This window comes from Sarcophilus harrisii, chromosome 1 (assembly GCF_902635505.1).
Source record: "Sarcophilus harrisii chromosome 1, mSarHar1.11, whole genome shotgun sequence".
Taxonomy (NCBI): Eukaryota; Metazoa; Chordata; class Mammalia; order Dasyuromorphia; family Dasyuridae; genus Sarcophilus; species Sarcophilus harrisii.
Window position 1 is genome coordinate 345,441,236 of NC_045426.1, and position 70,082 is coordinate 345,511,317.

At 40.7% G+C, this 70,082-nt stretch overlaps 6 protein-coding genes and 2 non-coding genes across 8 annotated transcripts in view; 4 read left to right on the plus strand and 4 right to left on the minus strand.

Moving 5' to 3' along the window:
- Positions 1-5,161: 5,161 nt before the first annotated feature.
- On the minus strand, positions 5,162-18,337 carry MSRB1 (methionine sulfoxide reductase B1). The gene is made up of 4 exons (XM_012543274.3): positions 18,167-18,337; positions 10,324-10,472; positions 9,422-9,536; positions 5,162-6,922 (listed from the first exon to the last, which is right to left on the minus strand). Exons 1-4 carry the CDS (start codon positions 18,216-18,218, stop codon positions 6,891-6,893), a joined length of 348 nt encoding a protein of 115 aa, XP_012398728.1. The 5' UTR covers positions 18,219-18,337; the 3' UTR covers positions 5,162-6,890.
- A 13,367-nt stretch (positions 18,338-31,704) lies between these two features.
- On the minus strand, positions 31,705-40,466 carry RPL3L (ribosomal protein L3 like). The gene is made up of 10 exons (XM_031945826.1): positions 40,371-40,466; positions 38,009-38,201; positions 36,663-36,831; positions 36,177-36,312; positions 34,976-35,162; positions 34,381-34,541; positions 33,806-33,907; positions 33,356-33,451; positions 32,608-32,727; positions 31,705-31,867 (listed from the first exon to the last, which is right to left on the minus strand). The coding sequence occupies exons 1-10, from the start codon at positions 40,371-40,373 to the stop codon at positions 31,808-31,810; spliced, it is 1,227 nt and encodes a 408-aa protein (XP_031801686.1). The 5' UTR covers positions 40,374-40,466; the 3' UTR covers positions 31,705-31,807.
- A 7,900-nt stretch (positions 40,467-48,366) lies between these two features.
- On the plus strand, positions 48,367-54,548 carry NDUFB10 (NADH:ubiquinone oxidoreductase subunit B10). The gene is made up of 4 exons (XM_003762011.4): positions 48,367-48,732; positions 53,768-53,906; positions 54,049-54,188; positions 54,359-54,548. The coding sequence occupies exons 1-4, from the start codon at positions 48,585-48,587 to the stop codon at positions 54,460-54,462; spliced, it is 531 nt and encodes a 176-aa protein (XP_003762059.1). The 5' UTR covers positions 48,367-48,584; the 3' UTR covers positions 54,463-54,548.
- Positions 54,549-54,675: 127 nt separating this feature from the next.
- RPS2 (ribosomal protein S2) lies at positions 54,676-58,428 on the minus strand. The gene is made up of 8 exons (XM_012543265.3): positions 58,340-58,428; positions 57,906-58,085; positions 57,593-57,682; positions 56,624-56,731; positions 56,198-56,371; positions 55,949-56,108; positions 55,066-55,157; positions 54,676-54,800 (listed from the first exon to the last, which is right to left on the minus strand). The coding sequence occupies exons 2-8, from the start codon at positions 58,080-58,082 to the stop codon at positions 54,720-54,722; spliced, it is 882 nt and encodes a 293-aa protein (XP_012398719.1). The 5' UTR covers positions 58,083-58,085; positions 58,340-58,428; the 3' UTR covers positions 54,676-54,719.
- On the minus strand, positions 54,873-55,006 carry LOC111719388. The gene has a single exon (XR_002769544.1). It is a non-coding gene; the product is annotated as a small nucleolar RNA SNORA64/SNORA10 family (small nucleolar RNA).
- A 500-nt stretch (positions 58,429-58,928) lies between the features above and the next one.
- On the plus strand, positions 58,929-59,059 carry LOC111719391. Its single transcript, XR_002769547.1, has one exon. It is a non-coding gene; the product is annotated as a small nucleolar RNA ACA64 (small nucleolar RNA).
- Positions 59,060-61,935: 2,876 nt separating this feature from the next.
- On the plus strand, positions 61,936-64,862 carry RNF151 (ring finger protein 151). The gene is made up of 4 exons (XM_003762012.3): positions 61,936-62,038; positions 63,239-63,384; positions 63,791-63,887; positions 64,281-64,862. The coding sequence occupies exons 1-4, from the start codon at positions 62,036-62,038 to the stop codon at positions 64,722-64,724; spliced, it is 690 nt and encodes a 229-aa protein (XP_003762060.1). The 5' UTR covers positions 61,936-62,035; the 3' UTR covers positions 64,725-64,862.
- Positions 64,863-66,572: 1,710 nt separating this feature from the next.
- Positions 66,573-70,082, plus strand: part of TBL3 (transducin beta like 3) — an 8,579-nt gene continuing 5,069 nt past the window's right edge. The window contains exons 1-5 of the mRNA XM_012543251.3: positions 66,573-66,727; positions 66,886-66,937; positions 67,042-67,137; positions 67,583-67,630; positions 67,707-67,848. Of these exons, the coding sequence (XP_012398705.3) occupies positions 66,678-66,727; positions 66,886-66,937; positions 67,042-67,137; positions 67,583-67,630; positions 67,707-67,848 (388 nt within the window). The 5' untranslated portion in view covers positions 66,573-66,677. The remainder of the gene's footprint in view (positions 66,728-66,885; positions 66,938-67,041; positions 67,138-67,582; positions 67,631-67,706; positions 67,849-70,082) is intronic.

Genomic DNA, 70,082 nt, shown 5'->3' on the forward strand with positions numbered 1-70,082 from the left:
AGGAAGGGGCCTCGGGGCAGCTAATCCAATCCCCTAATTTTACAGATGAGGTAACTGAGTCCCAGACAGACAGTGACTTGCCCAAGCAAATAGAGATGGAGAGGCAAAGCTGGGACCTGAAGCAGTCTTTTCATTCCAGATTCGACATTTTTTTTTCCCATTTGTGCTACTAGATGCACCAAGGGAGATTTGGTGGGGCTGTTCCTAGTTGCCAAGGAACCTGGGCAATAGCTTAGCTTCAGAAGGTGTAAAGAAAAGGAGCCGTGGGCAATTTCAGTCCCGTCCACCCAATAGCTACCTAGCAATTAGAGAACCTGGGAGGGTCCTATTTCCTATACCGGTGCCGGGTGGCAGCTTGCATCAAGTTCCTAGGACCCTGAGTGAACTGGACTGACCTGCAATGAGCTCCGGCCTCTCTTACACAATGCCTTCTATTACCTAAGAATAGGAAGTTACTGTAAGTTGCACAAATATTTCTGAAATCTAACTCATAAACACAAATGTGTTTCCTCATCAGTGGAGGTAGGTCTTTATATGGTGCTGACAGTCTCAGACAATGTAAAGACAATTCTGGGCATGTATAGTTAGAAGGATGCAGAGATACTAAGTTGAACTTTGAGATTGAAGTCTGGCTGTTAGTACAAACTCTTTGTTTCACAGAAGCCTAGACAGATAGCTGCTTTCTGTTGCTGACATAAAAGTTAAGATTGTGTCTGCAATTCTATTATAAGCCTTGTGTTGGAGAGGTTTGCGGACAGGCCAATAAAAGCCTAGTCTAGGCTGGAGACCCAAGATATAGAATCTCAAGCTCAACAGGATTTTGAATATGTTTATTTAAAATATGTACATATGTGGAAATGATGAAACAAGCCTTGGAAGGGAGGGGGACTGTCAGCTGCAAGAGGGTTCAGGAGAAGGCTTGGTGGGCTCACTGAGGGGGATGGGAGAAGGAAGGCTGTGTTCTCAAAGAGCTCTTTGTTTGCTAGAGAGGAAAATGATGTAGTGGCAATGTGATTCTGATATAACCCAACAAGGACATAGGGTTTAATTTATGATTTCATCTGAAATGTTCCTACTGGAAACACGACTCCACATGCCTCCCCCTTGCCTGGAATTGCGACTACAAAAAAAAGCGGACCAAGACAGAAACAAACTGATAGCCTGGCTAGAAATCAACAGGGTCCTCAATCCTTATATTTCCAGGTGCAAAAAGTACATCAGTACAGCAGGAAGAAACTTCACCCCTTTGTCTGGAGAGAATTTCTCCTCCCTGCTCTACCAGCACCAAGTTTCCTCTGCAGCTGCTACCAGAGACCGTTTTCAGAAATGGGGTACAAGCAGAAGTTATTACATTTGCCTTTTCCTGCCTGAGATGGAACTGACAGGAGATACTGAGATTCACAACTTATTAAAAAATAAATAAAAAGACTCACCACCCAACTGACCTTTCCAGACAATGAAATTCACAGGGTGAAGAGTTTCAGAAAGAGTCTTCTCGACTTGCATAAGCTGATATACACATAAGTAATACTAATACTGGCATTCCAAGGGCCTGAACACCTGGTGAATTCTCTTTGCTACCAACTGGGACATATTAAGTATCACCTTCCTTGTTCCACAAGGTTATGTTTCAGATAGGAGCCACAAAGTTACTAACATTTCATTTTCAATTAGGACAGGTTCCAGGTTATTTTTCCCCCCAAGGTCCTGGTTGACACCTGACTGATAAAGTTTGGCTCTGGCTATAACACTTCCTTTTAAGCTCCCAATCAGTTATCACCAGACTCTTCCTGGAATTTCCTTTACCCACACTAAGTGAAGCTAACCAGGGAGGGGAAAGCCTAGGGGCATTTAGAATTGGAAAAGTTTGGAGATCTTTTCTAATTAGGTCAAGTCACTGGATGAAGACTTCATTCCTAGAACCAGTTAATCCAAGATTTGTCAACAACTCTTTGTAGCCTTCAAGGACCCTCTGGCAGAATGGAGAGCTGTACCAGGCCACCACCCTAAGCAAATGAGAAAAGGCCCACATTTGAACAATATGGATAGAGAGTTAATTGGACTATGTCTTTATGATTGTGCCAGCCTGCTCATCCCTTCAAGTCCACCCATCCCCCTTCACAACTGAGTTATAAAATAAACAGACAAAGGATCATGTTCCCAGGCACCTCATGGACTTTAAAAACAAGCAATAATGCTAAGAGAGCACTTTCCCCCTAAGGCTTCGAGGTATTCTCACATCAAATAATTTGATATTCACCTAACATTCCCCTCCCCATACACACACACACACACACCCCAGCACCATTGTTTTTAAAGTGAGACTGAAAAATGGATACAAATGGAGAGCAGTAGATAACTTAAGTCTCTCCAGATGCAAAAATTCTGTGATTTTGATTCTGTGGAACAAAAAATATTGGCTGGGTGGACTCTTACTTAGCTAGGCAGGGAGAACTGAGCTTGAAATCAAATCTCAAGAGTGAAGCTATAGCTTGGTCAAGTTGTCTTGTCTAACACCCAGCTGTCTTTTGCTTAAGGATTGGGAATTGCAGAGACATTACTATTTTGTTCAGTTTCTCCCCCTTTCTTCCCCCACTTGCTTAGGGTGGTCCCCCCCCCCCCCCCCCGCCCCTGCCTCTCCCATCATGCCCCTCTCCTTAATATTTTTAACAACTGACACATTGACCTTACCAGACAAGGTGCCAAGTCAGCAAACAGACCTGATCTCATGGGGTCCTGCCATTACATAGGCAGATGAAGGAGACATTCTTAAAAATAAAGGAGATAGTCTTAAAAGTAACCACACCAAAGGCAGGGCTGGGATCAGAGGCTTTATCTGCACTTTGAAGTTGGTGAAAAAATCTGATTAAGGAACAACAGTAACCAAATCAGCCCTGCAGCTAAGCTTTATTTCCAATCTGGGAAGGAGTACCATAGTATAGCTGTGGGAAGTCCATGAAGGAGGAAGACAGAGAAGAAAGGGAAGAACATGATTAAAAAAGGAGGGGGGGAAGAAAAGAGGTGCTTGGAGAACAGAGTTTCTGTGAGGTTTTTTGGTTTGGGGTTTTGAGTTTTTTTGAAAACAAGAGGGCACATCTCACCAAAGCAGTGTCAGAAACATCTAACAATTGAATTTCAACCCATGATCTGAATAGCAGAAATTCATGAGGAAGAAACTGTCCACAAAATATCCAAAGCTATTTCACAGCTCTAAAGCTTATAATTCTGTGAACTTCCAAAGCCTGTCCAGAGTCTTTCCACTCCTACTGATCTCAACCCCTTCACCTCAGTAGATAGCACTCCACCATTTCGGAGACAGAACTCTGGGTCTAGAGTTGGGAAGATCTAAGTTAAAATCTGGATTCAAGAATTTACTAGCTGTGTGAAACTGGTAAAGTCACTTAGTCTCACTTATCTGTTAAACTGTAAACTGAGAATAAGAAAAGCATGAACCTCCCAGATTGTTGTGAGACTAAAATTATATATTTTTAAAAACCTGGTACACAGCTCAGCAAACCAACTGATGAGATTGGAATTTAGCATCAAATGTTGGGGTTTGGTCATGTGACTCACAATGGCCTTTCTCTTTGGCAAAAGATAGATTTATTTATGAGAAAAGGTTACAGAAAAAATGAAGAGGTAAAATAGTCATGATAACATATAATTAGCAAGAAAAGGGTCAAAAAGACAATTATCAATGAAAAACACAAATTCCCTAGTGGAACTCACAATTAATCAGGAGAAAGGGAATATGTCATTGATAGGCAGGTTAAATCCATAGAGGTGCTTAGTACCCCAAAAGAGTTAACTATAACAAGGAGAAAGGCATGGCGGGTAAGAGGAAAGATATCACAAAAGCAGATCACAAGGGGTTGGAGGCTAACCCAAAAGGGATTCAGTAAAGGTGATGGAGGTCATGAATAGATTTATAGGGAAAATTTAACCTTGGGGATTTGACATGACTTGGCTTTCTGATTAGATACAGAAAGGTAGGGTTACACAAGATCTGAGTGGGGGGAGGGGGGAAGAGGGCTGTAAGGTTGAGCTGATCCCCATCATTGCCCTTCCCTGCTTGCCTCAGAGAGTAATCTTATAAGTACTCCAGGCTTTCTTTGCCAACCCCACCTAGTGACTCAAGACTCATCACTATATAAATGCCTAGTCCCTTTTCTTCTCTTTACCTGCTGTCAGTTGAATTTACCACTTAGTGACCAATCTTCTTTGAAGAGAAGGCTTAGATAACAGATATTACAGGCTTTAACAATTGATCATCACAGTCTTGAGAAACCAGGATCACTCCACAGCATAGAAGAATTTTTAAACTTTTGTGGAGTACTTTTGGAGTAATTCTCTAATTTTCAGATAATTAATAGATTTAGGACCCCTCCATTAAAGATCTCAACTACCTGTCCTTGAAATTTCTAATGCTATACCAGTGAAATACAAGTACAGGTACCATCAGGCTTGGAATGACTCTGAAAAAAGGCCCCTTCAGTGTATAATACTATATTATGGTACATAAAAGGTATGTTATAGTTTGTACAGCACCCACACCAATGAATTTCAGCAGTTGGAGTATATCAAGTCCTAAGATAACTAAATTAGGAATGATCTACAGAAATCTCTTTATATATTTTTGCTTTTCCCTTTCCCTGGGCATCTACCATTCCACAATCCCCGTCTAACATCACTACCGCCAACATAACCCCACTATATAACCAAAAACCCAATACAACTCAGGTTAAAGTTCAAATGCTTTTTGTTAGAGAAACAGTTTTTCAGGCAAAGCCATTACTGATTCAGCAATAATAGCATGGCTCAATCTCCAGTTAATGCATAGAATCAGCAGCTAAATTGTATTCCCCTCCTTTTCCTTCTCTATCTCCCTCCTCTTTACAAACAGCTAATTACACCACATATTGAGATGGGTCAGAGTCTACAGATGGAGAAACAGAAATGCAGAAAGGTTAAGTGTTTTCTTGCTCAAGGTTGCACAGTGAGTTAATGAAACAGCCAAGAACTGACTCCTGATGTCTTAAGACTCCAACAGCTGCTCAAACTATGCATAAAATTAGCATCTTTAGCATAAAAAAAAAAAAGATAATGAAAAGGAACAGGTATATGACAATTCTTCCAACATTAAATAAAGGACAAAGTGGACTCAAAATTATACATTCTTTTATTCTACATCATGATTTTTTCAAACAATGAAATTATTTTTTTTTTCTCCAATCACTACCACATAGACAAAGAAAACATGAGGATGCTTCAAGGAGCTGAAATTTTATGGGTATGGAGTTCTTACAGCAGCTGTACTTAACTTAGCAAGTCTTAGCTGCCTCAGCCTCAGAGGTAAAGTTTAATACCATAATCACATAGCTAGTAAACTGGCAGAGATGAATTTGGAACCAAGATCTTTCTGTTTCCAAATTTGAGACTCTCTTCTTCCAGGTTGCCTCTACTAGGATAATGGTATAGTAAAAATCTTTTGAATGATGACACACATTGCTCGGTGTCATCTATTTATGGCAAAAAGGTAACAAATATACAGGAGAATTTATGAGATGCATGGGAGTCATAATGGTGGATATCTTCCTTGCTGAAAATGAACTAATCTCTAACATTCATGATAAGTAATTCCTAAGAACTTTACATTCTTTGTGTCAACAGGACTACAATGTGCTATCATCAAAGGAGGCATTTTTGGATTCCTATTGACAAGAAAGACAATATGGCTTGGGAATTATAAATTGTGAAGGGCCTTCTTCAAATAATCTATGGAAATTGACCAAAAAAAGAAAAAAAAAAAGAACATGAGGCTTTTCCCCTCTCTGCCAGAGAACTGAAAATTGATCATTAAAATCAAGGTGCCAGGCAAAAACAGAAAGACAAAATGCTTAAATATAGTAAAGGAAGTAGTCCTTTCCACATTCAGAGGCAATCAACTAACTACATATTTCATAAGCTCAAAAAGTGCAAGTTTCAGTGAAACATTTAAAAATCTGTCTTTAAAATATATTGTATGCAAATCAAGATAAAATCCAAACTGTTTTCTGATTGAGTCACTAACCTTCATCACCATGGTCATCCTAGAAGGGTTTAACCAGGGTAATTCATACTGTGACCCCAAACCAAAATAACAGGATAAGATCTTCAGGGTTTGCATTCTTTACTAAAGCCTTGTGGAAATCTGGTTTATGCTACTTAAAGTCAATCAAACTCTCTTTCAAAATTAGACCACATGGAGTTCAGAAGATCATCCTTTGGAACCTCAGAGTTAGAGAGGGCACGCTGATAAATATGATGAGATTAGACAGGAAATAATCAATGGTTTACACTAAAAATTCTATCTCTTTTTGGCCAAAAGTTTAGGAAAATCTAAGTTTTATGTATTTGGAATTTATACTCTCAAAAAAAAAAGAAAAAAAAAAAAGAAATTCTAATTAAACTTTATAAACTTGACTCAAGAAGGGGTTGTTCATCATTAATTTTTCACTTGCTCTTCCCATTCCCTAAATACTAGTCCTTTCCTTACAAAATCTACCTAAAGGAGATGAGAAGAGGCAGAATCTTGGAAAACATGCTAAATTTGAATTCAGAAGATCTAAGTTGAAATCCCCTATCATCACTTGTGTGGCTTTCTTCAGCTCAGCTGGCTTCTCTAGTCTTCCCCTGTTTCAGTTATAAAGGGAAGGGTGGTTGTAAATAGCTTCAAAGGTTTCTCCAGCTCTCCATCTAAGATCTTCTGATTTCAAGGCCTTTTTAGTTTCTTCAGTGGCTTTCTCAGCCACCAGTCTGAACTTTTATGAACTCCAATTCCAATCAATGACTACAAAATAAATTAGTGGTTGCAGTGTGTCTACAACCAGTACTTCCTCTTGACTGCACAATTACTTTCCTTTGGGAGCTGAAGTTTCATTGCCTGAGAAAAAGAAAAAAAAGAAAAATAACAGCTCTTAATTTTGAGAATACTAAACCATTACACATTTTGAGACCTTCCCATTAAAATGAAATAATTTCTATTCATCTGATATTATTTGGATTAGAAAATTCCAGGGAAGCCCTCATATATACTCCAGCTTCATTTACATTGACTGAGTTTTGGCTGACACATACATAGTGGGAAGCTCCCAGTCATGTGATTAGTCAATCATCTAGCTGGCTTCATAAGCAGGAACTCTAGATCCCTTTTAAGTCTTCTTGTTTTACCTATAGAGTAAACAGTCTACAAGCCTAATCAGCTCTTAGCTTTATATGAAGAAGATCCTGTCAGCATTCCCAACACTTAGGCGGTAATCAAGACTACTGGAATTTCTGGCTGGTTCTGATACAAACAGAGAAAAAACCTTTGAGGCCATCTTCCTCATTTTATAGGAGGAAATTGGCACCAGGAGAAGAAAAGTGACTTGTCAAAATCATATGTCATGAAATGTCTTTTTTTATTTAAGAATCATCAAGTCAGTAGGAACCTCATCCTTGGAGTCTAGAATTCTAAACTGAAAAGTTCAACTATTTTGGATTATGACTGTTTAGAAGTTTTCTATAGGATAACAGTCCCCATGATTTAAATTTTTTTTCCATTTGCCTAGGGATGCTCAGACAATGAATTAGGCTTTATTCATCTAAATAATAACTCAAATTTAGAGAGGACTTTCAAATTTGCAAGCATTCAACATATATTATATTATTCATTCTTATAACAATTCTTTAGGTAGAGGAAATTGAGGATCTGTGATGTTAAGTCACTTGTCCATCCTTACACAGATAGGTGTCTAAGATTGGACTCCAGGTCTCCTGATTCTACACTGTTCTATCTAATCTAACATAATCCATTTCAAATGGACATAAAAAAATTTCTATATTTAAGGTCACATTTGAACAGGAATATGAAAATTCACATATATACATTTACTTATATGTATGTATATAAATAGGGAAGGAAGCCCACTCATCATAGAGCACAGTGAGAGAAGTAAGCAGAGAAAAATATACACAATACATATATACATAATGAGATACCTACAACTATACAGGATTAAAATCATTTTCATGAAGACATGTTGAGGTGGAGAAAGACATAGAGAGATAATAATAAATAAGGAGCCAATCCTGAAATCAGAGAAATAATATTTGTAAATCACTTAACACAAGTGCCTGGCACATGGTAGAAGCTATAAAAATGCTCATTCCTTTGCTTGCCTCTGATCCATACTGGTTGTATGATCTTGGACAAGTCACTTAATTTCTAAGTTCTCTAAGCAACTTTCTAAGAACATAAATTACAGAAGAGCTGTTTGTTTGCAATAGTAGGATTTTCCTAATTGGTAGGAATTGATAGGAATTGCTTAAATCAATTAAGTCACAGATCCAGATTTTAGGAAAAAAAATGTTTGCCTCTGATCCAGTATCCTTAATATATAGCGGGAGTAAACTGCGAAAGTATAGTAGGTACGTAACAAATAACTGTTGAAGTTCAAGTTATGATGCATGCTAAAATTTTTGGTGAGACTTTAGACCTTTGGCCAATGCAATAACAAACCACAGTTCCAGAGGCTTGCCACTTTCTCTGGATGGGGAGAGGTGATGGGACCTAAAGTGCAGAATGAGACAGATTTACACCAGACAGAACTGAAGTCAGAAAGAATGTTTCAACTTGACAAAATCTTTATTACAATTTCTTTTTCTCTTTTCTTTTTACTATCCGATTAGAAGAGGAAGTAGGAGGGAGAGGAAATAAACACTTGTTAATTAGAAAAAAATAAAAGAAACTGAGGTTCAGAGACACCTCCTCCATCCTGTAATAATGTCAATGGCAAATAGAGTGTTTTCTAAAAGGAAGTAAGCAAGGGCTAGAGAACAAATGAGGTCATAGGCATATTTGGCAATATAATAAATTCTTATAGACAACATTTATGTTGATGGCAAGAAAGCAAGTAACAAATGTTAAGGGGGCTCCACAGATACCTTATGTCAAATTGGTAGCTAAAATACAAGGTACTGTGTGACCCTGGGCAAGTCACTAAACCCCAATTGCCTCAAGAAAAACAAAACAAAAACAAAAACCACATGGTAACAAAATTGCTGCCACAGAGAAAGGCCTTACTGCAAACTGTAGTCTCACAAGGACCCTAAAGAAAGAGTCTTCACTCATAGGTGCTTCTTTGGAGTATTGGCCATTGCTTAGTTAGAACCACTGGCATGAAGAATTGAACTAAGTACAGTCAATACCCATGCACTGAATGATCTCGAAAGTCCCTTCTTGCTCTATGTCTCATGGTTTGACTATGGAGTCTCTAAGGTCTTCTCCAGATTTTAATGAAAATTAAAAATGTAACGTGTAAATGCTTCTGAAAATCAAAAGTAAATTCATTAGAAATTGCTTGGTTAGAAGGCACTATCTCACCTGAGAGGGAGAACTCACCTTTAGGAATGAACTTCAGCGAGCTACTGAATATTCAAAAGCGGGACTGGTCCTTCTTGGGTCCATCATTGATGAACTCATGGCCCAGGCCATTGCCACACTTGCCACAGGACACCTGCAAGTTAATCAAAAGAAGGAACATGCAACTTCAAAAGGACCTTCTAGAGTTAAAATTGATTATGAAAACACATACACACATACACATTCCTACTTTAATTGTTTTTACTTCTTTTACCAAAGCTAATTGTTCTACCTTGATTTGTGGTCATTCTAAAGAAAAGACTCCAATATATTTTAACATGTTTAACATGTATTGGACTGCTTGCCATCTAGGGGAAGGGGTGGGAAGTAGGAGGGGAAAATTTGGAACAGAAGGTTTTGCAAAGGTCAATGTTGAAAAATTACCCACGCATATATTTAGTAAAAAAAAAAAAAAAAAAAGCTTTAATAAAAAAAAAAGAAAGAAAGAAAAGAGTACATAATTCACAATAAATACAAGAATTGAAATAGAAAGGAAACTATTTTAACCTCAGAGAAGAGTTCACCTTCCTCCATTTACTGAAAAAGTGGGGGACTATGGGTATGGAAAACTGCAAAACTCTCAGATGACAATGATTTTGCTGATCTATTTTCCCCCTTTTCCCTGGCACAAAGAATGGCTTAGTGGGAAGGGGGATATTCACAAATGAATGATACAAATGATATAAAAACAAAAGGCATCAATTTCATAAATGTTCAAGTGCTTTTTTAAAAAAAGTTCATAAAACTACATATAATGATAAAAAAAATCACTGCACATTTGAATTTTATAAGTTTTACATTTCAGACCAGTCTCAAATAATCTTATCTAATGTGCCTAAGAAAGTACAATTACTAAATAACAAAAAAATGTTTCCCCTTACTTTTAAGGCTTCTGGCCGACCAAACTCTGGCCGCTTCATCACACTGTCATCATGTATTGTCTCAGTGAAGGCAGGCCATGGAGAGGAATGTTGATACTTTGAACGACTGGAAAAGAGCTCATAGCCACATTTGGCACAGACGTAGACACCTAATTGAAAATAAAAACACAGAAACTGTCAGTTTTCTAACTTTATATTTAGTAAATTCTCTTTCTTGTTTGTTATAAAAGTAATCTGTGTTCCCTCTGTAGTCAAAAATCATTGAGAATCCTCTAATTAGGGACTATGCTGAAGGAGGAGGGGGAAATGATTTTACTTTAACATGATGTTCAGAATGGTGTCTCAGCAATATGATGATCAGTTTACATTAGTTCTCAGGTCATACATAAATTTTTTTTTTAATTTAATTTAATTTTTTTTTAAATTTAATAGACTTTTATTTACAGGATTTATACATGGGTAACTTTACAGCATTAACAATTGCCAAACCTCTTGTTCCAATTTTTCACCTCTTACCCCCCCCCCACCCCCTCCCCTAGATGGCAGGATGATCAGTAGATGTTAAATATATTAAAATATAACTTAGATACACAATAAGTATACATGACCAAAACATTATTTTGCTATACAAAAAGAATCAGACTCTGAATTATTGTACAATTAGCTTGTGAAGGAAATCAAAAATGCATGTGGGCATAAATATAGGGATTGGGAATTTAATGTAATGGTTTTTAGTCATCTCCCAGAGTTATTTTTCTGGGCATAGCTAGCTCAGTTCATTACTGCTCCATTAGAAATGATTTGGTTGATCTCGTTGCTGAGGATGGCCTGATCCATCAGAACTGGTCATCATCTAGTATTGTTGTTGAAGTATATAATGATCTCCTGGTCCTGCTCATTTCACTCAGCATCAGTTCGTGTAAGTCTCTCCAGGCCTTTCTGAAATCATCCTGTTGGTCATTTCTTACAAAACAGTAATATTCCATACATAAATTTAAAACCCCAAGGAACCTTAGAGACCAGGGAGTCTAACCCCTTCATTTTACAAGTGAGGAAATGGATTTATAGAGAGGATAAGTGACCAGGATAACACATCTAGTATCATAGGTGGGATTTGAACCCAAGTCTTCTGAGTACTCAGTCCATTGCAAATAAAACAACAGATAGATAATAGGAATAATTACAGCTAAAAACATACTCAATTGAGTACTTAAATTGAGTACTCAGTCCATTGCAAATAAAACAACAGATAGATAATAGGAATAATTACAGCTAAAAACATACTCAATAGCTTTAGGGCTACAGCAACTGACTCCAAAGGGTCTTTCTGTATTTCCTTTAAAAGGTGGAGTCAGAGATGGTGGAAGAGGCTTACATGGGTTCTTATCAAACTGATCCTGTTTTATCAAGATCCAGGTTTAAGTACCTGGTAATTTTCCATTTTTTAAAAGATATTTTTAAATAACGAAACACTAGATAGAATGGAAAGCTTTATGCAGGCCTATATTATCATGTTATTATGCTTATGCACTATGAAAGGCAACATCTAGAAAGAATTGTTTATGTTCAATTTCACAGAGCCAGTCTAATTTAGAATTCCTAATCTGTGGTTTGGTATGCCATCCACTGGAGAAAGAAAATAGTTCAATTTAGCTACAAAGGTTTCTAATCAGAGAACTCAAACCATCCCGTTTCCCCTATCTTGTTATGACTATGTTCCAGCTTTTACCTTTCACTTTCTAAAGTACTTTTACAATAGCTTTTAATTTCCTGTACTCTTTCCAGGAGGCACTGGCATGGACAACTGAACTTCACAAACATTCAGTCATGTTTCTAATCTCTAATAATAGTAGTTCATTGAATTAAGTAGACGGGTGTTTTATGATCTGATTTGTTCCTCACAACTTTTAAATAGAGGCAGAACATTATTCTTTGTCCCAAATTGACAAAGTTTCAGGGGCTCAGAAAGATTAAATGATTGTGTCTGAAGTCATACAGCTAGTGACTAAGCAAAGATTAAGTGAAAATTTCTTTACTGTGCCAAGCTCATTCCCTCTAAAACAAGGAAATTTGCCATTGTCCTAACTCATGCCCACTAGAAACAAAAAAGGGTTAAAGGATACCAGAAAAGATAAACAGAAAAAAAAAGATGAATTTAAATCGATTGCCAAATGAAAAGGATAAAAGTAAACTATCAAAAAGTCCACACATAAAAATGAGCAACACACACTATGAACTTGTGAAACTTTATCTTTTTTAATTACTAAATTAAATGCTAGAAAGTTATGTAAACTTAAAATTTCAGTTAGAGTTGGAAGGGATCACCAGAACTGTCTTCTGTAGTATGTCTGATAGTCCAAATTCAACCCAGCTGGATGGAAGGTATTCCAGGTGGATCCCTCAAAGAGGGATCCCTTATAAGAAGAATGTGTGCTAGAATCACTCATCTTAGTTCATTCCATTCAGCTCTTAGCTGTTAGATTTCAGCTATAGATTTTAATGTCACCATAATACCAGATCATAGAAGCATTAAACATCCATCTTTCTGACCTCCCATGTAAAATGTTTAGTCCAAAAAATCATAAATTCCTAGAAGGAACCTTAAAGCCTATCTAGTCAAACTTCTCTCCTCACCCCCTATTTCACAAATAAAACTGTGACCTAAAGAGAATACCTAGCCCAAGGTTATATGGGTATTAAGCTGTAAGAGGATAAAGGAGTATTTAAATTTAGGTGTTTGGAAGACAGAATCTTCTTCCACAGCATTACACCCAGAATTTGGAATTTAAAATTATTTACTAAGAATGAATGAATGAGCATTTATTAAATGCTTACTCTTTTCCTAGCATTGTGCTAAGGGTTAGAGACATAAAAGAAAAGCACACAGTGTCTTACCCTCAGGGAGCTAACATTATAAGGAAGACAAATAAGATATAGATAGGAATAGTCAGTGGTAAGGGAATCAAAAAGTAACTGGGATGGTGAGTACAGCCATGGGGAAGTACCCTTGCATCTTCAAATGTCTTTTACACATCTTCAATTAGATGTCCTTTGGAAATCTTAAACTCCAGAACTGAACTCATATCTTTTCCCCCAAACTCCAATTAGGTGTGAAGGGGTAAGGAGTCCACTGGGAAATGCAACTGAAACCCCAAAGGTTCACCTCCTTGTATTATCATTAAGCTAATTATGGAATTCCCCTGTCAACAACATACATGTGATCCTACTCTCATCTGCCTGTAAACTACCCTACAGACCAAACCAAGGCTAAGTGTCCTCTTCCTCTTCCCTGGCATTTCCAACTTTCTGTCTTTTCTTAAATCCATATTCCCATCTTTTGTTTTCTGAACTCCTATCCAATCCTTTAATACCCAGTTCAAATATCAATCCCTCTATAAAATCTTTCCTGATCCCTTTTGTCAGAAGCAAGATATCTTTCCTTTAACCTCTCAGAGAATTTCGTAATTATTACCTCCCAGGATTGCAGTGTAAGCATGTAAGTGCTGGACAAATGTCAATTATAACACAACTATGCCCTCTCTAGAGAAATTATCTTCATTTACTTATGTTTATGCATGTTGTTTCCTGACAATAAAATGTAAACTTTCTAGTCTCAGAAAAGTGATGAGAAAATGTACCCCTCTTTCTTTACAGAAATGAGGGGCCTGCACAGATATGAGATGTTGAAGCACTGTCAGAATAGTTGACATGGTAAGTTTTGCTAAAATGCTTTTAAAATTCTTTGTTACAAGGAATGGTTGACTGTAGAGAGGAATGAAGAAGGAATGTAACTGGAAATTAAAGGGATGCAAAAACAAAAGAGAATAATTTTTTCTTAAAAAAAGAAAAAGTGAGCTCCTTGGGGTAAGGGACTTCAGTTTTGTCTCTGCATCCCCAGTACCCAGCACAAAGTAGTTATCTAATGCTTATCGAGGTCCAGCTCCTTATATCACATAATGGTGTGATCCTGAGCAAATCTGAGGCACCATTTTAAAACCTGCAAAATGAAATCTTATGTCACCTATTTCACAGGGTTATGAAGAAAGTGTTTTTAAACCTAAAAGACTGCTACAAATGTGTTATTATAGTCTATCCTATGTAATATTGTATAATATTTAATATTCATATTACAACACAAATCTATGCAATCTATCCTACACTAGAGTTATTGTATAGTGCTGAATATTTATAACACAAATATTTTTGTAATACAAATATTTAATACTGTACAATAAATGTATTTTGGAACAGACCATAATAATAACCATACCTTTTGGTGAGAAGGGGGAAAAAGCAACCTCACCTAGTATCTAACACAATAATTCCTTTGAATATTCTAAGTGCTTAACAACAGTTGTTTAATGATTTAATTTTTTCCAATGATTTCATGAAATCCAAATCCAGACCAAAAAATAAAATCCTATGAGGTAGATACTATAGATATTATCATCTTCATTTTATAAAGTGTAAAGAAATTCAGAGGATCAAGTGACTTGACTGTAAATATTAGTGGCTGGATTTCAATATAGGTGTTTCTGACCTTAAATCTAGCCTTCTGACAACCACACATGAAGAAAACAAGGCCCCAAGAATTGAGCCCCATATGTTCAGGTATTCTAAAAGCATCTGTCCAAAATGAACTTATTATAGTTTAATAATACTGGGTCTTTAAACATATGAGGAAACCACAAGCTTGGCTAATTTCCCTTTTCTGAGCTTTAATTTCTTCACGTATAAAACAAAGAAAGAAGTTGGACTAAATAACTCAAGTCCTGAACATTCTGAGAGTCTGTGATTATATGATTTAGTCCCACATGGAGAAGGAGAAGCAAGAATGTCCAGCCAGTTTTGCTTTCTTCTAAACCTTGACTGGCTGAAACCCCAGTTTTGGACATGGCAGACTTGCTGAATTCAAGTGAACAAAGGGAGCTTCCCAACTGCCTGAAGCTGTACAGAGGAGTGGAAACAAAAAGCTGAGTCCACCAAATGGGATAACAACTTAGTGCCCAGAAAAAGTTCACAAAGTTCATCAGAAAACCATCCTATAAGAGAGAGAATTCAACAACAGATGATGTAAAATTGAATTTATAATATAATAGGCTTCATAGGATGTCTTTATAATAAGACTCCTACTAAGTATCAACACCTCACAAATAAGAAAACAAAATATGTCCCAATGTAAAATAAGAATGGAAATGGACCTGGGTTTTAATATCAAATCTGCTATTTGCTTATCTATGTGATCTTGACCAAGTCCCCTAACCTCTCAGAGCTACAGTTTCCCCAACTGTAAAGGGACATTACGGGGCAGCTAGGTAGCACAGTAGATAAGAGCACTGGTCCTGGAGTCAGGAAGACCTGAGTTCAAATTCTGCCTCAGATACTGGACAAGTCACTTAATCCTGATTGCTTCACAGAGAATTCTGGACTTGAAGCCTTTAAAGAATCTTTTCTTGAGCAGCACCAAGAGATCATTATATACGTCAACAACGATACTATATGAAGATGTACTCTGATGGAAGTGGATTTCTTTGACAAAGAGACCTAATTCAGTTTCAATTCATCAATGATGGACAGAAGCAGCTACACCCAAAGAAAAAACACTGGGAAATGAATGTAAACTGTTTGCATTTTTGTTTTTCTTCCCTGGTTATTTTTACCTTCTGAATCCAATTCTCCCGTGCAACAAGAAAACTGTTTGATTCTGCACACATACATTGTATCTAGGATATACTACGACATATTCAACATATATAGGACTGCTTGCCATCTGGGGAGGGGGTGGAGGGCGGGAGGGAAAAATAGGAACAGAACTGAGTGCAGGGGATAATGTTGTAAAAAAATTACCCTGGCATGGGTTATGTCAATAAAAAGTTATTATTAAAAAAAAAAAAGTCAATCATTCAAAAAAAAAAAAAGTCTTTTCTATTCTAAGTTTATGATCCTATAGTTTGAGTTCTTTTCTAAGTCTAAAACTATAAAACTAGATAAAAGAAAATGAAGGAAGAGATTTAAAAAAAAAAAGTCAGAGGCACAGTACACTCCAGCTTTCAGAAACTCTTTCTCACATAAGAAAAATACAACTAGTTATATAAATAGCAGCAGAGAAGGGGACGGCAGCAAAATTAGGGCAGATTGTACTTGGCAAAGGACTTTAAACTGGAAAGTCTAGAACTTTTTATTTTCATCACAAAACCAAGGGGCAAAGAATTCTCCAAGGAGGGGTTAGAAGGAGGGAGAGGAAAAAGAAAAATAGAGAGGGAGAAAAGACAGATATAGAGACCAGAGACAGAGACAGACAGAGAGCACCTACTAGCTAACACCAGCACAGAGAGCCACATGCAAGAGCATTCAAAGCTTCATTCAGGCCTTCTCTCAGTGAGTATGCCCCTTATAATATATCTTGTTTGTACATTCTAGTTTGCATATTGTCTCTTCCACCACACTGAGTTCCTTCAGAGCAGGGACTACTTTTTGTTTTTCTTTGTATCCCCAGGGCTTAGCACTTTTCTTGTTACCATAATAGCCATATAACAAATCTGGCAAGGGGCAAAGAAGCAAAATTCAGGCTGATCCTTTTGCTATTTTTCAGTAGTTTCAGTCATTTGTGACCCTATTTGGGGTTTTCTTGATAAAGATACAGATCTTCTGTAAGATCTTCCAGAATCCAAACCACTCACTTTTGGGATCACAATAATCTTCACTTAAACTAGGAACCTATACACCCATACAAGCTTCACACATAGACCTTACTTCTTTCTTACTGAGAGGGATCTAGGAATGTTAGTTAAAAGCCAGTGGAAAAGCTTAAGGAGCAAAATGATCACTGTATCCTGAGCCACGAGTATTGCTTTAAAATTAGTGATGTCAAAGCACACCATTCTTTCTTTCTATAGCGTGCTGGATTTCGAGTTGTTTCAAATCTTATTTCTGAAAATTCACTGTGTAACCATGGGCCTGTTAACCATTTAACCTCATCAGTAAACTGAGGGATGTTGAACTTCAGAAGACTTACCAGTTGGAAAACTGATTCTATGATCCTTTTTCAACGAAACAAAAAGTTAGTTAAAAACTTATTCCCAGTTTAAAAAAAAAAAAGTCTTTTTTTTTTTTTTTTAAAGAAGCTATTATAATTAGTTTTTACCTACAAAGCTTTAAAAACTGATTCCTGGTAGAAAACATTAAATTTTATAAACTTTTACTTAGAGATATTTTTAAGATAGTCTTTCCTCTGAGTTATTAAAGGATTATTTTTTTTTGTTTATATTTTGTTTCAATAAAAGCCCTTTCCAATAGAAAAAAATCCCCACTAAGACTTCCCCATTTTTCCACATATTCTCAAGGAATAATTCTCATAACAAGATCTACTGTAACCTATTTATTGACTGCTTGCCATCTGGGGGAGGGGGTGGAGGGAGGGAGGAAGGGGTGGAGGGAGGGAGGGAGGAAGGGGTGGAGGGAGGGAGGGAGGGGGTGGAGGGAGGGAGGGAGGGGAAAAATCGGAACAGAAGTGAGTGCGAGGGATAATGTAAAAAAATTACCCAGGCATGGGTTCTGTCAATAAAAAGTTATTTTAAAAATAAATAAATAAATAAATGAAAGAATTATCTGCTAAAAAAAAAAAAAAAAGGCTTTGAGGGTTACAAAGGGCCTTCCAAGTGGCCCAGAAGGTGCGTCAGTTCTATTTTACATATGGGGAAACTGAGGGGCCGTGGCCTTCCGCACGCCCCTTGCTGCCACTCCAGCCCCACGCCGAAGGATCGGGCCCTCCTCCTCACCCGCCTCCCTCCCGGGGAGGGGCTTCTCCTCGTTCCCAGCAGCCCCGGGACCCGAAGCCAGTTACCTGGCTCAAAGTGGTTCTGGAAAACCTCTCCGCCAAAAGAACAGAAAGACATGGCGACAATCCCCGACACGCTCGGGCTCCCGAAGCCTACTAGCCGTTCCGCTCGTCCGGGTCTTCGCGTAAGCCCCGCCCTTGCCGCAAGGAAGAGGGAAAGGGACAACTTGGCCCCCTGTTCGCCCCGCCCCCCAGATATTTTAGATAACTCCGCCCCCGGCTCTAACTCGGGCCCCGTCATCACAGGGTCGATCCTGTAATAAGCCCCGCCCCCGGCTCTAACTCGGGCCCCCCTCATCGGAGGGGCGGATCCTGTAATAAGCTCCGCCCCCGGCTCTAACTCGGGCCCCCTCATCGGAGGGGCGGATCCTGTAATAAGCCCCGCCCCCGGCTCTAACTCGGGCCCCCTCATCGGAGGGGCGGATCCTGTAATAAGCCCCGCCCTCAGTCACTCAAGGCAGGAAAGTGAGGGGAAGAGAAAAAGGATCCCTTGGTAAGCCCCGCCCCTGACCTCGAGGGAGGCGGAGGAGGGAAAGAAATTACTCTGCAAGTCCCGCCCCCGGCGCTCCAAGTTCCTTCTCGAGCCCCCGCCACGCCCCCGCCGCGCCTCCAGCTATTTAAGACAGCCCCGCTCTTCAATCCTCTGTCAGCTTCGGCTAAGGGCCCGAAGCTTCTGTAACCAGTCCTGGAGCCGCGCCTCGCGCTTCACCTAGCCCCGCTCCCAGCATGCCTTCTGGCTCTCTCTGCGGGGGGGAGGGGGGAAGGCAGGGCGCCTCAGCTTGCTGCGCCTACAGCCGGCCATCCCTTGGCTGCAGGCAGTTTCCCACTCAACCCCAGTCACGTGTTCCTGGCCTCGTCCGCGACCCTTCCATCCCAATACCTTCTCACGTGTTCCTGACCCTTAGACCCGCAAATCTGATCCCTGAAATCTGAGGGAAAGTGAAACTCCCCTCTCCCCCCAACTCATAGTGGGTCGATAAATGTGTATTATTTTAAGCTCCTACTACGTGCTGGGCATTACGCTAAACTCTAGGGATAGTCTTTGTTCGAATGAGGGAGACAACACGCCAACAACTATGTGCAAGCGAGAAGCTTGCTTTGGCTCAAGAGAGGAAAGGCACTGGATGGGAGGGGTCTTAGAAAAGGGATTTTAGGTCGGACTTAGGTTGAGGAGGGAGGACCTCCCAGGAACTGGGGAGCAGCAGCCAGTGAAAGTGCAGGGGCTTTGCGATAGAGAGACCGGGTGCTTCATGTCACTGATGTGCTAATTTTATGCCTTAGAGGTGGTGGAGTTGGGAGCCAGCTGGTAGGCACCTCATTATTGTCTCAGAAACTATCACTGACCAACAGTCAGGTGTTATCTGACAACCGGCCTTGTTTGTGGCACTATAGCACTCCTAAGGCTCCAGGGGGCCTAGGGCTTAGGCCCAGGGGGCCTAGGGTTAAGGCCCGGGGGGCCTAGGGCTAAGGCTCCATGGGCCTAGGGTTAAGACCCCAGTGGGCCTAGGGTTAAGGCCCGGGGGGCCTAGGGTTAAGGCCCGGGGGGCCTAGGGCTAAGGCTCCATGGGCCTAGGGTTAAGACCCCAGTGGGCCTAGGGTTAAGTCCCGGGGGACCTAGGGTTAAGGCTCCATGGGCCTAAGGTTAAGGCCCGGGGTACCTAGGGTTAAGGCTCCGTGGGCCTAGGGTTAAGGCCCGGGGGGCCTAGGGTTAAGGCCCCAGTGGGCCGAGGGTTAAGGCCCAGGGGGCCTAGGGTTAAGGCCCAGTGCCTGAGGGTGATTACTACCTCCTTTTTAGGAGCTACACCACCTCAAGAAGACTGGACAGGGACGGGTCATCAAAGACTTTGAATGTCAAAGAGATCCTAGAGATTGATATTAGTTGTGGCAATGTGGTTAGACCTGTACTTTAGGACCATTTCAACACGTGAGTGGCGGATGGGGAGGGGAGGGACTGGAGACAGGCAGATCCACCAACGGCCTAGAGTAATGGCCCAAATGTTCTGTGAGGAGGGTCTGCGCCAGGGTGATGTCAGTGTCAAAGGAGAGAAAGGGACATATGTGAAAAATGTTATAAAGATAAAAACAGTAAGAGGTCTTGTGGGATAACACATCAGATGAGGGTAGCTTGGCTTCTAAGGTTCGTGGATCTGGCCAGAGGTCCAAGACGGAAAGGAACAACTAGTGTTCCTGGATTGTAGTTTGGTCCAACCAGGAGTTCTGATGGACTCCTAGGTGGGAAACATGGTGGGAGGAGAGGGTCTTGAAGCCACACATTGGTAGATTTCGTCTTATTTCATTAACCACCAGAACCGCAAGAGACCTCAAAGATTATTTTATCTGATCCTTACCCTCCCCACATCAACATGAGAAATAAAGTGATTTTGTTCAAGGGATCTGGTAAAGCCAGGAGTAGAATCCCAATCTGTTACTGCTCTCCCTTTATTCATTCCAAAAAATACCCTTAGAGTGACTGTCCCTTAAATTACCAAGAATAACAGGGGCCAAGAGCCAGGAGTTTCTGGCCCTTAGGAATCAGTGACTTTGGCTGACTCAGGCTCAACTCCCTATCTTTGCCCTCTGGCCCTGAACGAGGCGGAGAAAACTTTAGATGTAGGACTCTGTGTCCTAAGAATGAATGAATGAAAAAGTTTTTGTTAATCTGAGCTCTGCTTAGAGTTGGAGATGCAAACAGAAAAGCAAAGGCAGTCACTACCATCAGAAAACTTACATGTTAATGCAGAAACAAGCACATATATGGCTGGTGATCAAGGAAGAATACTTTAGTAAGGAAAGTTATGTAGAAGTTATATTTTAGTTTCTCTAGAAATGTAAAGAAATAATATTTTCCTCTGCAGTCTTCCCAGTTTCCTGGGGAAAACCCCTTGGAAAAATGGATGATAGGCTGAGGACAAAAAGGCTGGTCTTTAAGCGAATAGATTTAGGGTGGGTAACCAGAAATTAAACAAATACTGCCCACTATATTTCTCATACTGGATTGCTTTTCTCCCACAGGCTTTTTCCTCTTATTGGCTGGCCAACCATACTTCATTTCTCTTTTTGCTGCACTGCTGACTTTCCTGACTCTATACCTTGCCTCTGAAGGATATCCTTTCCCCATCACTTGCTTTTATGTATCAAGATATAAATCGTGTGTATTAGAGCCCCAAGAGAATATAAATTCCCTTCAATCAAGTACTGTCTTTTGTTTCCCAGGATATAGCTGAATAAGCATCTAAGTACTTATTAATTCAATTTCATATATCAATGTACTTACAATTATTGCCTCCCCACCTAGAAGTGGTGACTACCCTAACCTACAGTAAAATAAAGTTCTTATTTTGCGTTCAAGGTAAGATAATGACCTCTGGGAAGAAACTCTTTTCAATACTTGAGGAAAATAGTTCCAAAAAAGAAAAAAGAGTGATGACTTCTGGAAATATTAACCCCAAATTGTATTTTAACATGTTATGATCTTTTCCTTGTTCAAGATTCCCATAAATGTTACCTCAAATTATCTTGGGGTAGAAACAAGTCAGAAGGCATGGTGGGGTTCACTCCATTCCCACAATTCCCTTAAATGGGAAAATCTGCCATTTTGGACACCTCTTTCAATTACAAATGATTTGAAATTAAACTAATCCCAAATTAAGTAGAATTGTTTCCAACAAACTGGTGCCTAAACACAGTGCAAGTGCACTGTTGCTATTTTTCTTAGACAACCTCTAGAGAATTAAGTGGGAACAAAAAGGGACAGATCAAAACACTCTATCAAGGAATAATGGCAAAGTTGATTTATCAAGGTTCATAGTTCTAGAAGGGGAAGGAGCAGAAAGGGTGAGAAAGGGTTTCTAAAATTAAGAGATTGTAGAAATAGTAAAGAGACAGAATATTCCATTCATTTTTTCCTCACTTCATCCTACTTACCCTCTCAATAGCTTTTGATCCCGGATATTTTTCATTCTGGATATTTTATCCTTCCTTGACTTCTTTTATTGTTTTATTTTAAATTTTAAGTGATGCTTTTCTGTTGTTCTCACATTACATTGATTTCTGAATATATCCTTTTCTCTCCCTTCCCCCAGAGTACTATCCCTTGTAATAAAGTTTTGAAAAAGAAATAAAAAGTCTGTGCATAGTGACTAGGTCTGACACTATATGGAATATCATCCCTCCTCCTTTTTAGATTATCATCCCATTATATTGTAAATTTATTGAGGTCAGGGGCTATCTTTTGACTTTTTGTTTTCTAATGCCTAACATTTAGCACAGTGTCTGTAGATCTTAATAATTGTTTATTGATGGATATTTAGAGTTGCTATCTATATTCAGTCCAACCTCCTCATTTTTCAGATAAGAAAATTGAGGCACAAAAAGGTGAATGACTTGTTTAGGACCACACAAATAAGTTCTTTTAAATTCAATTACTTTTCTCTTTGTTTTCTTTCTTTTCCTTTTTCTTTCTTTCTTTCTTTCTTTTTTTTTTTTTTTTTTTTGGCAGCTAAGTGGTCCGGTGGATAGAGGTTAGAATCGGGAAGACTCATTTTCATGAGTTCAAATCTGACTTCAGGTACTTATTAGGGGTGTGACCTTGGACAAGTCACTTAACTGTTTGCCTCAGTTTCCTGATCTGTAAAACAAACTGGAAAAGGAAATGGCAAACCCTCCAATATCTCTATTAAGAAAACTCCAAATGGGGTCATGAAGAGGGAAGCATTGGAACAACTCAACAAAAAATTAAATTTAATGTCACCCCAATCTTGGTGATTTCCCTCTAGTTTCAGCTTTACATGAATAGAAGGCGGCCGTGGATGGTGAGAGTTATATAAGACTGAGACTTGGCAGGGCAAGCCTGGGGAGGATCAACCGAGGACTTTGGCTCTGTTTGTACCAGAGAGATTAATAGACCAGAGAGCCACGTGCACCAAAGAACAACCTGGACCTATAAATTCTGTTTACTGAGAGTAATGTGACATGTATAGGTCAGAAGAGGAAAATGGGATTCTAGTATTTCCAAATTCTTTCCAAATGGGGAAGATTCCTATCTTCTCAATAGCCACTGGGCTCAAGTATAAATACTATTCTGAATTTTTGTTGTATAAATAAAATCTTTTCCTTATAAGATGTCTTATTAACTCGAATGTTTGCAGAGGAACTGAGGAGCTTTGGGGGGAGAATAAAAAGAAAAGAAAACACTGACCTCAGGGGGCAGGGCTGAAGTCAGGAAAATCTGAGTCCACATCATTAAATACTACTAGCTTTATGAACTGGGAAAATCACTTAATCTTGTTTACCTCAGTTTCCTCATCTGTAAAATGAGCTGGAGAAGGAAATGGATCTTTGCCAAGAAAACCCCAAGTGGAGCCACAGAGTCAGACATGACTGAAATGACTAAACAGTAACAATATCACCAACTCCTTACCTGGAGAGAAATATTTTAGAACCTGTCTGGAACATTTCATAGAAATAACACTGGAGTGACAGGAGCTAATTTAGAAACTGTGAACTCAAAAGATATTTGTGCCAAATTCCTCAGTGAATCAGAGGGCGAAAAAGTCTCAAGCTTTGTGAAAAGGCAAGAAAGACAAATGGGGACGGGATGCAATCAAAGGTTCAGGATGATTCCCACATGTACTATTATTGTGGCTACTATAGTTGCTTGAATAACAGATATCAAACTCCCCACCCCCATTTCCCTCTCTCCCTGAGCTATTCAGAGCTGATCCAAGTCACAGGCTGTGAAATTGGTTCTAGGATTTCCCTTAGCTATCTATTTGGATGTGGGCCACTAAGACCAAAAGTAGGGACTGAACTAAAACAGATAAGACTTCACTGATAAAGTTGAAAACTAAAAAACATCAGAATAACTAAAAAAAACCTAAATCAATTGAATCTGAAATTGGACTTTATGAGGGTTTCAAAGGAACTCTGGCAGATAATTTAGGGCTTGGGATGCCATCTGGTGGCTGATGCATAGATTGCACCTTGAGTAACACCTCCATATAGATACACTGTGTACCTTTCTTTGCCCTGTTTAAATCCTGTAGCTTGTCGCCAGTAATTTGTCACAGTCTGAACAGAAAGGAGGGAATTTATGAGGGATGTTATGAAGATAAAATTGATAGTCTTGGATATTTGAGGAGGGGAGGGTGGTGAGAGAGTACGAGAGGTGACAGAATGGAGAGTTGAGAATAGTAGTTTGGGTAATTAGGAAAACGAATAATGGTTCTTGATAGTAGTAGGAAAGATAGGAAGTAGGTGATTTTCAGGGGAAAATATAATGAGTTCGTTTCCAAATATGGTGAGTTTAGGATGTCTATAAGACAACAAATTTGAGATGCAATTGTGTCTGTATGGACAAGACTTCCTTGGTCCCAGCATCTTTTCAGCTTTTCCCTTTTTAATCCTGTCCCATTTGATCTAAAGAAATGTTTAATTCCTAACAATAATTTATAATTTGTCAAATAATTCTAGTCCCATTCCCATAGGTGCTTAATCTTTTTCCCAACTTCAAGACCTCACAAGTAGTATACAAAGAAAGGCAAAAGAAATTATAATTTCAGAATTTTAGTACTTTTGTATCTGGTTCTGATAAAATCTAATATCACAACTACCCCCACCTAATCTTTTCTCCTTGGGTTTTTTGTTTGTCTGTGTAAAACAGTTAGGGTTAATTGATTTACCTGGGGTCACATAGCTAGTATGTATCTGAGACTGGATTTGAACTCAAGTTTCTTGACTCCAAGACCAGTACCCTAGCTCACTATGCCATCTAGCTTCATCACTGTCCCATCTATAACTCTTGCTTTTCAATAAGAATAACCAAAGGCCTTCATAAAGAGATGCACCAAGTTTCCTCCAGTATCAGTATTACAGGGGAAGCTAACTAGCTTTAGCTACTAAAGCAGTTAGTTCTCAACTCCTAGTCACCTGCTAGTTTCAGTATCACCCTCTGGGTCATTTTATCCTGTCATTTTATCAGATTTAACAGTTACTACTTAAGAGGCCCTCAGCAAGTCCAAATGCTCAAAGTGTAATGCCAGAGAAACTGAGCAAGACTGAGATTAGAGACCAATTTAATAGTTTATTAAATGGAGAGTTATACTGGGACCAAATTCGTCTTGGTCCCAGGGCTGGACGAGATAATTGTCTCAAAGAATCCAGCCCCGAGTATTGGGACAGCAAGCTTTTTTATAGCATAACAAGAACAATGACATAATGGGGGAGGTTCCTGGATGGGGATAACCTAATGGGGGGAGGCACCTAGGATGACATAATGGGAGATACTGGAAAGGCTCCTGATATTTTAATGATGTCTAAAATGGATAAAGACCTTTATCCCATTAAACATTAAGAGGGAATAAGTATAGCCTAAAATCTAAGATATAAGACCTTTATCCTATCAAACATTAAGAGGGAAAGGTTATAACCTGAGGCAGATAGGACAATAGGGAAACTAGGTCAGAACATCAAAAAGGGAACTGTGGCACAACAGAAGGTTATCCATTCCCTGATGTCTTTCCTCACTGGTCTCTGTAATTTTTCTTGTGAAGAATAGTGATTCTCTATCTCTCTATATGTGTCTGTTTCTCTGTGTGTTTCTGTGTCTCTTTCTCACAGTAAAACATTAGAATAAGCTCAAGCACCTTATTTATGTTACATACCCAGAGGCCATCCCAGTCTTGAATTTCTTGTATTTTTTCTTATGTCTAAAATATCTGGCTCCAAAAGTTCACAACATAGGGGAACAGATTGATGAGACATGGGAATGGCAAGATCTAGATGTGGGCATGCAGGTTCCTAGAATTCCCCATTTTCTCTTCCATTGCCCTTAAAAGCTACTTCCTATTGGCCATTTGGGGGGACATGAAGCAGCTGGACCGGGGCTCCCTGCTTGCTATTAATGGGCTTTTGGATCGGCCTCCCTGTGTTGCAACAGCTGCAATCAGTGTGCTGTGACTGAGACCACATTGTGGGTAACGGCAGCTATGGATTGCAGTTATTGCTGTGGTCTAAGACAAGAACAGTTCAACCCTTGAGAGACTTCCTGCCAACTATGTATTTATGTGGAGAGCATGGAATCACTGATAATTCCCTGATGGATGTGTAGAGGTAAAACAGACCGTGGAGCAGAAGGAAAGAACCAGTGTCTTTCCTAAGAAAATGAGGTCATTGTGGTACTCCATCATTCCTGAGTAGTTCATGTTTCCAACTTCTTTCTCTATAATGTGGCAAATCCATCAGATGCTTTGGGGCATATGCTCAAATTGGTAAAAATCCATCTGAGAAATTGAAAACTGTCTTCTCTCTATAAAAAAGGGATCTGATAGCATCCATGGTATAGTCCAAACTAAGAACCATGGATTGCTAAACAAACAGTCCAAGGTATCTTCAACTCTTAATATGACATATTTGTTCATTTAAATTCTATTATTTGAATTCTATAACTATTCATGTTTTCAAATTCTTCTGTACTAATATTCTAAGTGATGTGTGGATTGCTATACTCTCTGATGATGCTAATAACCAACAATTTCCCCCCATGTCTGGAATACTCTTCCTCCTTGAGCAATTTGAAATTATGCCCAAAGGGCTATAAAACTGTACATATTCTTTAATCCATCAGTAGCACTAGTGGGTCTGTATATCAAAGAGATCATAAAAGAGGGAAAAGCACCCACATGTGCAAAAATGTTTGTAGCAGCCCTCTTTGTGGTGTCAAGGAATTGGAAATCAAGGGGATGCTCATCAGACTTGGTGTGGAAAAAGCCATCCACATCTAGAGAAAGAACTATGGGATATTGAATGCAGTCTGTTTGCATGCAATTTGTTTTTTGTTTTTTTGTGGTTTTTCCCCTTTATTCTGATTTTTCTTGTACAACATGACAAACATGGAAACCTGTTTAAAATGATAGTACATATATAACCTATGCCAGATTGCTTATTGCCTTTTAGGGATGGAGGAGGAAAAGGAAGGAAGAGAAAAATTATGAATTCAAAATCTTACAAAAATAAATGTTGAAAATTATCTTTACATGTAATTTGAAAAAAAATACTATTGAGTAGAAAAAAATTCTCCCTCCTCATCTCTACCTCCTGGCTTCCTTCAAGTTCTAGCTAAAAACCTATCTTCTTTTAAAAATGATATTTTATTTTTCTAAATGCAGAATTTTCAACATTTACCTTTGCAAAACCTTGTGTTTAAAAGTTTTCTCCCCCTCTCTCCCTCCTCATTCCTCAGGGTAGCAAGCAATCAGATATAGGTTAATTGTGTGCAATTCTTCTAACCACATCCATATTTGTTATGCTGTACAAGAAAAATCAGATCAAAAGGGGGAAAAAACATGAAAAAGAAAAAAAATACAAGCAAACAAAAACAATTCCCCCAAAGTGAAACTACTTACTATGTTGTGATCCATATTCAGCCTCCATACTTCTTTCTCTAAATGAAGATGGCACTTTCCAAGTCTATTGGAATTGTCTTGAATTACTTCATTGTTGAAAAGAGCCAAGTCTATCACAGTTGATCATCACATAATCTTGTTACTATGTACAATGTTCTCTTGGTTCTGCTCACTTCACTTAGCATCAGTTCATGTAAGTTTTTCCAGGCTTTTCTGAAATCAGCTTTCTCATCATTCTAAAAGCCTATCAATCTACAAAAAGCCTTTCCTGGTCCCCTTTAATGTTAGTGCTTTTCCTCTACTTATTTATCTCCATTTATCCCATATAAGTCTAGCATGTTTGCATATTTGCAATGCAATCTCATTAGACTATGAGGTGCTTAAAGGCTAGCATCCTTTATGTCCCTTTTACTTAGCACAGTGCCTGGCACATAATAAATGCTTACTGACTGACTGAGTTCTTCCAAGTCTTTTCCGATATCTTCCATCCCAGATGTGTGTGTGTATCTGTGTGTGTGTGTGTGTGTGTGTGTGTGTGTTGATAGACAGATAGATAGATAGATAGATAGAGGTCTTCCATTGGGGCAAATCCTGTATCTTACGCATGACTATCCAATCTGGTCTAAATGATAGCCAAGTCGTTTTGTTCCTCATTTCCATCCTATAATGCCTTAACATTATTGAAAGGGAAAACTCTTTCAGGTTGTTGAAAGGAGAATTTTTTTCCCACTTAGTAGTATTTTTTTCCCAATTACATGTAAAGATAGTTTTCAACATTTTATTTTTTAACTTATATCTATTTATTCTCAATGAGCTCAAAATGATTTGTTTATCATTGCAGATACCCTTCATTTTATGCAGTTGCTGAATTTCTAAGGAATTGTATGTAAATCAAAGGGTTTTTTGTTGTTGTTGTTGTTGTTTTTGCTGAGGTATTTGGGATCAAGTGGCTTGCCCAGGAGCACACTTATAAGAAGTATTGTCTGAGATCAAATTTGAATTCAGGTCCTTCTGATCATTATATACTTCAACAACAATACTATATGATGACCAGTTCTGATGGACCTGGCCATCCTCAGCAACGAGATCAACCAAATCATTTCCAATGGAGCAGTAATGAACTGAACCAGCTATGCCCAGAAAAAGAACTCTGGGAGATGACTAAAAACCATTACATTGAATTCCCAATCCCTATATTTATACACACATGCATTTTTGATTTCCTTCACAAGCTAATTGTACAATATTTCAGAGTCTGATTCTTTTTGTACAGCAAAATAATGTTTTGGTCATGTATACTTATTGTGTATCTAATTTATATTTTAATGTATTTAACATCTACTGATCATCCTGCCATCTAGGGGAGGGGTGGGGGGGTAAGAGGTGAAAAATTGGAACAAGAGGTTTGGCAATTGTTAATGCTGTAAAGTTACCCATGCATATATCCTGTAAATAAAAGGCTATTAAATAAAAAAAAATTCTATAACCTTTATGCACTTTTAAACTGAAAAAATTTATGCAGTTTTAAACTACAAAAATAAATTATGCAATGATGATTTTCAAAAAAAAAAAAAAAAAAAGAATTCAGGTCCTTCTGACTTCAGGACTAGTACTCTATCCATTGCACCACCTAGCTGCCCCAATCAAAGTTCTTTAGAAAATATGCAATAAGTTTAGAATAAAAATTCAAACAGTCTATAAAGTAATTTACTTACAACAATTCTGTAAGATAGTACTATTATCTCCATTTTATAAATGAGTAAACTGTGAAATTGATTATTGAATACTGATTGATTAATAGTTAAAACTTTTAATAATAACTATAATCAATTTCTTGGGCTTAGATTTGGATTAATTTGCAAGAAACTGTGTACACAACTGAGTCTGGTATATCTTATGAGGGAGATAAAGAAGATGGATAAAGGATGATTCTACCTAGTAGATGTTTTTCCTAACACCAAGTCTTTCTGGTGAAGGGGGGAATGGGATAATATCTGACTGGAGACTTTCCAAAGGATGTTTAACCCTGTGTTTTCTTGTTGCTATGGATCCTTGATACTACATCTTTTGCAAGTCAGCATAATTATGCACCAATCACAGTCTTAATTTAGTTGACAACAGTTAACTATGTCATGAATTTATGTAATCAAACTATATAAAAGACTGTTCTGATTGTAAGGTGTGTCTTTGGTCACTGAGGGGCCACTGACCTCACTTATTGGTAATTGTTTGCCTTGCCAATAAATAGATCATGCTCTGACTGTTATGCCTCAGTTTCTCTTCATTGAAGATTTTTATCGCGACAAAAATAAGGTTTGGGCAACTGAATTCAACCTCAGACAGTTACTACCTGTGTGAACCTGGGAAAGTCACTTAATCCTTTTTGCCTCAATTTTCTCATCTGTAAAATGAGCTGGCAAACCACTCCTGTATCTTTGCCAAGAAAACCCCAAATGGGGTCACAAAGTATAGGCATGACTAAAATGACTCAACAACAACAAAAAACTAATGTTAAGAAAGTTTTACTCATTTGCACACAGTCGCACAGCTAGCAACTATCTGGGGATGGCATCGGAACACTGCCCAGTTTTACATTTTCATATTCTTCACATAAAATATTCACCTATTTGAGTTTATATTTTATGTATCCCAAAATTCAAACCCCTCAGAGCTCCAAGATACCTCTCTCGTCAGAAAGAAGGCAAGTTTCCTGCAAAGATTTACCTGAACTGATACAAAGAGAAGTAAACAGAACTAGGATAACATTGTACACACTAACAGCAACATTGTACAGTGATCAACTATAAGAAAGTTACCTCTTCTCAACAATACAGTGACCCAAGATAATTCCAAAGGATTAATGATGGAAAGTGCTATCCACAATTGAGAGGATGTCCATCATTTGAGGAATGACTGAATAAGTTATGGTATATGAAGATTATGGAATACTATTGTTCTGTAAGAAATGACCAGCAGGATGATTTCAGAAAGGCTTGTAGAGACTTACAGGAACCAATGCTGCGTGAAATGAGCAGAACCAGGAAAACATTATACACAGCAACAGGAAGATTATATGATGATCAATTCAGATGCAAGTGGCTCTTTTTGACAGCAAGGTGATTGAAGCCAGTTCCAACGGTCTTGTGATGAAAAGAGCCATCTGCACCAGAGAGAGGACTGTGGGAAGTGAGTGTGAATCACAATATAGCATTTTCACTTTTTTGTTGTTGTTTTCTTTCTCATTTTTTTCCTTTTTGATCTGATTTTTCTTGTGCAACATAATAATTGCGGAGATATGCATAGAAGAATTGCACATGTTTAACATATATTAGGTCTACTCGCTTATGGAAGAAGGAAGGAGGGGGAAGGGAGGAGAAAAAATGAACATATGGTTTTCTAAGGGTGAATGCTGAAAATTACCTATGCATATATTTTGAAAATAAAAAGCTTTAATAAAAATATGTCTAGATACACATACCTTATATATGGGCATAGATGTATATGTGTTCATGTGTATGTATCTATGTATGTGTGTGTGTATATACACATATATAGATAGATAGAGATAGGTAGAGATAAAACCATGGCCCTAGGCTATTGTCCATTGTGATTTCTAGCTACACCTCATGCAAGCAACACAAGTCTTTAAGCACACACACACACACACACACACACACACACACACATGTTCCCTAATATGCATATTTCCTAGTTACACTTTTTTCTGTGTGTATCTCTTCCCCTAGGAGGACAGGAAAGGGAACAGTTGAAAAAACTGAGGCAGGCAGAGTTTAAATTATTTGCCCAGGATCACACAGCCAGTAATTCAGTCTGAGGCTGAATTCATGTCTTCCTGACTACAAGTCCAGTATTTTATCTACTGTGTCACCACCTTTGGAAGTATATAAAATTATGTTTATGGGGAAAATCTTTCTTGTTAACTATCTTGCTATGACAGTGCATGTGAATACCTTTTGCTTTGAACTATCATCTATCTTTTGAGTGACTAGAAAAAGAAATACATTCCTAATCCACATTCATAACTTACTTTGAATCTGGAGTAATGTTCACCAGACATACATGTAAAGGGTAAAAGGTGGGTGCTATATATATATATATATATAAAAAAAAAAACACTTGTTATTGAATTTTCCCCAACAGTCTCCTTTATTGATAAGAGGCTGTCTTTTCTGGGGAAGGAAATATTAAGCCAAGGTCCTATTCTGGATGCCTGGTTTCTTCTGCCTCATAGGTCCTCTGCTGCTGCTTCTGTCTTCTCCTTCTCTAGGTGTTTCTTCTGGGGACCCTGAGGTGAGATAAAAAGAGAGGAGGAAAAGGAGAAGGCAAAGGGTAGGGGAGGGAGGGAGGAAAGGAGAGACAGAGACAGAAAGACAAAGACAGAGAGAGATGGAGAGATGAAAAGAGAGACAGAAAAAGACACAGAATAAGAGAAATGCAAACAAGAAAAAGAGAAAGATTATTATTCTCAGTGTCACCTGGCTTTCTCACACATGTCCTCATAGGAATACACATGTGATACATTCAAGCACATAGGCTTATTATAATACCCTCATCATTTATTCAATTGAGTTCATTCACTTAATTCTTTGATTCATCTGTTCATTGACTCTCTGCTTCATCATTCATCACTCACCCATAACAGATTTAGAGGGCTCTTCAGAGTCTCCTCATTGAAGATCCTAGGCTATGCATTCTCCAGGGGAAGAACACAGGCTCAAACCCCTTTTCTGCCTACCCTCCTCCCCCAGGACAGGCTCTTTCATTGTACAAGGAAGGGACATACAAACAAGAAGTTTATAGGAGAAGCCAGATCCTTCCCCCACTGTCTCCTACCCTCCCTTTATCTTACCTGCTTCAACTGATAACTAATCTCCCTGGCCTTTAGTCACAAGTTAATAGTGGGAGGATTCTGAAACTGAAAGGAGTCTAGTCTTTAGAAGATTTCAGGGGTGAGGGAAGGCTCTCAGGCCAATAGGAAGTTAGGGAACTATTATTAGAGGAATCAAGCCCTAAGATATAGTTTACCATGAAGGCTCTCTTCTCCTGAGCTGTCTGGAATCTTCCATGTCCAAACTTTGAGGTGGTATCAATGAATTTTAGCTCAATGTTTTCCAGAGTCCGCCGGCTTCGGTGCACCAGGAGGGACTGGAGGAGATGGGGATAGGAGCCACATGAGTTCAGCCTAGAGTCTAAAAGTCAGGATCACAACCCTCAAAGCCTACCTCTGAACTATAATCTATGATATGAAAAATTGTCCCTGGGCCCTTTCCCTGCTCCCTATCCCCCTGCCAATCCTGACCCTGTCCCTCTGCCTAAATGTCACCTTTCCCATCAAAGATCATTTCCTCTAAGAAGTCTTCTCTGACCATTTTAGTCCTTACTTATTGTGAGCCTCTAAAGTTCTGAGTCTTAACCTCTCAATTACCGTCTCTTGTCCTGTTCTGTTACCACTGTCTTTGTGTCTACCTCACCCCCTCCCACTCCAATCCCCAACTATGAGATTAGAGCTTGGGTCTGCTTCTCCTCTGACTCCCTATTCCTCTCAAGACTTAAGACCTCCCTAAAGGCAAGATCTAGAGCTGCTGTCTTTGCCTGTCAAGTGCAGGGACCAAAGGGTGGGTCTTGGTCTCCTTTTCCTCTGTCTTCTTGTAAGCGTAGAAACCAAATTCAAAACCACCAAACTGGGTACATGAGGTTCTCATAAAGACCAATAGGATCAGCTCATGCAGTCAGTCCCTCCTTGCCCCAAGATAACCATTCTTTCTTTCCTGACCTTTCGGAGAGTGATGACACGCTTCTTGGTCCCAGCAATGCAACCCTTCAGCATCACGAAATCATTATTCACTTCACCATAATGTGGGAAGCCCCCCTAGAATCAGTTGGACATCAGGATCAGAGCCAGAAATAAGAATAGAACTGTGTCCAGTTCCAAGAGAGGGGAGGTCTGTTTCCTACCCTCCCTCAACCTTCTGAAACACAGAAGCCACTGAGACTTGGGGAATAGGGCACAAAAGATGGGCCTGTGCTAACTAGACCTTTCAGACAATCCCAAAATACTTCTGCCTCCCATCTTTACCCTCCGGCTGAAGGGTCCAAGAGCCAAACCCAGACAGTGGTTAATGATAGAGCCAAGACAGAGACAAAAACTCTCAGTCATTACACAAAGTGGTACATGGTGATCTCAGGATTTGAAGGGGAGCTCTCCACCCAGCCTGCCACTCACCAGGGGTGTGATGGATTTGTCTGTCACGTCATAGCTGGTGGATGCATTGTTCTTAACCACTTTCCCATCTTTCACATGGATCCCATGGCCAATTCGATAGATCTAGACATGAGGGTAAGGTAGTTAAGTCTCCTCAGCAGTTAATCATTGGATTTGCTCCACCACCTGCTCTTTAGAGGCTGGGAATACTGAAGCCACAGATAGGCACAATCATTGCTCAGAGATAAATTATCAGTTCACTTTGGGAGTATTCCCTGCAAAATATGGAAATTCTAGTTCAGTTTTTCCTTGTTCTATCTAGCTTTCTCTTGGACTCATTCTCTCTGAGATTTGTTATTGAGTAAGTAGGTAATATAAATCCATTTAGTACCAAACTGCAAATCCATTTTAGTACTCCCAAAAGAATAAATAAATGAATGAATAAGTAAATTAATTAATGTATAAGTACATCAACTAATAAGTGAAAAAATGAATGAATGTGTCAGTGAATAGATGAATGAGTGCATGAATAAATGAATGAGTGTTTCAGGGAGAGAGAAGGACAGGTATAGGGGATGACTAGAAGCTATGAGCACCTTTTTATTGAGTTCTGTTCTGTGATGGTAACCTTTCTGGCCAGCTCGAGCAATGGAGTAGCCCACCCTCGCAGGATGCCAGGCCCCAATACAGGCCACTTTACGCAGTCCCTTGTGAGTTTTTCGTGGGAGTTTCTTGGCATGCCAACGACTGGTGACCCCTAGAAAGAATAAGAGAAGGAATAGGTCTTTTTTAGGAGCTCCTAATGGGCCTGTGTCACAGACAGGGTTAGAGGAAGCAGAAATACTACAACTCCTACCCACCCAAGAAGTCTTCCCTAAGCACTGCAGTTTACACTGATGTCCCATTTTAATCACACAATTCGACCTGCCCTGCTTTGTTCCATTTTTATTGTGTGAACTTTGTCTCCCATTTCAGTGCAAAGTCTGAGTCTCCTCCTTTTGTCTTCTCCTACCAACTGCATGTAGGGATCAGGATGTCTTTTCTCTACTTTTAACAACTTCAGATTAGGAAAACGGAGAAGTTTGACAAGCACTCCGTTATTATAAGACTGGCTACCTCTCAGAAGTCTTTCCTGTCTCTTTCACTCGGCATCAACCCTATTTCCCCTCAAACCAACTATTGAAACATCACCTTTCATGCCCCGGCCTTTTGTAACTGCAATCACATCGATCACCTCACTCTGGCTGAAGACCGTGTGCACGGACACCTGTTTCTCTAGCCGTGCTCGCGCCCATTCCACTTTCTCAGCTATGGTACCTCCATTCAGCTGGATCTCCATGATGTGAGCCTTCTTCTGCCGGAATGGCAGCAGTTTCATCTGTTCCGGATAGATCCCAGGTGGTGCCAACCTGATCACCTTCTCCAAGGGCACCTTATACCCTGGGCATTGTAAGCAACCTCCCCTCCCCCTAGGAGCAGCTAGATTTGCCCCTGGCATACTTATAGGGTGGCTACTAGCTTTAGAGAAGGATACTTCATTTCATAGAAAGATCCTGTTAAAAGGTGAAGAAACTTGGCTCTTCTGATCAATACACTGATCCAAGAAAGTTCCAAAAGACTCATGATGAAAAATACTATCTACCTCAAAAGAGACAAATGATAAACTCTGAGAGCTAATTGAAATATAATTTTCTTTCTTTCTTTCTTTTTTCTTTATTTCTTTTTTGAGATGTGTCTAATAAGGAAATGTTTTTCATGATTTCACATGTATAATTGATATCAGATTGTTTGTCTTTTCAATGACTGGAGGAGTGGGAGGGAGGGAAAGAATCTGGAACTCAAAATTTAAAAAGAAAAAGATGTTAAAAACAAATAAATAAATTTTTAAACAGTTATATCATGCAAATTCTAAGTCACAATAACTTCTAGACTCCTAGATTTTCCCAAGCAATTCTCTTTCTCCAGCCTCCCACCCCCACTCATTATGGATCATCTTCTGTTGCCTCTGTTTTCACTCTCCTTTCCTAAGCTTTATAAACATTTTTACTTGACCCCTAAATTCTACTTTGCTCTTTTCTTTCAAAAAATTGTATATTTGTTTAGAAATGGGGAAAGTGAGGCAAAAGACTATGGAAAAGACATATCCTAGAGTCCCTGAATTTTAGCTATGGGGCAGAGCACAAGAACTCTAACCTCAATACAATTTATTCCTCATCTTAAACCATAGAACTGCACTACTTGGCAAACTCAAACTCTTCCCTTGAGCTTGGACTCACTCATGGCCTATTTTTAGCCTGACATTTGAAACAAGTGCCTCTGAGCTGAGAAGGGCCCTATGGAGGCTCAACAACTGCCCAGAATGGGAGCCTTCCAGAGCTGCAGCCAGACTGACCTGGGTGTGGACAATGACACGGATGACCTTGCAATACTTCTTCATGGAGGCAAAGTCTTTCTGCAGCCGCTTCTTCCCATCTTCATCTCGCCATTTCTGGCAGGCCTTGGTGAATGCCTTCTTTTTGCTCTTGTACCTAAGAGTAGAGAGGGTTCCACTTACTCCATGCATCCCATTTAGTGGGTCCCTTTAGTCCCCATGGTCAACTGGGTCATTCAGGACTATAACCACAATGCCTGATGGTCACTCCAACTTTCATAGTCACATAGGCCATGGTTGGGCTCAGTGGTCATTCTGAACTGTGGCCACTCTACCTAATGGTCCATTCCAGTTCCCACTCTGGCCTTTGAGGGAACACCAGCTTCAGGACCCACTCTGATCTCACTGGTCACTCTGGCCAATATATATTGCCTCTCTTCCCCAGGGTTGCTCTATCATATGGGCACATTGGTCCCTGATTACTCTGGTTTTAGTGGCCCTACTCACCAGTTCTTGTAGAAGCGGCGGCGACATTCATCACTAAGATGCTCTGCAAAGATGGTCTTGAAGCTCCGAAGGCCCCGTGGAGTGGCCACATAGCCTACGATTCCTACCACAATCACAGGTGGGGTCTCCACAATGGTTACAGCCTCTACTTCCTCCCTTTTGGACACCTCTGGGGGAGAAGTACACAGGGAAGGTGAGGTGACCCAAGTGAGATCCTGTAATACAGCTCTAGAAGATCATTATGTGTAAGAGATATAGCACTGGGAGAAGAGGGGGATTCCTGACCCCTAAAAATACTCATCACCTGTAAAATGTGAACTATATTAGAAGATCCTTAAGCTATTCATATATCCATAAGACTATCATTCAATGGAAATATGAGTTAGACTTAAGCTATTCATATATCCATAAGACTATCATTCAATGGAAAGATAAGTTCTGTTTAACCATAAAAGACAGAACTAAGACTAATAGGTAAAAAAATTATAGGGATAGAGATTTCAGCTCAGCATGAAAAAGAAATCCCAAACAAGTGGAATGGGCTGCTGCAATAAATAGTTACTTGTCAATCACTGAAAGTTTTCAGAGAGGCTAGATATTCATCAGGGATGCTAAAGAAGTGATTTCTACGTGAAGTGGGAGATTATATCAGATAAAGGAAATATGAGAATCAATCTACCTTTCAGATTCTGAGTCTGACATTGAACTAAACAAATTTTGGGGGGAAACTAAAATCAAAAGACTTATGGTGTCTTCTAAATGGGACTGCAAAAGAATGTAAGTATTTCTCAGAGCAATATGGAACTTTTTCAGAAATTAATCATGTATTAGGGCACAAAGATATTGTAAAACAACTTTAAAAAGCAGCAGTGCTAAAGACATTATTTATAGATCATAATGCAATAAAAATAGTCATCAATTCAAATTCTGAGTCTGAAAGGCAAAGCTATAACTAGCCTCACAGTTAACAGGACTTTATTTGCCTGAGGATGCTAATCTCCAGATTAGAAGTGGGGGAATATTTCCCTCTTCATTGACCTCTATCCTAGTGCCTTAATTCCTAGTCTTTTGCTGGTCACCAATACTGTAGGGTGCCTGTCCCTTGGCCCCCATCCCTGGTGTTTCATTGTATAATATCCCTTTCATTGAGGCTACCTTCTCCCCTGAAATTCTAGGAGACTATCTTCCTTCCCAGCATTACTACTTCTGCAGTAAGACTGGCCTTGTTGTCCCCAGTCACCCAGATGTTTCTGCCTCCAGACAAAAAATAACTCCATGTTACAAAAGACTATGTCCCATAAGCAGTGATCCCTTCTCCCCTACCCAAATTCCTGTCATTTACTCACTGAGTCCAGGCCGATGGACTTCACGCAGGGTGTGGGTCATGCCAGCTTTGTAGCCCAGGAAGGCCGTGAGATGTACTGGTTTCTTTGGGTCATCCCGGGGCCAAGTCTTCACCTTCCCCCGGTGTCTGTGACTCCGCTTTTGGGGCAGGAAGCCCAGGTGGCCGTGCCGAGGGGCTGAAAACTTCCGATGGGACTAAAGGGTCAATGATGTGAAAGAAAAATCATTGCGGGGCCTCAGCAGAGACTCTTTCTGTCTCTGTCTTTCTTTGTGAACAGAAGGCACAACTGAGTGAGATATAGCTGGGTCCTTTGGCAAGGAAGGGGAGAGGGTAGAATAGCCCAAGGATTCTTCAAGCAGAAGAGAAAGGGAGATGTTCAAGATTAGGGGCTAGAGTAGGTTCCCGTTGTGTCTAGACTGTTATTATTTGTCCCCAGAGCTTTACAATTTCTTATATTCTCCAATAGTATTTCAGACAACAAAGAGATGGTTTAAAATGAAATGAAGTCTTTGAAAACAGAATCTAATCACCCCCACTATACATAGACACAATTGGACCCAAAGACAGAAACATATATGGAGATATAAAGATTCCCATATCAGCTCACAGACACAGACCCCTACACACACGGGGGAAGGAAAGTATAGTAGAAAGAGACTAAACTTAGTCAGAAGTTAAACTTGGACAAGAGACATCTTTCTAGGATTCTGTTTTCTCATGTCAAATGAAAGAATTGGACTAGATTGTCCCTTTCAGCTCTACCACATACAGTCCTATTACAAGTGTGTCCTTTGACCTGTCAGCCAATCAATAAGCATTTATCAAGCACTTACTCTGGGCCAGCTGCTGAGCTAAGTGACTATGAAGAAATGAGACCTACAACTCAGAGAGATGGTCACAAACTCACCTACCAACATGCTCACATTTTTATATATAGACTCAGAGACAGACATAAAAAACACCACTATATTGATAGATATGGATATGTTCATATACACATATATGTGTGGATATACATGGTTTCATTTTTCATATTCATATTCATATATTGTTTCATTTTATGAAAATGAAACAATATCTAGAAGGTTTTCACCCTGAGCATAACCATAACTAACAATGGGTTGACTGAAGCTTTTCCCCAGGACACTGAAACAGGGAGGGGAAGTAGAGACTTCCTTCTATGAATAACCTCCTTCCAGCCAGAACTGCATCTTCAATCAGATTCCCACTAGTGCAGCCCAACACAAGGCAGCTTTTCCTCTTGCCAGGCTCCCAGATGCCACCTTTCAAGGTTCCCATCATTTTCAGAGGAAGCCCAGTCAGACTTTCTGACAGATTGATCACCCCCATTCACAGCATGATTCACAAATGGAGTGGATTATCGCTCTATACCACCACCACCACCACCATTCCAATCTTATGGCAACATTTCTATTTTCTTTCATTTTTTTACTTTAAATTTTTCTTTTTTCCTCCCTCATTTATATATAGACAAAAATTTTAACATTTGTTTTTTTAAATTTTAAGTTCTTTCCCTTCCTCTCTTTCCCCTCCTCCATGAAAAGACAAGCAATTTGATATAAATAATACACATGCAGTTATGGCAACAATTCTAGTTATAGCTCTGACATCAGTAACAACTCTAGTTATAAGTCTGGCATGGAGACCCTGGATAGATATCCTCATCTATAACCATGTGTGACTGCTGGACTATAAGCTCCATGAGAACAGGAATGATCTTGTTTCATCTTTATCTCATACAGTACCTTGCACAAACTTAACTCTCTCAAAATCTATAAAGTCTTCCCTGCTGGTACCCTTTCACCACCCCAGTCTGAGACCATCCTCCGACAATAAATAGCCTTTCGAAAGAATCAGATAATTAGCTTTTTTATTTGCCAGGTTCATCCATTAAAGCCTTTCCAGCTTTATGTGCCCCCTGAATTTATGCCCTCCGGTATAAAAGAATCCAGGATAGTTTACATGCCATAGCAAGGCTTCCGAGGAGGACATTTTTAGTGTTACAGAGAATAGGTACTTAATAAAGGTTTGTGGAAGTAATTAATATTGGTAGCATCCTCAAACATGCCCACCTGGCTGCTGTGCCCCAAAAGACTAGGGTTTTTTATTTACTCTCTCAATCCCACTCAAGGCAACCTATCCTCCCAACAGTAAAAAACACCCACAGAGAACCTCAAAATCCTAACCTCCTGGATCCTAGGCTTTGCCTACCATAATCAGGCAAAGGATCTCTTAAGACAGCCCAGGAGCACAAGATCCTATAGTACCTCTAGAGGGAACCTGCCCTATCACTGCCCCCTCCCAACATAAACTGCCGCCCCCAAGCCTAAGCTCAAACTGACCATGGCCGCCTTGCAAGTTCTTGCTGGGCAGAAGGGCACCTCCTGGACTGGCTGCTGATGGCTTCAAATGCCCCAGATCAGACACAGGCACAAATTTAGCTCCTGGCTCTATTCTCGATGAATTCATTTCACCCATGATGGACAGAAGGGCAAGCCAGGGGCAGAGCACCCCCTTCAGGAACATTCCCCTGGGTCGGGGTAGGCAGCAAGCCAGAGCACTAGTCTTGAAGGCATAGCCCAAGGCTGGAGAGGCTGAGAAGTGAGGCTTCAGGGTGGGGGTTGAGGGATACAGTGGAAGATCTAAGGATTCCTTTTCTTCCTCTAGCCCCTGCTTTCTGGCTCACTTACCTGCATCGCAGGCCCTGTCAGCCAGATTTCTTCCAGAGAAGTGCCACTTGACCAACCTTGGCGGCACTGCCCTGAGGCTATTAAAAGCTTTATTGCCAAGAGGGATTTTAGAGATCCTCTAGTTCAAATCCCTCGTTTTTCATCTGAGGAAACAAAGCCCTGAGAAGTTAAAAGTGACTTGGTCATGGTATTGAAAAGCAGAGCCATGTCTTCCAGTTCCAAATTCAGTGCTCTTTTTTTTTTCTCCAACAAAAAAGGAAGAATTAACTAAAACAAGTGCTGCATTGAGACACAAAAGACACTGTCAACACTTCTGGTGCAACCCTCATCCCCTTACACCTGGATTATTGAACTAAACTGTTCATGGGTCCACCTGCCTCTGATCTCTCCCCTCTCTAGTTTATTTCCTCTTTATTCTGCATAACAGGGCTTCTTCAATTTTTCCACTCATGACCCTTTTTAATTTCTGAAATCAGTCTGCTCATCAATTTTTTTAAAATAACAGCTTTTTATTATCAAAATATATGCAAAGATAGTTTTCAACATTCACTCTTGAAAAACCTGGTGTTTCAGTTTTTTCCTCCCTTCTTTTCCCCCATTCCCTCCCCTAGGCATCAAGTAATCCAACATGTTAAACATGTACAATTCTTCTGTACATATTTCCACATTATTCTGCACAAGAAAAATCAGATCAAAAAGGGAAAAAAATGAGAAAAAAAGCAAGCAAACAATAATAACAAAAAAATGAAAATATTGTGATTCACAATCAATCCCTACAATCCTCTTTCTAGATGCATATGGGTCTCTCCATCACAAATCTACTGGGATTGCCTGAATCACCTCATTGTTGAAAAGAGCCAAATCCATCACAGTTGATCAACACATAATCTTCTTGTTGCTCTGTAGAGTGTTCTCTTGGTTCTACTCACTTCATTCAGCATCAATTCATCTAAGTCTGCCCAGGTCTTTTTGAAATCATCCTGCTGATCATTTCTTATAAAATAATAATATGATATTACATTCATATAGTATAATTTATTCAGCCATTCCCCAACTGATGAACATCCACTCAATTTCCAATTCTTTGCCCTCTACAAAAAGGACTGACATTTTTGTACATGTGGGTTCTTTTCCCTCTTTTATGATCTCTTTAGGATACAGGACCAGTAACAAGATTGTACAGCAAAGTTTCTTAAACTGGGGATCACAACTTCATATGGGATCAAGTAACTGAATGTGGAGGTCATGAAATTATGGTTTATTATCAGTAAATGTTTGATCTCTACACCTATTTTATATACCTATATACTTGGGGTCATGCAAAAAGTTGCTGAAATAGTAATGCAGACACAGTGATTTCAGAAAAGCCTGTAAAGACTTACATGAACTGATCTGAGTAAAGTGAGCACAACCAAGAGAACACACTGCATAGCAATAATAAGATCATGTGTGGTCAACTGTGATGAACTTGTCTATTCTCAACAATAAGGTGATTCAAGTCAATTCCAATAGACTTGGGATGGAAAATGCTAATCACATCCAGAGAAAGAACTATGGAAACTGGATATGGATTGAAACACAACATTTTCATCTTTTTTTGTTTGTCTGTTTCCCCTTTTGATCTGATTTTTCAATACATGACAAGTGTGAAAATAGGTTTAAGATGATTGTACATATTTAACCTATATCAGATTGATTGCTGTCTTGGGGACAGGAAGATAAGGGAGGGGTGGAGAAAAATCAATGTTGAAAATTATCTTTACATGTATTTGGAAAAATAAAATACTATTGAGAAAAATTTATGAAAAGAAATTTTGCTGTATATAATTTGTTTTGTACATATTTGATTTCATGTTGTTTTCCACATTAGATTGTAAACTCCTTGAAGGCAGGAACTGTCTTTTGTCTCTTTTTGCATGCCCAGGGTTTAACAATGTCTGGCACACAGTGGGTATTTAGTATTTATTTGCTAAAAGAACTGTGTGCCATATTGAGCCACAAAAGAACCAATTCACTTACTAGATGCCAGCTGTTGAGCTAAGAGCTTTACTCTTATCTCATTTCAATCTTACAACTACCAGTAGGGGGAGGAGTTACATTTTACATGTAATCTCTGTCCTAAAGTCCATCAGCATGGGATTCTCTCTTTATAGAAGAGATGAATCCTATGTCCTGCTTGAGGAACTGGGCAGAGTTAGAGAGAGATGAGTCCTTCAGTGAGTCCTTCTTTCAAGATTTTCCAATTGGGAGTCTTCCATGGAATCAGCTTTGAGCTTTGAGAGAAATGGAAGAAGACATAAGAGGAGCAAGCAATCCCTATCACGTTTCTTTACCTAACTTGCAACTTTAGAGATTCTGAGTTTCCCTGTGGGTGAGTTCTAGGACATTGTCTTTGGTTAAGTTGTCTTGCTCTCAATGGAAGAGCTCCTTCATTCTGTATTATCTGATATATATATTCTTTTATGTATACTTTCTCTGATTTTTGTTTTGCTATAATTTGGATAAATGGACTTCCTTATCATTATTTCTATGTGTATTCACTGTAGAACTGATATCAAGTAGGAGAAGGGTCAAACCTTCGAAATTTAACTTGGAGTCACCTTGACCCAAATGACAGTGATCAAAAGTTAGATGGAAGCTAATCATATGCTCTAAATCAGAGCATATGATTTTTTAAAAATCAGAGCATATTTTTTCTGCCAAGGGTCATTTTAATATTCATTCATTAATTTTTTTTAAATAATAACTTTTTATTTTAAAAATACATGTAAAGATAGTTTTCAACATTTACCCTTGCAAAACCTTCTGTTCCAAATTTTTCTCCCTCCCTTCTCCCCACTTCTTTGACAGCAAGTAATTCAATATGTTAAACTATGTAATTCTTCTACATATATTTCCACAATTATCGTGGTGCACAAGAAAAATCAGATCAAAAAGGAAAAAAAATTTGAAAGAAAATAAAAAGCAAGTAAACAACAACAAAAAAAATATGAAAATACTATGTTGTGATCCACATTCAGTATCCTTTCTAGATGCAGATGGCTCTCTCCATCACAAGTCTATTGGAATTGGCCTGATCTAAAAGATCACATCATTTGAAAAAGATGAAAAGAACCACATCATTTGGATATTTATAATATCATTTCAGGGCCATCCAAAATTATCAACTTATAGAACCCAAGCAGTGGCTGGTTATTGTACCCAGCTTTCAGCTTATAATTGTCAGCAATTACCCTAGCAAATGATTTTGCCAGCCTTACACAGCCTTGTGAGCCTGATGTTCCCCACCCCTTTTAAATCAACAACATTTAAGGAATCCATTCTCTCTGAGACCAGAGTGGTGATCTCTGGTAACAACATTCTACTTCTTCTCTTGTCAGGAAAATTTCCCCAGGAGAAGAAAAGGGCAAGAGGCTTGAAATGTCTATTCTGGTTTCCTTCAAATCACAAATGGTCCTTCACCACACTACATTCACTATCATGTAGTAGAGCTACAGAAGCTGAAGAAATTGAGACAAAGTTAAGTGACTTGACCAGAATCACAAACATAATATCTGAGATCAAATTTGAACTTTTGAGACTTCCTAATTCCCAGGCCCAGCACTTTATCCACTGTACTGTCTTCAGTTGTGAGTTGATTTCAGGCAGTAAGATCTGTCTGAATTTTTAAAATGTAATGACCTAGAAGGGGTGAGAGGAGGGAAAAGAGAGAGGATTAAAAGGGTGGAAGGAGTTTTTAATTTTATTATCTTTTTTTCTCTTTAAAAAAAACTTTTTTATTATTTTTTTTTTTGGTTATAAATGTACATTAACTTTTTAAATATACATTTCTTTGTGAATCATGTTGGGAGAGAAAAATCAGAACAAAAAGGAAAAATCCACAACAGAAGAAAAAAAAAAGAAAAGTGAACATAATATGTGTTGATTTACATTCATCCTTCATAGTTCTCTTTCTGGATGCATTTTCTATCCAAAGTTTATTGAGATTGCCTTGGATCACTGAACCACTGAGAAGAACCATATCTTTCATAGTTGATCATCATTCAATTTTGCTATTACTGTGTGTACACTATATTCCTGATTCTTCTTGGGAAAGAGCTTTTTTATCAGCTAGTAGAAATAGTGCAAGGTGGGGAGAGGGAAGATTGGCTCACTCTAAGGGAGGGTATGTTCTGGTCCAGAACTGACTAAGGGTGGTTTGGGTTTAGAATTAAAACAAAATGAGACAATTGTAAATCATTTAACTTCTAACGAGATAAATTTATTTAACAAAAACACAGAAAAAAGAATATTCTGCAAAGATATAACTTTGATTCTGTGGGACTCCAATTCCCTCTCCTCAGTCTTTTCTACAAGGGAGTATGTTTTTATTTGCCCAGCCTGCAAGCCTTAGGGACCCAGATTTCCACATGTTGGGATGTCATGTGTACATGATCAGGAAGCTCCAAGATTCCAAGCCTGTCTCCTGGACCAATCTAGTAGAAGAAAGTCCCATTGCCTTTTTACCAGAAAACTAGCCTAGCCTGCATATAGGGGCTAAGGAGTATCAGAAAATTAACATAAAGATAATGCCAAAAATTATTCTGCTTACACTCTGAGAATGTTTTTCTTCCTCTTTGCCAAAAAGGACATTTATTTAAGAGAAAATATTACAGAAAAAATAAAGAAGTAAAATAGGCACCAGGAGTAGTAAATATGAAATAAATTTGGGAGAGCAATAGCAAACCAAAGAAAGGAGTTTGGAAGTATCCATTAAAGGAATATGTCATGAAGCCTGAGTATGCCATTGACTAGCACGCTAGATCCATAGAGGAGTTTAGTAGACTGAGCAGTTAGCTATAGTAAGGAGAAAGACATCATTAAAGGGAAGACATTATAAGGGAGAGAGAAAAATCTCTCCCTTACAATTGGGTTTAGTCCTGAAAAGGATTTAGCCTAGGATCGGAACATTTAAAAGAGATTTGGTGCACTTTATTGGAAACATTCTGGAGCCACAATATATTAAAGCTGCAAGTGAACTTAAGGTAGGAGGAGCTTGCTGATTGAGAAGGCAGCCTTGATTCACACACATCCAGGCCTGGCAGTGACATAAATTGATTCTGAAGGACAGGGAAAAAAGAAAATGGAGATTTACACATGGCATGGCACTGAGCTGGGGGCTCTGGGGTGTGGGCAGTTTTTGAAGTGCATTGGAGTGCATTGAAGGCATCTGGAAGAAAAGGATTACTAATACCATGCTCCTATCACTCGAAGACAAGAAATGTGGTGGTAGCAGTAGAAGCTATAAGATGACAATTGATTGGATACAGAGGGAGACGAAGAGAGAAGAGTCAAGCATGACTCTATTCAAAGCAATCCCAAAAGATTTTGGACTTAAAATGTCATCTGCACCCAGAAGAACTAAGGAGACCAAATGTAAATCAACACATGCTAGGTTCACTTCCCTTTTTTTTTTTTTTTTTTATCCCATGGTTTTTCCCTTTGGCTCTGACTTTTCTCTCCTAACATGATTCACAAAGCAATGTGTATTAAAAAATAAACAAACAAGCAAATAAATAAATAAAAAGAATGATTCTAAACCTACAGAATTAGGTGACTTGAAGAATACTGAGGGGAGAAATGAATATGAAGTGCTTCCAGGATGATCAGGCATTTCCTTGTTTTCTCAGTAACCTAGATCAGAAGACTGCCACAGTTTAGGAGGATCTCAGGATCTCTTGGTGCATTTTACAAGATGGATACCAGAGTACCAGAGATAGCCATTGGGCTGAGAGTCTTTTCTACAGGATAAATTCTACTGCAATCCATATTATCAACCAAAATTCATCCAGTATTCATCCAGGGGGAAGATTGTGTACATAAATTCCAAAAGAAAGCATGGGAATTCCTGACCTTTGAACTCAAACCCAATGTCCTCTAGGTATCTCTAACTCATCCAAAAAAAAAAAAAAAGTAAAAACAATAAATAAAAATTTATGCTTCTCCTCTTTACTGCTATTGTTCTGGGCATGACCATCATTCCAGTCACCCAGGCACTAAGTCTTCCATAGCTGATTATCGCACATTCTTGCTGTTATTGTGTACAATGTATTCCTAGTTCTGCTTGTTCTGGTCAGCATCAGTTTCCTTAAATCTTTCTAGACCTTTGTAAAATCTGCTTGTTCATCATTGTTTATGGAACAATTTATAGAAATAGAACAATAGCATAATATCCCATTACCTTCATGTACCACGACTTGTTCAGCCTTTCCCCAATTGATGGGCATCTACTCATTTTCCATTTCTTTGTTATGGCAAAAAGAGCTACTACAAACATTTTTGCACATATGAGTCCTTTCCCCTTCTTTATGATTTCCGTGGGTACAGACCCAGTAATGGTTCCAACTTCCTGTAAGATACAGCAGCATCTCAAAAAGTTATCAAACTGTGCATACCCTTTGATCCAGCAGTGTTACTACTGGGATTATATCCCAAAGAGATCTTAAAGAAGGGAAAGGGACCTGTATGTGCAAAAATGTTTGTGGCAGCCCTCTCTGTAGTGGCTAGAAGCTGGAAACTGAATGGATGTCCATCAGTTGGAGAATGGCTGAATAAACTGTGGTATATGAATATTATGGAATATTATTGTTCTGTAAGAAATGACCAGCAGGATGAATACAGAGAGGCTTGGAGAGACTTACACGAACTGATGCTGAGTGAAATGAGCAGGAGCAGGAGATCATTATATATTTCAACAACAATACTATATGAGGCCCAGTTCTGATGGACCAGGCCATCCTCAGCAACGAGATCAACCAAATCATTTCTAATGGAGCAGTAATGAACTGAACCAGCTACGCCCAGAGAAAGAACTCTGGGAGATGACTAAAAACCATTACATTGAATTCCCAATCCCTATATTTATGCCCACCTGCATTTTTGATTTCCTTCACAAGCTAATTGTACAATAATTCAGAGTCTGATTCTTTTTGTACAGCAAAATAATGTTTTGGTCATGTATACTTATTGTGTATCTAAGTTATATTTTAATATATTTAACATCTACTGGTCATCCTGCCATCTGGGGAGGTGGGGGTAAGAGGTGAAAAATTGGAACAAGAGGTTTGGCAATTGTTAATGCTGTAAAGTTACCCATGCATATAACCTGTAAATAAAAGGCTATTAAATTAAAAAAAAAACAAACAAACAAAACAAACAAACAAAAAAAAGATACAGCAGCATCTCCTCTAAGAGGTCTTCCTCATTCTCCCTCACGCCTAACGTTTAGTGCTATCCCCTTTAAAGTTATTTAACACGTATTTCTATTTTTTATAATATATATTTTGATTTATATCTGTTGTATCTCCCGTTAGAATGTAATCTCCTCAAACCCAGGGAAGGTTTTCATCATCATGGCTTGTTGACTGGGCAATAAATGGCAGATAGTTGCTGATGGGCAATGGCAGAGAGTCTCTTACAGGAGAAAATAAAACCACAGGCCTAATTCGAGGGGAAAAAAACCGACAATAATAAAATAAAAGCAAAAATTGAACTCAAACAGCAATGTTTAATTCTCTCTGATCCAGACTTTTTGACCGTCTGACTAAGCCCCGCCCATCGATCATTGCAGAAGTGCCCGGACTACGATTCCCACAGTGCTCTGCGCGTGGCGCTGGGGCCCGGACGGATGGCCTCCGATGCGCAGGCGGGTGCATGGCCCCGCCCCTGCCCGGTCCCCTCTGCCCGTCCTTTACTCTGCTGCAGCTAGGCCTCGCGCGAAGCCAGCGGAGGGGAGAGCTCGAGAAGGGGAAACACGACTTGTGGGGCGGCCCTGCGAGCGAGCTGAGAGCTGAGGCCTAGAGGAGCCCGTATCGTCCCGCGGCCGCCATGCCCAAGGACTGGGACAAGGATGTGTATCCGGAGCCGCCGCGCCGCACACCGGCGCCCGACCCGATCACTTCGCTGCCCAACCCGGTCGTTATCCTGACGGACGTTTTCAACTTCCTCATAGACCAGCCCGTCACCCGCTTCCGAGGTAGGGCGCCCCCAAATAGCTTTCCCTCCCCCACTTCCACTCCCAGTGCCCCTTCCCCCGGGCCAGTAGGGAGGCGGAGCGAACCCTCCTCGGGCACGCGCGTCCACGCGTGTGCGCGCACTTGTACGCGTGCGCGCGCCTTGGGTTGGGGGCGAGAGGTAAGGGATCTCGGAGAACCTGGAACAAGGTGAACCGAAGGGCAAAATGAGGCAGGTAGTGCGGGAGCACGGGGACGAAAGGGTCACTGGTCGGAAGGACCATCTAGAAAGAGAAACTGAGGCCAGCAGGGAGCTGTTGGCTTAGCCATTGCCCGGGTCAGAGGTGGAGCCCCCTCCCCGGGCGGGGTTCTTTCCATTGGAATAACAGTAATAATAATAATAATAAGCATTTATTTATCCCATTATCTCATTTTTTTCCTCCTCGAAGTACTTCATTTTACAGATAGGGAAACTGAGGCAGGTGACTATTAAGTGGCTTGGTCAGGGAAAGTGGATGGCCCGTGTCTGAACTGAATTTGAACGCCTTACTCAAGGTCCAACGCTATTCATTGATATAGCCACAGAGCATGTAGTCCTGGAGCAGACATGTTGGGGACCACAGGGGGCTAAAGTAGGTGATGTAGTGGCCAAATTTGGGTAGCTTGGGCTGTTCCTCTAGAGAATTTGATGCCCTTATTCTTGTTTGGTGGTTCCGACTAATGAGATGCCTTCATCTTTCCTGTTCTGTCTCCAAAGAGGGATTCCACAGGAATATAGCTTCCTATGGGATTCCCATCTATTGGCCGGCAAGGAAACTCACCTTTGCTTGGATTTGAGTCCATTTATAAATCTTCAAGAAGTGCCTTCTAGTGTGAAATAGAGGTACAAAAGGGATATAATGTCTGCTCTACTCTTAAGAAATTTAACAGTTTAAGTGTCAAGTGGACATAATAGGCATTAAGAGACCATTTATTTTCCAGGAAGGGTATATTTTCTAGGAGGTAAAAAGAAAGGCAAAAAAAAAAAACAATCTCTTTTTTCAAGAAAATCTTAGCATAGTGCCCATGTGGGTAGCAAAATGCAAATAGCTATGTACAGGAAAAACTGGAAATAATCAACAGAAGGAAGGCACTAATTTTTTTTCTATTTTTCCAAGTATATGTAAAGATAGTTTTCAACATTCATTTTTGTAAGACTTTGTGTTCCAGTTTTCCCTCCCTTTCTTGCCTCCTCCCCACCCCAAGACAGCAAGCAATCTGATAGAGGTTATATATTCTTTTAAGTATATTTCTGTTATTTGTCATGAAAGTACAAGAAAAATCAGATGGGGGGGGGCACCACAAGAAAGAAAAAACAAACAGAAAAAGGTGAAAATACTATGCTTCAATCCACATTCAGGCTCCATAGTTCTCTCTCGGGGTGTGATTGTCATTTTCCACCCGAAGTCTATTGAAACTGCCTTAAATCGGTAAGAGGTGAAAAATTGGAACAAGAGGTTTGGCAATTGTTAATGCTGTAAAGTTACCCATGTATATATCCTGTAAATAAAAGGCTATTAAAAAAAAAAAAAAAAGAAAAAAGAAAAAAAAGAAACTGCCTTAAATCACCACATTGTTGAGAAGAGCCAAGTCCATCACAGTTGATTATCCTACAGTATCTCTGTTAATGTGTATAGTGTTCCCCTGATTCTGCTCACTTCACTCAGCATCAGTTCATGTAAATCTTTCCAGGCTTTTCTGAAATCAGCCTACTCATCATTTCTTATCGAACAATAATATTCCATAACATATACATAACTTATTTAGCCATTCTCCAACTTATGGGCATCTATTCAACTAATAGTTCCTTGTCATTAAAAAAAAAAAGTCTGCATCCTTTTCCCTCTTTTATGATTTCTTTGGGATACAGACCCAGTGGGGAGACTGCAGAATCAAAGGGTATACACAGTTTTAGAGCCTTTTGGGTATAGTTCCAAATTGTTTTCCAGAATGATTGGATCATTTCACAACTCCACCAACACATTAGTGTCTCAGTTTTCCCACATCCTCCCTCCAACATTTATCATTTTTTTTCTGTCATCTTAACCCATCTGAGAGGTGTAAAGTGGTACCTCAGAGTTGTCTTAATTTGCATTTCTCTAATCAATAGTGATTTAATTTCATCTGAAAATTGTTCATGTCCTTTGACCATTTATCAATTGGAGAATGACTTGTATTTTTATAAATTTGAGTCAGTTCTCTATATATTTTAGAAATGAGGCCTTTATCAAAAACATTGGCTGTAAAAACTGTTTCCCAGCTTTCTGGGAAGGCACTAATATTAAAGGGGATCAGAAGGGAATCCTTATAGAAGGTAAGAATTTAGCTGAAACTTGAAGGAGGGCAAGAAAAGCTGAGATGAGGAAGGAAAGAATCCCAGAGTTGGAATGGCAGTGGGGAACAAAAGGACATGATAATTATCATAAAAAAAGATGGTAGAATCAAAAGTTTGTCCTTGATTTCATAGATTATGCAGAGCCACTGAAATAGGCTTTTTGATACAGGAATGTCATGATGAAAGCAATGAATTAAGATGAGGCTGCAGTGTGAAAGATGATTTGGACAGATAATAAGATTAGTGGTGAAAAGAACATATATTGATGTGTAGGATTCAGAGCTTTCAAACCCGTTTCACCAAAGAAATTTTTATATGGTGCTGAGTATATGGGTATATAAAATATATATATACAAATCAAACATTTAATGATAAATCATAATTTTGTATTTAAAAACCCCACATAGTTATGAGACCCCACAAAGGATCACAACATACAAGAAGCTGGGGCTAAGTCAGAAGACATATGGATACTATGGCATTAATTTCATCTTATTCTGCTTACTCTTCTCCTTGTGTCTTTGGGTAGCTGAGGCTTAGCCACTGAAATGATCTTTATTTATTTGGTCATGGACTTGTGAAGACTATACCAAGACCTTGAACTAAATTGAATAGTGAGGTCAGGAATGATGGTATATCCCTATAATGCCTGCTGCTTTGGGGAGGCTTGAGTTTGGTGGGGCTTGGGACTTCAGTAAGGCTAAAACTGAACAAGTATCTGAACTAAGTCCTCCACTACCATGGCGAACTTGAAGGAAAAAACCAGTAAATTTTCTAAGGAGGGGTCAGTAGGCCTGAGTCAGAAAAATGATGTAGGTTATCTTCTGTACCTATCTGCATTGAGATTGGGGGTGGACATTGCATTTCCAGCTCTATCAAGGTAAAAAAACCTAGTCCCAAAAAATAAATCCATTTTTAGAAATTATATGCAAAATAATACAAGAATTTATTTCTTCAATCCATTAAGAAACTTCTTTGGAAGTGAATTTTCCATGAAATGGCTCCTTTGAATTTAAGAATTTTTTTTAACCTCTTAAAATACTGGGATGGAAATTGTTCTATATTAAGCAATATAACACTATACTTTGAAGGGCTGCGTTCAGAGTCAGAAAGAGCTGGATTTACACCGAAGCCTCAAAATTTTACCTTTCAGGTCAGTTACTGTCTACACTCATGATTTTATCTGTGTATGGATTTCTTCTCCCTCCATTCCCAACTTGATCTAATCAGTTTTGATTGGGAACTGTAATCTTAGTTGGTGAAGCCACTGATTGGTTCCAAGTGTAAATATAGAATTTAATCATACCTTAAGTGCAATTGGATCTTAAGCAAACTACTGTACTTGAGAGTGCAAATCTGTTTATTAAAGTGAAATACCTGCTTCCTTTTTTCAGGTGTCACATCTTGGTTTTCTCAGCATCTGCCACTAACAATCCTTCATCTCCCTTTTTTCTGTAGTTTCTGATCCACTGTCCTCTGGGAGATTTGTAAACAAGATTGTTAGAAAGACCTTATGGAATTTGACTATGAAAAAAGTGCTCAACTTCTGTATGTGGAGTTAATGATAATCATTTTTGATGTTCAGGCCTTTTGTATCATTCTTGTTTTGAGTGAGATGTTACTTTATAATACATTCCAAAACAAATAGAAAGAACTTCTGGAATGTTTGTGTATTACATTTATCCATTAAGATAATCGAGATTTGTTTGTACTTCCTCTGATTTGGAGAGTAAAAAAAGCAATATGAGATTTTTGTTTTTGTTTTTTGGCTGAGGCAATTGGGTTCAATGATTTTTCCCAGGGTCACACAGGAAGTGTTAAGTGTCTGAGGTCAAATTTGAATTCAGGTCCTCCTGACTTCAGGCCTGTTGCTCTATCCACTGCACCATCTAGCTATTCCCCCTCCCCCCCCCCCCCCCCCCCCCCCCCCCCCCAATGTGAGAGTTTTTGATTGTGATATTCATTTCCATTAAAGTTAGGGGTGGAGGAGTTTAAGGGCTATAAATGAGAAGCATGGGCACTTGCAGGACTAACACAGGCAATTAGATGGGAGTAATATCCCCCATCTTAATCTAGCTAGAATATACTAACTATAGTTGAAATTTAAAGTAGGATTTAGTGAATAGGGTTGGGATATGGTACCTTTAAATATTTTCCCCATTCAGTTTTAGTTTCTTCAGTTAAATGACTAGGATGTTTATGTGAACCCTTTTTCTTGTAGGGACTTCTCCAGGTACACTCAAGTATTAAGTGTTACACCCTCTGCTTACACTAGTCTGTAATCGTGGGGAATGAGAAAAAAAAAATCCTCTTCTACCCACCTAAAAACATAATAGAAATCAGTTGAGCTGTGATCCAGAAACAGATCCACTCAGCATCTGTGCTGGGCATAGGGAAATGGGGTGAGAGAAGGAATAAAGTAAAATATAAAGCATTACTTATTAACATGGATAGAGAGCAATGGGGACTGCTCTGACAGTTGCTCTTGGGAGTATTTGAGAATAATGTAAAGCTGAATGAACTCAACATAGTATAAAGAAGTGCTTCCCAGGTACCTTTAGGAATTCAAAAATATGAGTTAAATTAGTTAACCTAAAGAGCTAGGGTTCCTAGACCCCAGTGCTACATGAGAACTTTTCTGAAGATAACTGATGGAAAATTTTAATCATTTTTTCTCTTGGCAGAATTCATAGAGAAGCAACATGCAAAAAATAGAACATACTACTATCATCGGCAATACCCCCGTGTACCAGATATAACTGAGTGCAGGGAAGGGGATATTCTGTGCATGTTTGAAGCAGAAATGCAGTGGAAAAGAGACTAGTATGTATATCACTTGTTTCTATGGCACCCTATAGTTCCAGTAGTGGGAAACAGAATCTCACTAAAATGATTTCATCGTTTTCATTGTTGGGTATGGAATGGAGGTGGAGGAGAATTTAATTTCCCATTCTCACTTTTTCAGCAAAGTTGACCAAGAAATTGTTAATATTGTCCAAGAAAGAATGAAAGCCTGTCAGCAGAGAGAAGGAGAAAGCTATCAACAAAATTGTCTGAAGGAGTTCAACCAGTTCAAAGAGGTTGTAAGAGCTTATCAGGATCGATGTAAGTGAAGGTCCACATACATAAGCATCCTTTGCCTTAGTTGTCTACCCAAAAAGTCCACACACAATCACAAGGCTGGAGGGTTTTAATTGGGCTTTGATTTATCTAAACTGGCTTGCCAAATCACAAATTCGGTCAAAAAGACTTAACAAGCTCTTCTGCCTTCACAGATCATGAACTTGGAGCCAATTCAACTGCTCGAAAATGTCTTGCAAAGCAGAAGCATCGGATGCTTGCTGAGAGAAAAGCTGCCAAAAAGGCTGCTGCAGCCTGATTCAACAAATTGATAGGATCCAGGACTTTTTTTTTCTGTGACCTTTATTCATCTCAATAAAAGTCTTTGCAGTTCTATCTGTGCAATACGTATTGTCATGTCTCTGCTTAAACCCCAAAGATTGGCAAAGCAGGCTGGGGGGTGAGGGGCTTGTCAACCACCACTTCAACCCTTTCCCTCCCTAACCCATAATAAGGAAGCACTACAAATATCTTAACAGGCATAGTTCAATTTATTCCTTGTTTATAAAAAAACACTTATGTAGTTGCCACAGCAGCTGCCTGGGTCCTCTGGACAGACACGCGAGTATGGGTCTTCACAAGATGGTCAGTAAATTCCTGCAATTATAAAGCAAGCCTTAGTCTTTGCTTTAACCAGTGGCTTTAACTTCTAACAAAGTTTTAAAAATCACTTGTCAAATCCCATAAGGAACAGAGAGACCACAGTAGGTCAAGCTGTTATCAAAGGGAATTCTTGTTTTCTCTCCTGTGTACGACAGTCACACCATACTTGGTCAAGTGCAACTGAGCAGAGCTAAGGAGATTGGTAGTTATTTCCCCAATTTCTACACATACACCCCCCACCCAAGTTGTCATGTCATACCTGATAAGGAGACTTGGTGAACACAGTCTCTTTCCATAAGTCTGGGGTTAGATAACTGTATGTTTTGGAAATTGCATCAAAGGTAGCTTTAGCTGTTGAAGGAAGAAGTTACATGTGATATAACAGTAACTATCTTTCTAACCCAATTCATTCTTCCCAAGGCCTCAACTTGTGAATGGGAACTGAAACTCCCTCAGTCCACCTTTCTGTTCTAATCTTTACAGAGTCCCCTCTCAGTTCCCCAAAGCTATATTTTAAAAGTATTAGGTAAGCCAAAATGAAACAAGGTATTATCAAACCTCGTTTCATTTTGGCTTACCTATCTTTTAATCAATGACAACAAATAGCATATGTATGAATATAAATTATGGCATGAACCACACCCCCATTCCCGTTCCAAATCCCAATTCCTATTCATGGACAGGCCCCCATGTTTTTATATCATTTCTTTGCTACTTTAGTATTTCTAGGTTGGTTACAGTGTTCATTTCAAATGATATCTAAAAGCTTAATAACCCCAGGGCAGCTAGGTGGCAATGGATAGAGCACCAGCCCTGAAGTCAAGAATTCAAATCCAGTCTTAGACACTTGACACTTCCTGGCTGTGTGACCCCTGGACAAGTCACTTAACCCCAATTACCTCAGGGAAAAAAAAAAAATAACCCCAAATCATAGGTCTCAAATTGTGAACGTGCCTCCTTTATAGTAGAATGCAAGTCTAACTTCACTGCAAAAGAAACTCAATTCCTCTTTTCTTGGGTTCTAAAAATCCATGCTGTCAGTATATCTAAGTACAGCTTTAAAGATTACTAGAAAGTGCTAAATTTCTGTTAATCCTGGTAAAAACTATGCTGCTAGCATAAATATGTTAAAGTTCATTCACCAAAGTTGCCCAGAGTGGCAGTGCAGCCTCTTGCAGAAGTGTAGCAGTCATCAATTCCAGCCATCATTAGGAGTTTCTTAGGCACAGGAGCTGAGACAATGCCAGTACCTCTAGGGGCAGGAATGAGGCGCACCAGAACTGATCCACAACGCCCAGTGACCTGAAGATCATGTGAAAAGAGTCAGTGATGACCTACCTCTCCCCATTACACAAAAGTAACAAAAATTTGTTACATTCCTCTTCTCTTACCTTGCAGGGCACTGTATGAGGCTTGCCAATCTTGTTCCCCCAGTAGCCACGTCTCACAGGAACAATGGACAACTTGGCAAGAATGATGGCACCACGAATAGCTGTGGCCACTTCCTTGGAGCACTTGACACCCAAGCCAACATGACCATTATAGTCACCAATGGCCACAAAAGCCTACAAAAAAGCTGCCTTTAGATGAGTATCTATAAACTCCCCACATATAAACATTAGCGTAGTGACTGCTAAGGCACACCACCAGGATGGCACAAGGAACCTTTTAAAATATTTGAAAGGTTTATCCCAGGATCATTTGAAGACAGGGTGTAAACTTTATTGCAAAAATCACATGTCTTAACTGTCAGTCAATTGTGAGGTCCATAAAATGAGGCCTATGTTGGATCGATTTAACCCAAGTAGACAAATTACCTTGAACCTGGTCCGTTGTCCAGCTCTAGTTTGTTTTTGCACAGGCATGATCTTCAGAACCTCATCTTTCAATGAGGATCCCAGGAAGAAGTCTATGATCTCAGACTCCTGTAAAAGATAAGATTAGCTTAGCTTCCTAGTTGAGGGAGAAAAAGAAAATGACTATTGGATTTGGAATTCTGAGCCACAATTTACAAAAAACAGTCCCTTCTACTTGGCTTTTTTCAACGATGGGGTGATTTACACCAGTTCCAATAGACTTGTGATGGAGAAAGCCATCTTCATCTAGGAAGACCATAGGGACTGAATGTGAATCACAATGTAATTATTTTCGCCCTTTATATTGTTTCTTTTCTTTCTCAACCCCCGTTTTGATCTGATTTTCTTGTGCAGCATGATAACTGTAGAAATGTTTAGAACTGTACATGCTTGACCTATATTGGATTATTTGCTGTTTAAGAGGGAGTGGGAGTTTAAAACAACGATTTTACAAGGATGAATATTAAATTATCTTTGCCTGTATTTTGAAAATAAAAAGCTATCGATGAAAATTAAAAACATTTCCTTCTAAACAATTCAATTTTAGTTTCAAATTAGATAAAATGTTTTACACACGCTTATTTTCAGGTCAAGAAACTGGATCTCAGAATCAATATATGCTATAAGATACATCTTGGAAAAAAATCAAGACTTATTAAATAATTACACAACCTGGGTTAAATCCACTTTTCCCCTGTTAAAATAGTTGGTGGTGTCATTTTAGAGGAGGCACAACTTGCCAGCCGTGGCAAGGCCAGTAAGTACACTGCCACTTTAACCTAGACAAACAAGCCAGCACGCTCATACTCTATAATAGAACTTCCTATTACAAGGGGTTTATCTTGATGCAAAAATGGTGGGAGATTTCTTGGTAAAGACCCTGGAAAAGCTGCTAGAACACGGGCCACGCCACCCCCCAGTGCCCAGTACCTTGATAGGAAGGGAGAAAAGATAGATCTCTTCCAAAGACTTGATCTTCATGTCCTTGACTAGCCGGCCCAGCTTAGTAACAGGAACCCACTAGACATACCAAGAGAAGCCCGGGTTACTGGTAGGCTGGGGGAGGAGGGATGGGAAGAGAAGAAATGCCCTTTTCCCAATTTTCCCACCCCTCCTCAAATTTCAAATGGACTCCCGGAACTTCGCGGCAGAGTATGGAGAGAGAAAACACAAGATTTAATTGGTGGGGGGAAAAAACAAAAAACAAGCAGTTCGGGAGATGCACCAAAGTACAGAAACTAACCTCCTTGTCTTCGGCCTTTCCTCCCCGGGCTCCGCGGCCCCGGCCCCGGCCTCGACCACGGCCCCGGCCTCGACCTCGGCCCCCACTGCCGAAGCCACCGCGGAAGCCACCTCGGCCTCCGACTCCAGGGCCCCCGGGGCCTCCCGCTCCTCCCGCAGCACCGGCGTCGTCCGCCATTTGCTGTAGGAAACAGGTCCCGGTCACCGAAACTGAAACGTACGCTTTTCGATTCCCCTCCTCCCAAACCCAGCCAGAGGCTCAGAAGGGCAGCAGAGGCCGCCGAATTCTCTCAGAAACGCGGCAGCCTCCGGCGGAAGCTGCGCCCGGACAAGGGAAGTGGGGCCCCACGAACGGCTGGCCCGGCCCAGCGTCCTCCCGAGGCCCCAACGGCGCCAAATATGCCCGGCCCCGATCCGCGGACCACAGTGACAGACCGATTCAAGCCGAGACGCCTCTCTCTGCGGAAGCACGGCGCCGATGGCCGCGGATTCCCTCCCGTCCTCTTTCACTAAACTACCCCACTCCTCCCCCACCTACCGCGACAACAAAAGGACACTCACGTGTTCACTACAAGTAGAAGGCTGTCTCAGACGCAACGCGGCTTTTTATATGAGCTAGTTCTCGCGATATCTTGTGGACCGGGAAACTCCAATCCCTGAATTACTCATTAAACGGGAAGCGATTGTGATTGGTTAAATCACCCCTCCAACTTTTCTTCCCAAGGTGTGGTCTAACAGCTACGACCTGACTGAAGCTTCTGACCCGGAAACAGTCTTGGTACTCCGGAAACAGAATATTAGCAGTAGGAGTATAAATTTAGAGGGACTTGGTTCCTGTGCTTCTTTCAGGTTGAAGGTAGGTCCTTGTTCTTTTTTGTGCGAATCCTTGCTGCTCTTGGGCGGGTAGTTGTGGTCGGATGGGGAATAGCCCAGCGAGGTGGGGAAGAGAGCTCGGCCTCGCTGGCACCCGGTCCCCGCGGGACGCTTGTAGTGCGGGGCTCCGGGGGGAGGGAGCCGAGCCGGCGCCGTCTGAAAATCACCTGCGGCCTGCTTCTGTGGCCACGCGTGAGACCGCGGCGCCCACAGCCACCAGGGGTCTTTAAGCTTATCCCCCATAGACCGAGTGTGGGGGATAAAACCCAGGCCCCGACAAGTGTCCCTGCGGAGGGGAGGCGGGGATCGGGCGCGGGGGAGGGGAAGTCGGGACTTCCTTCCGCCAACTCTCTTCTCCTGTTCCAGATCTTGGGAGGTCCTGGCAGAGCGAAGGCCCGGCTCACGGAGCGATGGCTGCCGGTCACTGAAAGCTAAGCAGAACGGACCTCCTGCTGTGTCTCCCAGAAGGACCCGGCACCGTTCCTCCTCCACGTGGACGGCCCAGCCCTAGCCAAGGTCACAAGATGAGTCCAGCTAGAATCCAATTGCAATTTATCCGTGTATATAAGTATCTAGTGCATGCCGGCTTTTGTACTAGGGGCGGGATCTGACCACCCAGAGTCGGGGAGCGAGCAGGCAGAGGGCGAAGTGAATGAGGTTAGGGAGACTTGCGTTTCAGCCCTGCCTCAGACACTTGGTAAGCTGTGTGATCTTGGGCAGATTTCTCCTGATCCACCGGAGAAGGAAGTGTCGAACCGCCGCTCCAAGTTTATTACTGCCGTATTGCCCTGCCAGTCAAGAGTCACAAAACTGAACGATAGGAAAAAAATTGGGAGGAGCATAAACTGATGACCACATTTTTTATTGTTTTTCTGGTAATTTAACTTTGAAGGAAGCCTCGAGCATCTTATAGAAGTTCTGGAATAGATTTAACAGGTACAACATTGGATTAATTATTATCTGGGAGTGGGGGGTAAGAGGGGAAAATATGGAACACGCGTTTTGAAAATAAAAAGCTTTAATTTAAAAAAAGGGGAGGGGGGAGAACAAAGCTTAAGAGCAGTTTCACAACGCAATAAGCTATGTTTAATTATAAAAATTGGATCTGTATTGTATACTAGAGACAGTGGGAAACTACTGAAGCTTCTCGAACTCAGGATAATGATATGATAACGTTGATGTTTGAGAGATATAGATTTGGTAGTTGTATGTAAGAGAGGTCAGAGGGAGGCAAAGATAATGGGCTCCTGAATGAAGACAGCGGCAGTGTGAGTAGAAAGCAGGGGGTAGATATGGAACAGGCTCAGATTTAGATATATGCCCCTAAGGGTAACGGAGAAGATGATAATTCTAGGTTGTTTTGAGTTGGAGGTGTGTATAGGGTATCTATCTGAGCTGATGAGAAACTAAATGAGTGTAGAGGAATTTAGTACAGAAGTTCTGGGTACTGGGGATTGGCTTTTGTTGAGATTTAAAGAAAAAGAATTTTGTCTTGTTTTTATTTTTTCTCCAGAACACTAATAAAGCTATGAATTGATTAAATATGATTTGAAGTTTTTTTTGTGTGTGTAAGGGTGGTACTTTCAATTTAAGTTGTTTTCCCTATCACTATCTGGGTACTTATTATCGCTGTTTCCATCTTCAGAAAAATTTAAAATTTACAACCTTTTCCATTTCTCCATTAGCAAAACGGGATTAAGAATTTTTTACTTCATAGCTCTAAGAAAACATAAAGACACTTGATAGGGCACCTCTGTTTTACTGTTCTTGCTTATTGGTTTACATGTCACAAGTTTCTTCCCACTCCAGATCATTCTCTGCTCAACTATTGAATTTCCTAAAGTGTAAGTCTGATTGTCATGCTTCCATTCAATAAACTACAGTGGTTCCCTATTTAAGACCAGATACACAAGTCTGTTTGTAAAGCTCTTGTCCCTTCTTACCTTCCCTCCATGTTCTACTGAGATTATTACTTTAGACTGCTCAATTTTCTTTTACTTTTGTAGCCCTGGTATTTAGCACAGAGTAAGTGCTTAAAATCCATATTTGTCTACATAACTAATAAGTCAAAAATCCTTTTGAGTTTACAAAAGCAAGGATGCACCTGAACTTCTGTATATTATGGAGAATTGAAGCTTTTGATAGTGAGAAAGTATTCCTTTATAGCCTGGCAATGGGGATGACAAGAGGTTCATACAGTGTAAATACCTAACAGAGGTCCTTGTTCCAAACCTCATTTTTGCCATTACACAGAGGGGAAAGAACAGCAAAAAACAAAGCAATTAGTAGACTGATGTAGACACTAGATGTGGTGGGCAACAAAATTCGGGTTTCAGTCATATGAATAATTCACAATGGCCATTCTCTTCCGCAAAACGCAGGTTTATTTAAGGGGAATAGGTTATAGACAAAAGGTGTAATAGGACACCAGGAATGGTAATAGGCATTATGGCATAGGCCATAAGATTTTAAAGGGAAAATTTAGCCTCGGGGGTATGATGTAACTTGGATTTTTGACTAAATTACCTCCAGAGGGTGGGATCACAGAACTAAACTGATCTCGATTAACAGAACCTTATTCCTTCCTGTCTCTGGGAATAAAATTGATCAATTCTTCAGTTTCTCTCTTAACAGAACCTTATTCCTTCCTGTCTCTGGGAATAAAATTGATCAATTCTTCAGTTTCTATCAACCACTCATTAGCACCTATTATGTGCTGCCATCCCCTAGCAGAAATCAGGTCTGGAGTTTAGAGCAAATACCAAGGTCATAATAATTTAGGTTATTTGTTTAGTAATTAACTTGGCTCTTACATATTCATAGACTTGTAACCCAGCAGGTCATCAGAAGTCTATAGTGGGGAAAAAGACTTTGAATTTGGTAAAATTAAAGGCTGTATCAGTTCTTGGAAGAATCCTGAACTGTTTCTTCATCTGTAAAAAAGGTGAAATCAGTCCCTGCCCTCCCTCAAAAAGAATATAAGAATAAGGTAAAATTATATATGTTGAAACAAAAGATAACACCATTAATTGCAGCCTGCAGGCTCCAGGACAGCCTGATCCTGTCCTGTCCATTGTGAGCTTCTGGTACCTAGGGAGAAAGGACAGGAACACTCCTGACTGGGCACTGCTCTTAGGACTAAGGCTGTGATTGGTTGATGGTAGACAATGAGACTGTGATGTCAACCTGAATAGAGGTGTGTGAAATGGGCTCTAAGCCTGCCTCAGCTCAGTAGTGCTGCTGCCTGAGACCACAATCATGGTGAGTTCATGCCTTCTCCACTTCTGTTCTTTGTGAGAGGTCACATCCATTTTTTTTCTGTGTACATAACACCATAGTGAAGAGGGACAAAAGAAGGGGGAGTGGTTGCTGAGGGGTCTAGTCCTTGGGCTCAGGAGACTAAATAGCACCTTCTTTAGGGGATGCCGCTAGGATCCTAAATAGAGTAGTGAGGTATATATAGGCCCTATTCAATCCATTAAAAGTCTCCAGATTTTTGTCTACCTCAGTCTCACCTTTTCCCCAAAAAGACATCTGGGTTCTAGGCCTGGTCTATCTCACAATCTGCCAAGTGATCTCTGGTAACATTTCCCTCTCTGAACTGGTTTCATTCTCTGTATTATGTTAATATATTTCCTTTCTATGCCCTTCCTCCCTTTGTAGTAAGCCTATAGAAAAGGAAAAAGCATAATACTAGAGTGTTCAGAATAAGTGGGATGTAGTCCTTAGGCAGCCAGGTGTTAGAGGGGATAGAGTGCTAGGCCTAGAATTAGGGAGACCTGAGTTCAAATAACATTCTCACATTCTAGCTGTGTGAACCTGCCTATGTCATTTAACTCTGTTTGCCTCAGTTTCCTCACTTGTTAAATTAGCTGGAGACAATGGTAAACAGCTTCAGAAAATGGGATTGCAAAGAGTTGGATAAGGCTGAACAACACTTTAGGAGTCTGAATCTGATGTTAAGTTTTACTAATTTAATTGATGATCACTGCTAGTCTATATTTGAATGAATGGAGGGGTATATGAATGGTCTGGTCAGAGATTACAGGCTTCCAGAAAGGCAATGTGACCGTGACCTCAGTACTCAATCCTGGAGCATGTGATTTGGCCTTATCCAAGCCCCCTTAGTGCAAGATAACTAAAGAACAAGCCCTGAAAGGGGTTGGCCAGAAAATGAATATATTTCAGTTTGTCCCATTTACCTCTTAGTAGAGTTGTTTGTTGGGCAAGTGCCTGCCTTTTACCGAATTTATTTAACATGTCTTCAAAGATTATAGACTGAGTATTTAATGGCTGGATTTCTTCTGGGAAAGGAGGGTGGGCTCTCTTGGATTGACATCAGACACCAGCCTCCTGCTTGATGCCCCACTGAGAGGAGAAGAGAGGTGGAAGAGAAGACCATCATCTCCTGATCACTAATCCTATATCTTTATTCCGTTTTTGCTTGGGGTGAATTTTCAGAGTGGTGGGTATGATCTCAACCTCTTTGCCAGCCCCCCGGACTGTACCTTGCTATGTTCTGTCTGCCATGGGGTGCTCAAGCGACCAGTGAAACTGCCATGTGGTCATATCTTCTGCAAGAAATGTATTTTAACCTGGCTGGCAAGGTAGGATATGCAGTCTCAATCCCAACTCTGGGAATGAGTGTAGACATTTTTACCTATTGGTAAAAACAGGGCAAGAACTTATCTTTAAGTTCCCACTTAAAGAATTGCACAAAAAATTCTCTTTAGAAGGGATTCTTTTTACTCCAAACAATGAATATCCCCTCCCACCCCCTCCCTCAAATCCCAACCCATCATCCTTCACCCTCAGCTTCCCTTTGCTTTCAATATGGAGAGGAGAGACTTGAACTTGAGATACTCCCTCAATGTATTTTCTGCTAGTTAATAAGCTACCACATTACAGAGGGTTAAGGTAACGTCTGTCCAGGTTACTTGTGATAAGGGTATGGACTATTAACTGAAGAACATGCCTGAAAATCTGGTCCCGTTGGCTCCTTATCTCTACCAGACAAAAGACATGTCCTTGCTGTCGGAAAGAAGTGAAGAGAAAACTGATGGTCCAGGTACACAAACTGAGAAAAACCATTGGCCGCCTGCAAGTCAAGGTATGGCAGGACTCACCAAACAGACCAGATTGCTGCTTCTCTGTCCCTTTTCAAGGGGCAGAGGAGGAGAAAGAAACAGGTGCAGGTGGTGGCAGAAACCATCCATTCTGGGAAGGGGGCTGGTGGCACAGATAGAGAAAACCACTGCTTTCCGTGCAGCGTTTGGAAGCACATTGGTCCAGGCGTCAGGAAAGGCTAATCATCAGTTAAGAAGTGGCTGGATTTGAATTTAAGCTACTCACTGATCTTTTCTCATTTTTTGCCTCTTGTCTGTCTTTTTTCTGATCACCCTGTTTCTCCTCCTTCTCTGTCTTGCCTATTTCTCTCCCCTCCCCATCTCCACCTTTCTCTTCTCTGTCTTTATGTCCCTTTGCTGTCTCTGTGTCTGTACAGTGTAAGAATTCCCAGGCTGGCTGCTGTGTCACTTGTCCCCTGTCCCAGCGTAGGATCCACCTGGACTCCTGCCCTTTTGAGCTCACCCCTTGCCCTAATGCAGGCTGCATGGCCAGGGTGCAACGGGCAGCCTTGGTAGAACACGGCCGGAGCTGTGGGCACAGCCGACAGCAGCGCTGCCCCCTCGGCTGCGGGGCCACACTCACAGCTGTTGAAAGGGAGAGCCACAATTGCTATCAGGAGCTCCGAGAGGCGTGGGGCCGCCGGAGAGCACAGGGTCGGGCCCTGGTCTCCCGCCTTCGACACCGAATGAGGCGCATCCACCGGGCCACAAGCCTCATCCGAAGGCAGCTGACCCGGCTGGAGACCTTCCTGGAAGAGGAGGAGGAAGAAGGCATGGATGTATCCAATAACAACACTGAGGCCACCAGGGCTGCTGTGTAATGCCTGCCCAGCTGGATGGATCAGGACTCCTGCCCAGATCCCCTTTCCTGGGGCTGCCCTTCCCCAGGGAAAACTGGGGAAGACCAGGCTACTATGACTGTAAATAGAGAAGGATGAATAAAAGTGGAGCCCAAGGGGTCCCAAGCCTTGTTCTTCAGCCTTGCCATGATCCCTGTACCCCATCCCCCCCACACAGGGTAACCCCGAGTTATATTTCCCTCAAAGAATTCATCTCCTCTGAGAAAACTACTCCACCCTCATGTCCTGCAGCCTTGAGAAGTACCCTTCTTCCCAGGGAGCTGTCTATACTGCCCAGAGATTCTAACAACAGTATTACCTATAGATGCCATTCACCATACTAGTTCAAGTTTTATTTGCTGCCACAAGTCTGTTAAATAGACAACATGATCATTCCCATTTTGCAGATGAAAAAAACCTCAGAGATTAATTTTCCCTTGATCACACGGTTAATGTGTTGAAGCAGAGATTCAAACTTGGGTCTCATTTGTGGCTCAGTAGCCTGAAACATCTTTCCCTCCTCCACTACATTGCTGAGAGTCTCTTATATAGTCTAGACACAATATATCCTTCAAGCTCCAATACTGCTCTGGGGCACTGCCCTATCTACAACCTGTCCCCTAAACTTTTATGACACTTTGGGATAATCTCAAAATCCCATATATTAGGATCTTCATGGCTGCCTTTATTGCACCCTATTTTTGGTACCCTGATATATATAACCCCTCCTCTACAAAGCCCCCAAATAAGGTTCCTAACAGCAGAGTTAACTGGACAGTGCAGATGACCTCCCAATTTAGAGATTTAACAATGATATAGTAGTAAAGGTTAGGGTCACGGTGGGAGTGTTTCATGACAGTGGTTGAATTAAATAGAACCAGGATTTAGGCTGGTTATGAAAGAATCTGATCTGTCAACATTTGAAGTATTGATAACCCCGTGTTTCAGAGCTGAGCTGGGAGATCGGGCACACCTCTTCCCCACCTACTCCCAGGAGCATAGCTCGCTTTTGGAGAAACATTAGAATGGGGGGTCTGTTAGAATCTGAGGAAGACATTAACAAGCGGGAACATACTCCGGGGAAAAGGAGACTAGTAAGTTAAAAAGACTTGGAACTGCCCCATGATACAGGAGTTAACCCTTTGTCCCACTGACCCTTTGGCAGTATGGTGAGGGTCATGATCTTTGTAAATGCATAAAATTCACCAGATTCTAATTCACATCGAAAATGGTTAGCCAAATGTTCTAATGAGTTCATGGATGCTAGACTACAGTTTGAGCAGTAGGCTTCTGAAGCGAGTGGATCCCAGCATTCTTCGGGTTATTTGCAGAGCACACACTGAAGAGGGATTAGAAACGTTCACAACATGGGGAACCCAGGACCGGGGACGGGAAGTTACAAGAAGTGCTTTATTGAAGGAGTACTTCCTAACAGGCCAGGCTAAGCAGCCGGCAGTGCGTATCTAAAGCAGAATTCACGCTCGGATCTTCCTGCGCCCCCTGGCGGCGTGACGGGCCGAAGGTTGGGGGCCCGCGGAATTTCCGAGTTCGGGCCCGGAGAGGGACGAGGCCCGGCTCCGTTGTGAGGCAACTGCAACATCACAACCGTCAAAGCGGCTCCGTCCCTGCTTGCCCGAGAGTCCTCCCACCCGTCGGGCACGCACACGGCTGTCCGCGCAGCCTCCTTCTCCCCGCCCTGTCTGTCTATACCGCGGTACCGGTACCGGGAAAGGGGATCTCGAAAGCAACCCCTCCCACCATTCACGCAGTAACCTCCGGGGAAAAAAAACCCGCCTCCGGTGACGCCATCATGGCGCGCCGGAAGCGGGAGCCCCGCGAGTCGCTATTTTGCCGCACGTGCGAGCGCCGGCGTTCCGTCGCCGGGCAGCGCAGGCGGGGCCGGGGCCGGGGCCGGGGCCGGGGCCGGGGACCGGAATGGCGGAGACTGCCGGCACCGGCGCCCGCGGGTTGCGCTTCAAGAGCAAGTGAGGGGCCTATTGGGAACAAGCCAGGAAGGGTCTCTGGCGGAGCTCGGGGCTGAGGAGCGGGGAGGGGCGTCTAGGGCCAGGAGCCGGGGAGAAGGGGGGACGGCGAGGCCGCCCAGGTCCGCCGTCTCTCAGCGCGGCGTTTCCTCTCCCCACAGCTACGTGGTACAGCGGCGAATCGAGCCTTTCTATAAAGGAGGCAAAGTCCAAGTAGGAGCCTGAGGCGGCGGGCGCGCGGGGGAGGGGGAGGGGATGGTAACCGAGGGGCGGGGCTGAGGGTCCCCGCTGCCCTCCTCACTCTCTCCCCCCCTCAGGCTTCCGGAGACGGACAGCTCCTTTTCTGCGTCTGCGGCTCCGGAGTCAATGTTGTGGACGCCACTTCCGGGAGCCTCGTGAGGACCCTGCAGCAGGTGAGGGCCGCTGCCCGATGGGGGCGGGGGAGGTGCTGCTGGAGGCCTTCCGGCTCGGCCTCTCAGTGCCTTCTGTAAAAGGGAGGGAGGGAGGGAAGCCCCACCTGCCGCACCGGGTTGCTGCGGTGATCCAATGAGATAAGCGCTTTTCTAATCTGAAAATGCGGTTTTTGTCACGTGTCTGGTCCAAAACCTCAGGGGAGATTTTCTTGACAAAGATACTGGGGAGTGGTTTCCCATTTCCTTAGGAGGAAGTGGATGGAGGCAAACAGGATTTCCTTGCCCAGGACCACACAATTAATGGGTCTGAGACTGGATACAGCTCCAGGCCCGGCCCTCTATCCGCCGCCTCACCTAGCTGCCCAAGGGGCTTAGCTACGCCGTAACATGCTTCCCTTCCCAGCTCTCTTCAACTTGTGCCATATTCTCCTCTCTTTTTTCTCAGGAAGACCAAGAGAACATCACAACCTTTGACCTCAGCCCCAACAATGAGGTGTGTGGTGGGGAAGGGGGAGATAAAGGGGAATTGTTTCCAGGACCCCTGATCCTAACCTCCATCTCTTTCCCAGATCTTAGTGACGGGGAGCCGTGCATTATTGCTGACTCAGTGGGCCTGGCGGGAAGGCAATGTCACCCGGGTGTGGAAGGCTATACACACAGCACCTGTGGCCTCCATGGCTTTTGACCCAACGTCCACCCTGTTGGCTACAGGTAACCAAATCAATAGACATTTACCCACCACTTGCTGTGATAAACGTGGAGACAGAAAGACAAAAGTCCTGTTTTCAAAGGCTTTACAATCTAGCCAGGGAAGTCGGTGTGTACAAATATGCAAAATGATAGATACAGGATAATTTTGGAGAGATCAGGAAAAGTTTCATGTAGAAGCCTTGAAAATACATAGGGATAAGTGAATTTGGGGCCTAGAAGGTAGCCAGAGCAAAAGCAAAGAAAAAAGAGGGAGAAGAATGTGTCCTATTCAAGGAACAGCCAACAATCTAGTTTAACTGTGCCAGAGAGTTTGCCAAAGAGAATAATATAAAACAAAGGTAGAAAGGAGATTGAGGTTAGGTTGTGAAAGATTTAAAAAATGACAAATGGAAGTATTTATATTTGTTTCTTGAAGCCATGGGAAATAACTGGAGTTGAAAGCATGATATCAAATCTGTACTTAAGGAAAGTAATTTTGGAAGGCGAATGGAAGATAGGAGTGGGGAAAGGGCATGCTAAAAGAAATTAGTGGATTGTTATAATAGTTGAAGAGAAGTATGATAATTCCTTGAGCTGAGTTAGGAGCTGCATAAGTTAGAGAAAAAGAGGATGGATGTCAGATGTTTTGTGAAGATAGAATGAACAAGATTTAGCAGCATTAGATGACAAAGAATAAGGAGTTGAGGTGTACAATGAAGGGAAAAGTTGTCAAGGGCTGAAACTCTTGAGTTCATGCACTAAGGACAGACAACAGAGCACTTAAGGCTAATTACCGATTGGACAGTACTCTATTAGCATATGCTTGGAAAATGGCCCTTCCCACTATTCTGTGCTGATTCAATCTTTTGGTATATACAGAGAATTGTGGGAAGGATTAGGGGGTGGAGTAAGACAAGCCAGAGTCACTTAGGCTTTGGAGGTGGAAAAGGAAGGTCACAGAGATCCTGTGTCCATCCCCTTCACTTCTACCCCTACAGACCAAGAATAAAGACACCAAGGCTTTTTGCTTATCCTGACTCCCGCTTATTCTAAGGTATCCAGGGTGCTAACTCAGTCTTCACAAAAAGTGGTGGAACCTTTAACCAAAACAGGGAAATTCAGAAGAGGGAAAAACAGGGGATAAGATTATTATTTCTTTTCTGGCCTTAGTGAGTTTAAAGTACCTACTGGTACTTTAGTTTAACTAGTTTAACAGTTTGAAATGTCTCATAGAAAGACAATTGGTAATATATTATCAGCCTCAAAAGAGAATAGAGAGCTGCACAGATAGATCTTAGAGTATGTAGCAGAAAAATGATCCGAGTGATCATTAAGTGGTCACACGAGAAAAGATTCCAGGTTGTAAATTAGAGTCTTGGGGGACATTTACCATCATGGGATGTGGTATAGATGATGAGCCAGCAAAGAAGACTGAAAAGGCAAACTCAAACAAGAGAGGTGATAAAGTAAGAGAGAACAGTCCCATGAAGCCCAGAGAAGGAATAGTACCCCAGAAGAAAAGCTGGTCAACAGTGTCTTGCTGTAGAATTCAGAAAGATGAGAATTGGGGAGGGAAATAGGAAAAGACTCAAATTTGGCCATCAGAAGAGTATTGATGACTTTGCAGAAAGCAGTTTTTCCAGGAGCATGATTGGGAAAAGAAGAGATATAGGATATTAATTTGAAGAAATGGCAAATTCTAGGGAGGTTTTTTTTTTTTTAAATTAGGAAGCATTTGGAGAGGATGGTCATAGACTTCAAGGAAGGAGCCAGTATAAGAGATTGAAGGGGAAGGGAAGGGTTTTGCCAGAGAAGATAGGGAAAGGCTGACATCAAAGATATTTAAAAGATGAGGTTGACCTTGGTGGGAGTAGGGAGGACGTCTGCCTTTTCATCAGAAGACAGTGGGAAGGGGCAGCCAAGTGACAAATTGGATAGAGTACCTGCTCTGGAGTCAGGCATCTAAATTCAAATCCAGCTTCAGATACTTGACACTTACTAGCTGTGTGATTCTGAGTAAGTCACTTAATTCCAATCACTTCTCCAAAAAAGAAAGAGAGAACGAGGGATGATATCAAAAGGTTATGAAAAAGAGGAGTTGATATGCTTAAGTGTCAAGATTGGGGGAGTGGGAGGGAAGTGTAGGAGGCTTACAAGAAAGAAGTTTGGAAGAGCCTATGTATGGAGTGGAGCAGAGAATTAATTAGAGAAGAGTACAAGGATCACCTTGTTAAAATGAAGTCACAATTGAGATA

What these genes read in the sequence shown, in the direction of transcription:
- RPL3L (XM_031945826.1), bottom strand. An exon ending in CGCCGCTTCTACAAGAACTG is followed by an intron (nt 36,313 to 36,662) that starts GTGAGTAGGGCC and finishes CTCTACTCTTAG; the next exon opens with GTACAAGAGCAAAAAGAAGG. An exon ending in ACAAATCCATCACACCCCTG is followed by an intron (nt 33,452 to 33,805) that starts GTGAGTGGCAGG and finishes AACTGATTCTAG; the next exon opens with GGGGGCTTCCCACATTATGG.
- NDUFB10 (XM_003762011.4), top strand. Translation starts at nt 48,585, where the DNA reads ATGCCCAAGGACTGGGACAAGGATGTGTATCCGGAGCCGCCGCGCCGC. An exon ending in GCCCGTCACCCGCTTCCGAG is followed by an intron (nt 48,733 to 53,767) that starts GTAGGGCGCCCC and finishes TTCTCTTGGCAG; the next exon opens with AATTCATAGAGAAGCAACAT. An exon ending in ATGCAGTGGAAAAGAGACTA is followed by an intron (nt 53,907 to 54,048) that starts GTATGTATATCA and finishes TCACTTTTTCAG; the next exon opens with CAAAGTTGACCAAGAAATTG.
- RPS2 (XM_012543265.3), bottom strand. Translation starts at nt 58,082, where the DNA reads ATGGCGGACGACGCCGGTGCTGCGGGAGGAGCGGGAGGCCCCGGGGGC. An exon ending in GAAAGGCCGAAGACAAGGAG is followed by an intron (nt 57,683 to 57,905) that starts GTTAGTTTCTGT and finishes TGGTATGTCTAG; the next exon opens with TGGGTTCCTGTTACTAAGCT. An exon ending in TCACCAAGTCTCCTTATCAG is followed by an intron (nt 54,801 to 55,065) that starts GTATGACATGAC and finishes TTATAATTGCAG; the next exon opens with GAATTTACTGACCATCTTGT.
- RNF151 (XM_003762012.3), top strand. An exon ending in ATTTTAACCTGGCTGGCAAG is followed by an intron (nt 63,385 to 63,790) that starts GTAGGATATGCA and finishes TATCTCTACCAG; the next exon opens with ACAAAAGACATGTCCTTGCT. An exon ending in TTGGCCGCCTGCAAGTCAAG is followed by an intron (nt 63,888 to 64,280) that starts GTATGGCAGGAC and finishes GTGTCTGTACAG; the next exon opens with TGTAAGAATTCCCAGGCTGG.